Raw genomic sequence first — 71697 nt, forward strand, 5'->3', positions numbered from 1 at the left:
AAAATGAAATGGAATCCTCAACCCATTGGCAAAAATAATAATAATAACAATAATAATGATAATAACAATAATAATAATAATAAAATGACATGATTCAGAGACTCATAAACTTATACAAACCATTATTTTATTTATACTTTTTTTTGGCACTTTTACTTTAGTTAATTATTACATTTACATGTAAAATGTGTGCAATTAGAGCATATAACAATATGTAAAAGGGCCATAAAGCGTTAATTGATTCAAGCGGAATAAAAATTAGAGCATCAAAAGAATTGCAGAATAGCTAGCATCATTAAAACTGGGTACATATGAAATGTGACTCCACAAATATTCAATTACATCAATAAAGGAAATGAAAAAAAAAATGGAAAAAAAATTAGCTCAACTTGTTCATAAAAAGCTCGAGCTTAGCCTGGTTTGATTTATTACAATATAAAAAACTTTGAAACTTAAACATTTGTGTTTTAAAATAAAATTTTTAATATTGATAATTAATAAATTTCATTTGTTTTATTAATTTATTATAAAATAAATTTATTTTAAAAATATTTATAAATTTAAAATATAAAAAATATTATTCATACATTATAAATATTCAATATATTTAAATTCATAATATAATTTTCAATATATTAATATAGCAAGTAAATTCAAGTTATTTACTAATATGATTTATTGCTCAAGATCAAACCACCAACTTCGTTTCTTAATCAAGATTGGCTAGTTTTCTTTATAAGAAACAATTTTGAGGACTTTGATATGGGAAACTGCGGAGATAGAGATCCATTACAAGTTAAAAATCACTGATCCAAAGAAAAAGTAAAACAGAATCTTTAACTAAGTACAGATAAAATGTGTCTTCCGCAAGTATCCAATTAAAACAATAAAGTAAATGATGATGATGATGATGAAAGAACCCCAAAAAAATTATAAAATAAGTAAAATGAGAAAAAATAACAAACTTTTAAAAAGGAAGTATAAAATATAATGAAAAAATTAAAATAATAATAACAATAGCTAGAAATAAATTTACAATATAAATAGATATTTTTTTAAATAAACCGTACCAAAAAAAATGAAATAAATTATTAGATATAATAGATTTTCAAAAAGACTATTAAAAAATGTTTGTATGGAAACAAAAATTTGACTAATTAATCCGTTATTTAACTAGGGGTTATTCTGAGCAAATGCAGCTAACCTTTCAATTAAGCAAAGGAATAAAAACAATTATTTATTTTCAATTATTTCTTCCTCAAAAAAAAAAAGAATAATTATTTCCCTTTTTTTTTTTTCAAAATAGATAAATAAATAAAATGCTCTCACTATATATATTCGAAAGAAACCCAAGGCATTTAAAAGCAAAGTTCAAAAATTATCAAGTCCATGGCACCCTGGATTCCCAGCCTCGTTGTACGGTTACTTGATCAGTTTTTGTTGTTTATCATCATTCTACTATTTCTTTGTTCTTATAGTACTTGTTTTGCAAAAAGTGGAGAGGCAGAGGCCCTTATGAAATGGAAGGACAGCCTTGATATGAATCCAACTACTCATTCTCTTCTCCACTCTTGGAATCTCAATTCTACTAATTCAACCCAGGTACCCCTGTACCTGGGTTGGGATTATTTGTAACGACTTTGGAAGTGTCATCAACATTACTTTTGAAAGTAGTAATCTGAAAGGTACGCTTACTCACTCTTGACTTCTATAACAACTCCCTCTATGGAAGTATCCCATCTCACATTGGCAACCTTTCTACACTCACCTACCTTGCCCTCGATTCCAATCATCTCTCCGGAGACATTCCATCTAAGATATGCCTTTTAACAAATTTACGTTCCCTTCGGTTGGAAAGGAATTATTTGCATGGCTTTATACCACCTCAAATAGGCATGTTGGTGTCTGTTGAGTTATTTCATGCTCATAGTAACAATCTCTTAGGTTCAACTCCTATGTCCATTGGAAACTTGAGCAAGTTAACTGATTTGGAACTTAGTACAAACAAAATAGTTGGGTCCATCCCCATTGAGATTGGGCAGCTTAAATCACTCACTACCCTTTATTTTAATGGTAACCGACTCACTGGTTCAATTCCTGTGTCCATTGGAAACTTGAGCAAGTTAACTGATTTGCAACTTAGTGTAAATAAAATAGTTGGGTCCATCCCCAATGAGATTGGACGGCTTAAATCACTTACTATCCTTTATTTGAATGATAACCAGCTCACTGGCCCAATTCCTGTGTCCATTGGAAACTCGAGTAAGTTAACTGATTTGGAACTTGGTGGAAACAAAATAGATGGGTCCATCTCCAATGAGATTGGACAGGTTAAATCACTTGCTATCCTTTATGTGTGGAATAACCATCTAATTGGCTCCATACCTGTGTCCATCGGATAGCTTAAATCTCTTGAAGAGATTTACTTGTCTGGGAACCATATTAGTGGCTCAATTCTTGCATCCATTGGAAACCTTACATCCCTCGCCATCTTCAGTTTGTTCGCTAACAACATTACAGGATCCCTTCCTCCTGAAATGAATAACCTTGCAAATCTGGAATACATTTTTTTAAGCAATAACTTCTTGTATGGCTCTCTTCCAGAAAATATTTGCCTGGGTGGAAGACTTAAAAGGGTTGCGGTAGGATACAATCATTTTACAGATTCCATTCCAAAAAGCATGAGAAATTACAGCTCCTTAGTCCGGTTTCACTTGGAGTGAATAAATTTACAAGAAGTATGTCAGAAGACTTTGGAATATACCCAAACCTGGTCTATATGGACTTAGACAACAATAAGTTTTTTGGAAACTTACTAGAAATTGGGGACACTGTCAAAAACTAACTTTGCTGAACATCTCTAGCAATAAAGTTTTTGGCATGCTACCTCTTGAACTTGGGAAAGCTGCAGAAACTTTATCTGTCCTCCAATCTTCTTGTAGGAAAAATTCTAGAGGAATTGGGCCAATTGAGATTGCTTTACGTTCTTAAACTCAATAATATTACACTTTCTGGAAATGTTCCTACACAAACCGGGATGTTTTTTGACCTTCAACAGGTTGACCTTGCAGACAACAAATTGAGTGGACTATTTCCCAAACATTTGAAGCTGTGTACAAACCTACAATGGTTGAACTTGAGAAACAATAGATTCAATGGGGTTGTTCCTTTTCAGATTGGAATTTTCAGTCTCTTCGAAATGTTGATCTAGTCAGAATATTCTTATAGGAGAGTTGCCTCCAGAACTTGCAAAATTGTTTCTTGTTAGAAACACTCAACCTATCCCGTAACAATTTCATTGGGTCAATACCAACTTCATTTCAAAAGCTGATAAGTTTGACATCCGTTGATGTATCCCATAATCAATTAGAAGGTCATCTTCCCCACGTCAAAGCCTTCATTGAGGCCCCAGTTGAAGTTCTACAAGATAATGAAGGTTTGTGCGGCAACAACACAAGCTTGAAGTCTTGCCACATTCCTAAAGAGAAAAATAGAAATCAAGCTGTAATTCTAATCATAGAGTCCATCTCTAGCACTCTATTTTTATTCTTTGTCATTGTTGGGATACTTTTTATTCACCAAAAAGGAGTGTGGAACATGAATGAAATAAAAGAAACACAAATTGAACCTTTGTTCTTCTTCGCAGCGTAGAACCACAATGGGAAAATGGTCCACGAAGAAATAGTTCAAGCAATGGAGAACTTTGATTCTAAATATTGCATTGGTGTTGGAGGGAATGGAAGTGTTTATGTAATATACGGGTAATATATATATATATATATATTAAAAAAAAAGGTTTTACAACTATTTATTTTAAGAGGAAAAAAAAATAGAGTTTTTATTCTAATATGTTTGGTTATAAGTATATTTCAATTTTATTAGGAAATTGAAAAAACAAAAAAAAAAAGGGTTTTTACTCTATTTTTGGTTTTATTAAAAGGAAGAAAAAAAATGTTTTACTTTTACGTTGTTTTCAACTTTGTACCGTTGGGGTATCAGGTAATTTTTTTTCTTCTTCTTCTAGCCCTAAAATCTATTCGGGTTAATATTAAAGGCTTCCGTTCTTAATTTGGGATTTTGGTAATCATTTAAGATTGCTAGGGATCCAACATTTTTGGAGATTTTGGAATTTCTGAACAAATTTTGGAGCATAGGAAGGAAGATCCTAAATCTTTCAAGTGATCAAGGTTGGTTTTCTGATATTTTTTTTATGTTACATGATATTATTTGAGATGTTTTGGGATTATAGAAGTATTGATTAAGGTTGAATTGAAGAGTTGTTATTGAAACCCTAATCTGAAATTTATTTGGGATCTATACAAAGTGACTGTTCGAATTTATTTAAAATATTTATGGATGACAATATACATGTTTATGAATTAGTAGAAATTTATTTGGGGCGATTTGGGTCTGTTTTCAATTTATTACAAAATTTTGAATTTATGCATTCTGTTTGGTTTTTCTGTACAATTTCAGTATGCTTTATAAGTAAAAATTTTAAAATAGATCCAAAAGAAATTATTTTTATGTGAAAATTTGTATACTTTATCCTATATATGTATAATATTACTATAAAAAAGTTTAGCTTCAAATTTGTTATATTTTGGCCGTGGTGATTTTCTGAGTTACCTACATCCATCTGTCTGAATTTATTTTCTGGTCCATTTAGTAAAGAATGAAATTCGATTTAAAATAGTTTTCAATCTCTATTTGACCTAATAATTTTTATATAGAATTATTACTATATAGTTAAACTCTGTAAAATATTACTGCTTTTGGAAAGGTATTTATTTTTAATGAATTTTTGTATAGATGGGTTTCCCTATGAAGTGCTGATTTACAGTTTCTGTCAATTAGTTACTAAATTTAATTTGACCATCTTTTCGACTTTTTTTGGCTTTTAAAATTTTATAGAAGTATATAATTGTGTCTAGGTTTAATCTGTAAATTTTCAAATAAATACGAGACTTCCTGAAAGAGAAATAAATTGAACATTGAATGAAGGTTTCTGAAAATCTAACACTTTTAGTATTTTCTTTGTTAACTTTTCAATGAGTTTTGAATGGTTTTAATTATTATTTTATGAAATTGTTTTAATCACAGTTACTAATACATGTGTAAAGTATCCTCATAACTTTTCAGACTTAGGTGATATCGTTTGATTAAGGAATTAATTTCTTGTTGAGAGACTGTTTATGGATTAATAGGTTTTTTATTCGGCTATTGGTGATTTGAACTTGTTTTAAGCTTATGATTTTAAGTTTTGGGGCTTAGGCTATGATGATGTTATGGTATTAACTCTTATTCATTTAGTTTGAATTTAAGAGCTTGATTATGAGATTTATGCGTATTATATTTGTGGTATATGATAGTCCTGTTTTATACTTATGAGAGAATGTTGGTTCATTCATAGGTTGTTTATCTTTTCTGGACTTTGCTGATCAAGGTAAGTTACTGGACTTTTTAAAACTAAAACCATAGCAAATATATACTTATGTTATTGATTTATTATATTTTTCTACAAGCTTATGTTTTATGAAATATATATGTATTGTACAAAGAAATTATTGGATTATTGATATATGTGTTTTTGCTCTGGTTGTTGGTATTTAGTAGGCATTTATGGATATGTTATGATATATTTTTCAGGTATTGAGATGAATCATGTAAAGGTATTTCGTAGTGATTTATGGTTCTTTTTATTCAGGTTTAGACGTATTGTTTCATATAGGGGGACCTACTGATGATCACGGTAGGGGTATGGCTCATATCTTCGAGTGTGAGTGTTTGTTTTTAAAATTTATGTTTCCCCACTTGTTACACGGCTCACACATGAGTTGATTTAGATTTCGGATTACCGACAGGTAATATTATGCTATCGAAAGTCCTACTAAGTACTTAACACTTAGAGTTTATTTGAAAACTATGTTTATGTTGTTAAAGATTATTTTTGGATATTTATTTCTTATGATTTTAAGTATTTTCTTATTTTGCATTTATGAAAAATCCAGTAGCTTGCTAAGTTTTATACTCATTAATTATTGTTATGGTTTTAGATTCACCGTAGTTTCAAGATAGCTAGATTTGGCATATGATAATGGTGTTTAGTTATTTTTATTTTTATTATTGTTAGCTTGGAAGACTTTTTGGGTATTGGAGTTTATTTTTATTCGTTTTCTTTGGAGATATTTTTAGATATTATCTATTAATGATGTTTGGAGACTTTTTATGCTCCGCATTATAAGTTGTATTAATGTTTTAAGTATGACTTTTGTCCCATTTTGAGTATATAGACTTGGGGTGTGACACTTTATAAAACACCACTATCAACTGGGAAGTTGTTGCCGTGAAAAAATTCCATGAAAATGATGGAACAGTGCATCAAGAAGCTTTCAAACGTGAGACAAGTATTTTCACAGAAATGCGCCATCAAAATATCATCAAGCTTTTTGGATCTTCTTAACATACAAGAGACATATCAAGTAAGAATGCTTTGTTGGATGGTGAGTATGAAGCTCACATCTCTGACTTTGGTTCTGCTACAACTTTGGACACAAAGTCATCAAATTGGACTCCATTCGCAGGAACCTTTGGCTATTCAGTCCCAAGTAAGTGTTCCCTCAAAGTGACTCCTTTATGTTAAATCCATAACATATCTATTGGTTCTGTTTAGTTACCAAGAAAGCTCTGTTCTGCTCATTTATCCAGGAAGAAAAAAAAAAAAAAAATCATTTGAGCAATAGAAATGGTACTTTTAATTTTGGCAAAACAAGAACTGAGAAGTTCCTAGCAGAATCATAAGAAACTTACCTAGCAAAAGGATTCAAGACCAAATCATATTCATCGTACGCATTTTTTATGTACTCTGTTTTTCCAAATAGCTTCAGAGATAGATTTCTAGACCATCACCATTACCGGCATTTGATGTCCTACTTAAAGATGTACACGATCAACATCTTTCATCTCCAAGAAGGCAAATAGCGGATCCAGTGGTCTCCATTGCAGAAACAGCATTTCCATGCCTACAACAAAGCCCACAATCTCGGCCAACTATGAAGCAAGTATCTCAGAAGCTGTCAACTCCTTTACCATCATTGTCAGAGCCTTTTCATATGATTACAATAAAGCAGCTGTTTGATTCTCCAACATGGACATCCTAAACTGCTTCAATTTCTCGTTGTTTGATGTCATCTCTGTGTTTGTGTGTGCATTTTCTTTTGCTCTATCATTCTTCGTTTGTCTCGGATTGTTTTTCTTTTCTTGTGTAATAAGATAGCCAGAGCTTGGATATACCAGGACTTGGTTATTGCATGTACTTAATATGAAGAATGCGTTTTGTTGCATCTAGCTTGTAGTGTCTCTAATGGAGAAAAAACATGGTCTGGCATTTGTGATGGAACTAAAAAGAAAATTCCATTCATGTTATGTTTACTAGGACCATTTCCATATAAGAACACACTCTTAAACATCAATTATAATCCCAGGCCCCGCAAAAATAGATAAAATTTTCACCAGGCCTTGCAATTATATATAATCCTAAAATAATAAAATGCATTGCAGCAAAATCTCCACCTGGCCTTTCTATAATGCTACATTAATGATTTTGGATTTCTTGGTTTTCCTGAGAACCAAGGTCTTTTAAAAAGAGCTTAAGACCATAAACAGCTATTAAATATCTCTCAAATAATAGTTGGAATCGAAATACTCAACCAATTAAACAATTTGACTTTATAATAACCAAAAAGAATGACAGTTCAGAAACTAATAGACCACCTGAATGTTGATGTTGAATAAGATTAACTTCACAGAGCTACAAATATATAGCAAATTCATCTAAAATAAGTGTAATAATTTCCCAAAAAAATAAAAATGACAAAATATTTTTAAGTCAAAATATATATCAACACATGAATTACAGTATATTAGTTGTCTCCTTCCAGCCCCAGACTTAAAAGACACAGTTCAGAGAGGAGCTGATGGAATTCTTGTTTAAACAGTTGATTCCATTTTGAAGTAGAACTACAAAACTAGATAAATATAAACTATTAATTTTATGGTGAAAGAAAGGTAAACAATCTGCTTCTTAATTTTATTTTATTTATTTATTTATTTATTTTTTGTAAGGAAGCTCACCTTTGCTCAAACTGAAAATGGCTATCAGAATTCTCTCCAGAGTACTATATAAGATGGTGGATAAATAAATCAAAACAGATATCTCTGTTTCGAGTATTAATTTACAAGTTTCCTCCCTACCCCCAAAAAAAAAAAAAAAAAAAGTATTAATTTAAAAGTAATTATAAGGAAGTTTACATTATCTATTGTTATGCTTGTGGACATATATGCATAGAAATAACAAATTGCTTTACAGCAGATCATTCACAAAAATTTCTATAAAAATGTCCTATTTGTCTTATATAACCACATATTTGTATCATAGGAATTAATTTTTTAACCCATTTTTCATAGTTTAAATTGTAATTAGAATAACTTCACTTAATTTGTATTATGTGAAACTTCCATTTCTAGATGTATGTCGGCCATTTATTGCAATATATTGTGTCAAATATAAATAAGTCGATCGGAGCTATTTCAGTAAAACAAGTGAAAATAAGAAAATTAGTGCAAGGATTTCTTTATTTATTTTAATTTTACTTTTTTTTTTTTTTGGTTCCCCTCTCCTTTTTATACTTCCTAATGAAAATATGTAAATCAATACTGGGCCTATGCGGCCCATCGGTTAAAAATAAAAATGACCAAACAGATTTAAAAGAGTGCATCTTTTTGCACAGAATTTCTACTCACACTGCATAGGAATGTAAAATTACTGAAAAACCTTTTTTTTATATTTTTTTCCTTTTTGAAAAATTTAACCGATTTTTCTTTCCTCTTTTATTTGTTTTTTTTTTTAATTATAAATTAAGTTCTTATCTTCATCAAAATACTTTCTCTTCGGCATTAGTTTTTAACCAGTGCATGCAACAATTTTTATTTCAATCTTAAAACTAATTAATAATTTTCTCACAATGAACATTTGTTAGTTCAAAACATAAAGGAACAATATATTCTCAATTCAATTAAGAAATTAAGATAAAGATTTCTGTTGCTTCCAGTTATTAATTAAAATGTTGAACCAAAAAAAAAAAATTAATACTTAACAAGAAAATTGAAAAATTTATATAATAATATTACCGAAATTGTTGAATTATCCTTCTCCCCTTGTTTCGATTTGTAATTTTTTGTATTATACTAACAGTGCGTTCTGCAAGATACAACACTTTTTCCATATATATATATATATATATATAGAAATTCTATGGTGAGGACGGTCCGCATGACGACCGTAGTATTAGTGACTGTTTTTCATAGTATTAACGATGGTTTTTTAGAAAATCGTCACCAATACTATAAAAAACTGTCACTAATACTGTGGTCCGCATGAGTACCGTCCGCACCATAGACGGACTGTATATATATATACACAAATTTTTTAATTATATATACTTTTTTAATCTGCAATATATGAAACTATAGATATGATAGTAATAGGCTTGAGAGACGAAGTCTCCTGCTAATGGTAATGGATCAGGATGTTTAAGTGTTGCGACTTGCTTTGGAAAATTTGGATCATGAAAGTGCCACACTTCAACTGAGCCATTGAATGACACTAATGGATAGTGTTTATAATGCTACAATGCATACAGGCGATTATCGTGGTGTACAACATCATTAAGTTGCTATCGAACGGAAGTCCATGTATTACTATTACTACAATATTATTATTATTATTATTGTCTCCATGCATGTGCATTTAGAAAGTAAGTCTTCCAAGAAGTATGCACATAATTACAATTGAAAAGCTTTTGACACACGAGACCGCGGTGCCAAAAGCTTAAGGCAGTTTCTTAGAAATTGTAATTCACTGGTCCAAAATCATACTAATGACAATGTGCTCAAAAACTCGAAACACATAACAAGTAATTTAAATTTACAATAGTCACCCAAAAAAAAAAAAAAAACAAAAAAAAAACAAAAAAACAAAAAAACAAAACAAAAGGAAAAGATATGCAATAAATCTCTCCCAACCATTACCAGCAATTAATTAAGTAGAAACCTTACTTCTTCTTTTTTTTTTTTTTATTGTTTGTAATTTCTATCTTTGAAGAAGTATCAATCAAAAACAAAATAATAGCCGATTTAATTTTTAAGTCCTAAGCACACATGTACACATATGACATCAATGTATGGCATGTGATCGATATAGGACATAACAAGTGGCGAGAACGTTGTATGCCTACATTGTATATTTATTGGTTATTGAGTTTACAATAGTACATGGTAATTCATGATTATAGTACTCTCCACAAGGTATAACAGTAGTACCTCATGACTTTTTATAGCTGCAATGTGGGATTGGTCAATAAACCAACTCCAAGCTTCCATATATTTATATCGACAAAGAATATATATTTTATGTTGATCCTTAATTATGAATGGGATAAATACCTATCTTTTCAAAATTTTAATGATCTTACCAACGGAAGAAATAAATAAATAAATAAATCTTAACGATCTCGAAGTGCTCCATCTGATATAACAAGGTTGAAACATTTGCCAAAAAAATAAAATTAATTTTGGAAAAATAAAATATATATATAATCCCATTTGTATAGCAAATAATATTATTATATTTCTTGCATTGAATCAGTGAGAACGAGTAGAAACATTTAACACTGCCTTTTTTTCTTTTTTTTTTCCCCCCCTAAAATTTGTGGCTTGGGCAATGATTTTACTTATATTTTAAACCATTAAGCCTGGTCAAAAACTAAGGTGGAAAATTTATAATTTATTGTTTTAATTTCTATCTTTTTCCTCCAAGAAAGGATATGTAAGCCAATGCACCCTTCAACAATATCAAAATGAATTTTTTTTTTCTTTTTCTGATATTCATAATCATGATGTCAATCATTATAATCATTCTATTATTTCTTCCTTTGTTGTTCCTCTGATGCTGCAATTCAATATATATTGTGAGAAATTAATCCTTAATGACCATGATCTGTTATGTGTTTCCTACAGCTACAAGTTATGGAAGATGAGAAAAAGCACTGAAGCTTCAGTTTGAAGAGCTAGAACGTTGCCGTTTTAGGTGACAAGTCATTTTAACGAACCTGGTTGAAGTGGTGTCTTTTATCAAAGTTGGTATATTAAAAAAAGCTTTGCTGCATCCAAAGAAAACGGTGCGTTTTAAGAGGAAAGAGGACTACACCAGATTAAATAGGAATGGTCTTCTTCAAGCATAGAAAAGAAAAAAACAGAGAGCTGATTGTCTTCTCCATGATTTTAGAGTGAGAAAGTTTCAGATCAACTTTTAGAGAGAGAAATTTCAAAGTTTTTCATATGGGTCTTCTACACCTTGTGTCTCTATGTGAGATAGAGTGGTTTCTTTGTGAAACACATGAGTGAGGGTGTAATTGGGGCTTGGGGATTGGTTTTTGGTTTTCTTGTGTGAGACCACCACTGTTGATTTGAATTAAGCTTGTAAATACATACTCTTTATATAGTGCAGAAGCTTCACACCGGAGCACAAGGACTTAGGTCAATTTCGACCGAACCTCGATAATTTCTTTGTTAGTTTGTGGATTTAGGTTCTTGGATATTGTTCTTAAATTCGTAAAATATATAGTACTAGAGAAGCAGAGGCCCGTCTCAAATGGAAGCATGGCCTTCACAATTCAACTTTTCATTCTCTTCTTCCTTCAAGGAAGCTATATATATATATATATATATATAATTCAAATTCTTCAAGGAGACACAATAAGAGCAGCCCCTGCAAATGGATTGGCATCACCTGTAATGAAGTAGGAAGCATTATCGATATAAGCCTTGGGATGGTAATCTTAGAGGTACTCCCCAAAACCTGAGCTTCTTTTATTTTCCTAACTTACTTTCCCTTGTTTCTATTTAACAACTCGCTTTATGGTAGTATAACTTTCCACATCAGAATTTTGAATTTCCACTTCACCTTAAGTAATGAAGTGAAGGAACTGGTGTTGGGATGGAGAAAGCTGAGTGAATGTTGTGAAAGGTTTAGCCAATTAATGTCATTTCCTATTTGCGCCATGTATGTTGTCCTGCCATAGTTTATAGACACATGTCAATTAAGAATGTTCTGTTGGATTATGGATATGAAGCTTACAATTCTGATTTGGTTCTGCTACAACTTTAGATCCAGAGTCGTCTAATTGGACTCCATTTGCAGGATCCTTTTGATACTCAGCTGCAGGCAAGTCTTCCATCAAGCTCTTGTTTTGTTTATTTCCTTGTTAAAAAAAAAAAAAAAAAAAAATCATTTGAACAATAGAAATGCTTTTTAATTTGAACAGAGAATATATAGTTAATTTATACTGTTAACAGAGAAAAACTAGACTAGTTTGCAATTATCAAAACTTATCTCATTACTTAAGCTAATAGTATATTAACTTAAATGGCATTTTGTTTGATTAGGGCTTGCTTACACAATGGAAGTAAATGATCATGTTAAAGCTTCAGAGTTGTAATACTGGAACTGATCATGTGAAAGCTTCCAGGAGATCTCATCTTGTCTCTTTCTGCATCGTCATCATCAACAACAACACCAGCTGTTCCTGTTCAAGTATTTATTTGATCAAAACCTCTCACCACCAAAGAATCATGTAGCAGAGAATGGTGTCTCAATTGTGAACCTAGCATTCACATGTCTGCAACCAAGTCCACACAATCTCGGCCAACTATAAAGAAAGTATCTGATAAGCTATCAACTTCATTACCATTTTTATCCGAACCTCTTCATATGATTACATTGAAGCAGCTCTTTGATCCCCCAACTTTGATACCCCGAACGGTTGCAATCCTGCATGCCTTGTTTCACATTGTGTGCTTTGTATGAATTTTCTTTCACTATGTCATTGCGTTTAACTTTCTTCCTTTTTCATTTTGCTTTTACCCAATATGTTACATTCCAGACCCTTTTTCTTATGAATTTTTAATTATGTTTCATGTTCTTATGATTGTTAATTGTGAATGTGATATTGTTTATCCACCTACAACTTGATTAGTCATATGGTCAACGTTTTTCCTTTTTTTTTTTTTTTGGTTGGTTGGCTTAATTAGATAGCCAGCTCATGGATCAAAGAACAGAAATGGCAGCAGCAGCAGCATTGAGGTATTGAACTTACTTGTTTGGGCCTTAAAACAAAAAAAAAAAAAAAAAAAAAAAAAAAAGAAAGAAGGAAATACAGGCTTTTCCGCATATTGTTTGAATTTATTTAGCAGAATAAAAAAGGCATTAATTATAATTAACAATGACTTCTTCCTCTTACTTGACCAGTTAATTAGTTTGAATGATAATCATTTTCCATTTTAATCAGCAGATACATACCACTTTCAGTATCATCTGTGATTCTTTTTAGGCTCAAAGTTACAGTCACCAAATTAATTAAGGAAATTGAAAATATATCTTACCAGGACAAAGTGAGGCCAAATAATAATTTATTTTTTCAATTCATCCCATGTTAACTAAATCCAACAGAAATGCAATTTTTTATAAACTAAAAGCAGAGGGCTTGTCATCAAGTTAATGATTGCATAAAATCCTCACTGAATTTTATGCAATTTTCTTTTTGAAAAAATAGAGGTTCTACTTGAAAAATAAAATATAAAGTGTTTCCAATTGAAAGATTGAATACAGAGAATATAGTTTGCTGAACGTAATGATGTTATTGAATATATTTGAGGCCTTTTATAAAGATGTTTTTGACTCTGTGATAAGATTGGAATTTTACAAATTGAAATTTAAAGTTTGATAACTATTCAATTGTATTCTCTGTTTTCATAAGCTAGGGAATATTTGCACTCCGATTTCTCTCTGTTTTCATAAGCGATGTATGCTAAATCTGAAGACAAAATTCACTTCTAATGTTAACAGCAAAAGCATGATCTGGTCAAAATTAACAAAGACCAATAAGAGATCAAAAAGTCAAAACATATACAACAAGCAATTCAGATTTGAAATACTGGATAATTAATCTTATTTCATACGTCCCCCATCCATCACAACCACTAATTGCATTAAACATCACTTAAGTGGGTCCTCTGCATGCCATAGATAATGATTCCACCGAACTTTACTCAAAAAATGATTGCAGAACTTTTGTCTTTAATCTGAGCCCACATATATTGAATATTAGAAAGTATTTTTGTAACCAATGTGCTACTTAATTACATTTATGTCTTACATTTACATTTCGTATTGGCATGGTTTAGTATATAGTTTACTTACTTTAAAATGCTTGTTAGTGTTAGCTAATAGTATAATATTGTACAATATCTTAATTAACCAACTTCAAGCTTCTAGATAATTTCTCTATGCATTTTACTCTGGCCAATGAGGAGAGTCGATGTTTATTATTAACATTATGCTTGGGATACCTAGCTTTTCAAATTATTAAAAATCTCCAAGGGCTCCATGTCATAAACAAGGCTGAAAATTTGATAACAGTCATGCATTATTGAACATCCAATAAGAAATGAGAAGAAAAGCTTTTGCTTTTCATAAAGTTTGCAGCAGCATGGGCAGTCCCTTTATGGTAGGGGACAAAATTAAGTGACAAACTTTATGATTTACTAATTTTTTATTTTCTTTTTCCTACACTCAATATAGGATATATATTTAAGCCAATGCACCCTTGACAGTCTTCAAAGAAGGTTAATTTTCTTTTGATCTTCATGATGGCCAACATTATAATCATTCTATTATTATTGCTTCCTTTATGTTCTTCTTGTACTGCAGCAACTCAAAATAGTAGTAGAGAAGCAGAGGCCCTTCTCAAATGGAAGCATAGCCTTCACAATTCAACTTCACATTCTCTTCTTCCTTCATGGAAGCTGTACTTAACTCTTCAAGGAGAGACAACATCGGCAGCCCCTCCAAATGGATTGGAATCACTTGTAATGGAGTAGGAAACGTTGTTCGTATAAGCCTTCCACATAGTAATCTTCGAGGTACGCTTGAAAACTTGAGCTTCACATCTTTTCCAAACTTACTTACCCTTGTTTTATCTAACAACTCCATTTATGGAAGTATCCCTTTCCACATCTGTAACCATTCGAAACTGACCAATCTTTGCTTGGATATAAATAATCTCTCCGGGATGATTCCATCCCAAATAGGCCTTTTAACAAGTTTGCAACACTTTGACTTGAGTTCCAATGATTTAAGTGGATCTATACCATATGAAATAGGCATGTTGAGGTCTCTTAAGGTGTTCAGAGCTTCTAACAATAGTCTTTTAGGTTCAATCCCTGCATCCATTGGAAACCTAACCATCTTAACCATTCTAGACCTTGATCGTAACAAAATTTCCAGATCAATACTGGAAGAAGTTGGACATATTTTATCATTGAATAAATTACACTTTTATGGGAACCAGCTCACCGGCTCAATTCCTGCATCCATTGGGACCATTAAAGTGTTAAAGGAGTTGGACCTATTTAACAACCAGCTTTCTGGACTTGTTCCCACCACGATCAGAAACTTGACTAATCTCAATGTCCTGGACGTAGGAGTTAATCAACTATCTGGCCGTATACCTCCAGGAATTGGAAAACTCAGATCCCTCACATGGTTAAGCTTTTTCAATAACAGCATGAATGGATCCATTCCATTAGAAATGGACAATCTTACAAATTTGGAGTATTACCAACTGCAAGCCAATTCATTTTCTGGATATATACCAGATAATGTTTGTCATGGTGGGAAACTTTTAGAGTTTTATGCAGATGATAATAACTTCATAGGTCCAGTTCCAAAAACCTTGAGAAATTGCACTAGCTTGATCATAATTCATCATGAAGCAAATCAGCTTACAGGAAATATATCAGAAATTTTTGGAACATGCCCAAATTTGTATTATATGGATTTGAGTAGAAATAAGTTTTTTGGTGAGCTTTCTGAAAGGTGGGGAAAATGCAGTAATCTTTCTTTGTTGAATATCTCTAAAAATGAAATTTCAGGTAGGCTACCTCTTGAACTCGGGAAAGCTACTGAGTTGCGTATACTTGACCTATCCTTCAATCATCTTGCAGGGAATATTCCAAAAGAACTTGGCCAAATGAAATTGTTATTCGACCTCAGATTGAATAACAATAGTCTTTCAAACAAAGTTCCATCAGAGATTGGAATGTTGTCAGAACTTAGAAATCTTGATCTTTCAAAAAATAATCTGACTGGACCAATTCCTAAAGATTTAGATAGGTGCTCCAAGTTAACAGAGTCGAACCTGAGAGATAACAAATTTGTTGGGGCTATTCCATTCCAAATTGGTAACTTACACTTTCTTCAATATCTAGATGTAAGTCACAATTTTCTTGGAGGAGAGTTGCCTTCAAAGCTTGGAAATCTACAGAGTTTAGAGACATTACAACTCTCTCACAACAGTCTGTCTGGCTCTATTCCATACTCTTACAATGATGTGTTGAGTTTGATATTTGTTGATATATCATACAATCAGTTGGAAGGTCCACTTCCAAAAACCAAAGCTTTTACCATGGCAGTATTGGGAAACAATAAAGGTTTGTGTGGCAATAATATTGATCTTAAACCTTGCCCAACAAAGAGAAGAAAAGATAGCAATGCAACTTTAGTTTTGATCATCCTCTCTATTGTATGCTTTATAATTTCATTGCTTATCATTGTTGGAATAATTTTCATCTACCGAATGAAAGAGGATGCCGTGGATGAGCCAAGAGCAGCACCAATTGAAACTTACTTTGCAACATGGAACTATGATGGGAAAAATGTACATGAAGAAATACTTAAAGCCACACAGAACTTTGACTCCAAATATTGCATTGGAGTTGGGGGATATGGGTGTGTCTACAAGGCACAATTACCAACAGGTGAAGTTGTTGCTATAAAGAAATTCCACAAAAGCGATTGAATGTTGGACGGTGAAGAAGCTTTTACAACTGAGATCAATATATTACCAAATGCACGTCATCGAAATATCATCAAGCTTCATGGGTATTGTTCACATGCAAGATACTCATTTTTGGTGTATGAATTCATGGAAAAGGGAAGTTTAGCAGACAACTTGAGAGATGAAGTTAAAGCATTGGAGTTGGGATGGAGAAAGCGAGTGACCATTGTGAAAGGTTTGGCAAATGCCATATTCTATATGCACTATGAATGTTGTCCTGCTATAATTCACAGAGACATATCGAGTAAGAATGTCCTGTTGGATGATGAGTATGAAGCTCACATTTCTGACTTTGGTTCTGCTACAAATTTAGATCCAGACTCATCAAATTGGACTTCATTTGCAGGGACTTTTGGCTACTCAGCCCCTGGTAAGTAATCCATCAAAGTTACTCTTTTGTTAACAATCTTTTTGTTCATTTTAGTAATCAGGAAAGCTCATGTTTTACTTACTTTCATTAGAAAAATCATTTAGAAATAGCTTTTTTTATGTTCAACAAGAGAAGACCAAGTATAATTATCTCATTACTGGAAGATATATGCATTTATGTGTGTATATATATATATATGTGTGTGTGTGTGTGTGTGTGTATATAAATGCATATATTAATTCAAAATGCATTTTTCTCTGATTAGAGCTTGCTTACACGATGGAAGTAAATGAAAAGTGTGACGTGTACAGCTTCGGAGTTATAACATTGGAACTAATCATGGGAAAACATCCAGGAGATCTCATCTTGTCTCATTCTGCATCATCATCATCACTGTCACCAGCTGCTCATCAAATTCTGCTTAAGGATTTATTGGATCAACGACTTGCACCACCAAAGCGTCGAGTAGCAGAGGAAGTTGTCTCCATTGCAAAGCTAGCATTCTCTTGTCTGCAACCAAGTCCACAATCTCGGCCAACTATGAAGGAAGTATCTGATAAGCTATCAACTTCGTTACCATCTTTATCAGAAACTCCTCATACAATTACATTGAAGCAGCTGTTTGATCCCCCAACTTCGACACCCTAAACGGTTTGATTTATAACAATGTCTAATGTGATTTTGTTTTTCTACCTACCACTTCATTTGTCATACAGCTGTTTTCATTATATGAAACTTCAATTTAACGAAAAAATATAATTCAGAGGACCAAAAGACAAACACGAAAAATAAAAAATCTGTTAGTTAGTAGCTTCTACTATTCAATTACCAAAAACAAACTTCCTGTGGATGTACCTTTTTATCTGCATTGTCTTTTTTTGCTGATTTACCATCAAATATACAATATGGTCCAAGGCTAAAGTTGTAGAAGAAGGTTACATGCACCATGAATGCTTATATGCTATGATTCATAGAGATATATCAACCAACAATATCTTGCTTGGTGAACAGTATGAAGCTCATGTCTCTGACTCTGGAGTCTGGAAGGGCTAGTATTTTAGAGCCTAGTTCTCCAAATAGGTCTTCTTCGGCTGGAAGCTTTGATTATGCAAGCCATGTTAAAAGAGTCAAAACAGGACAAAAACAGAGTATCCACTTGCCCTAGCAGTTTGATGGTCATACATCCAGACAATATTGTATACTTTAATTTATTAATTTGAGTATTTTATTGGATTTTATGAATGTTTAAAAAAATGGAGAAGAATTTGAGAGCCTGATTCTTCATATTGGTCTTCTTTCGCCAAAAGCTTTGGTTATGAAAGCCATGTTAAAAGAGTCAAAACAGGAAAAAACAGAGCATTCACATGGCCTAGCAGTTTGATGGTCATAAGTCCAGACAATTTGTATATTTTAATTTATCAGTTTGAGTATTTATAATGGATTTTATGAATGTATTGAAAAAAATGAAGAACCACTACTAAATATATCATTATTAGTTTGAGTATTTATAATGGACTTTAAGAATGTATTAAAAAAATGAAGAACCCTACTAAACATATCCTGATATATAGTTCATCTAAAAAGGAAAATTTTATGTATAGGGTTATCGCCAGTCACATATAATCATTCAACCAAACTTGACTCGAAAATATTAAGCTGCTCTGCCTTTTAGATCTTAGCCCATGTATATACAATATTATTAGAATGTAACATAATATAAGAACCATTATGGTCTTTCCTCACGGCCCAACATAAAATGCATGCATATAATTATCATAAAGAATTATCTAGAAGCTTAATGTTGATTAATTAAATTTGCACTGTGTCAATGGTACAATATTGACCAATTATCACGTACTGTAACTCTAACAACCATACAAAAATTTGCAAAATAAACATAAAACATATATTGTTCAAATTCTTAAGAATCTCAAAGTGCTTCATGTGATCAACGAGGTGGGAAACTTTTAAGAAAGTAATAATTTAATTTTGGAAATAAATTAAAAAAGGAAAAGAAAAGAAAAAGCGGCGTTCTTTAAATTTAACAAATAATATTATCATCTTTTTTGTATTGAAGATTCAACGAGAACGAGTAGAAAACCTTCTACTTTTACTTTTCATAAAGTTAGCAGCCTGGGAGTCAAAATTAAGGGACAAAATTTATAGTTAACTCTCCAACAATATAGGATATGTATTTAAGACAATGAAGCCTTAACAATCTCCAAAGAAGTTTGTCGTTTCTATTTTCTATCTTCATAATTATGATGGCCATCCTTATAATCATTCTATTATTGCTTCCGTGTTGCTCCTCTAGTACTGCAGCAATTCATTATGGTACTAGAGAAGCAGAGGCCCTTCTCAAATGGAAGCAGAGCCTTCAGAATTCAACTTCTCATTCTCTTCTTCCTTCATGGAAGCTTTATAATTCAAACTCTTCAAGGAGAGACATTAATGGCAGTCCTTGCAAATGGATTGGCATCGCTTGTAATGAAGCAGGAAATGTCACTCATATAAGCCTCCCAAATAGTAATCTTCAAGGTACGCTTGAAAACTTGAACTTCTCTTACTTTCCCAACTTAGACACCCTTGTTCTGTATAACAACTTGCTTTATGGAAGTATCCCTTCCCACATGGGTAACCTTTCCAAACTCACCTATCTTAACTTGGGTAAAAATCTTCTCTCTGGAAATATTCCATCCCAAATTGGCCTTTTAACAAGCTTACAATACCTTTATTTGAATTCCAATGATTTAAATGGGTCTATACCTCAAGAAATAGGTATGTTGGTGTCTCTCGAGGAGTTTTCTGCGTACAACAATAGTCTCTTAGGTTCAATTCCTGCATCCATTGGAAACCTGAGCAAGTTAATCTTTTTTAGCCTTGGCAAAAATAAACTTTCTGGATTCATCCCTGAAGAAGTAGGGCATATTTTACCATTAGGTATTCTAGATTTGAACGAAAACAATCTCACAGGCTCAAACCCTACATCTATTGGGAACCTCAAAAACTTAACCAGTCTATCCCTATATGGAAACCAACTTTCTGGCTCTATCCCTTTTGCATTAGGAAACTTGACGAAGCTGGAGGAATTGGAGCTAGGAAATAATACATTTTCTGGCCCTATTCCTCCAGAAGTTGGAAAACTTAGATCCCTTGTATATCTAAGCTTTTTCAAGAACAATTTCTATGGATCAATTCCATTAGAACTGGACAATCTTACAAATTTGGAGTACTACCAATTGGATGAAAATTCTATGTCTGGATACCTATCAGAAAATGTTTGCCTTGGTGGGAAACTTCTAGAGTTCTATGCAAATGACAATAACTTCACAGGTCCAGTTCCAAAAAGCTTAAGAAATTGCACTAGCTTGGTCAGACTGGAGCTAGAAGTAAATCAGCTTACAGGAAATATATCAGAAGTGTTTGGAATGTACCCAAACTTGTATTATATGGATTTGAGTAGCAACAAGTTTTTTGGTGAGGTTTCTGCGAAATGGGGGAAATGCAGTAATCTTTCTCTGCTGAATATCTCCAGAAATGAAATTTCTGGCAGGCTAGCTTTTGAACTCGGGAAAGCTACTGAATTGCGCGTACTTGACCTCTCATTCAATCATCTTGTAGGGATGATTCCAAAAGAACTTGGGCAACTGAAATTGTTGTTCAAACTCAAATTGAACAACAATAGTCTTTCAAGCAAAGTTCCTGCAGAGATTGGAATGTTATCTGAACTTAGATATCTTGATCTTTCAGCAAACAATCTGAGTGGACCAGTTCCTAAAGATTTAGAAAAATGTTCCAAGCTAACAGACTTGAACTTGAGAAACAACAAATTTGGCAAGTCTGTTCCATTGCAGATTGGAAACTTAGGCTCTCTTCAAAATCTTGATATAAGTTACAATTTGCTTGGAGGAAAATTGCCTTTAGAGCTTGGTAATCTACACAATTTAGAAACATTAGAACTCTCTCACAACAATTTTTCGGGATCCATTCCATCCTCATTTGAAGAGATGTTGAGCTTGATATTTGTAGATATGTCATACAATCATTTGGAAGGTCCACTTCCAAAAATCAAAGCCTTTTCCACGGCAGAATTGGGAAACAATAAAGGTTTATGTGGCAACAATACTGGCCTGAAACCGTGCCCTATAAAGGGAAAGAAAGATAGCACTGGAACTGTAGTCTTAATTATAATCACTATCTTGGGCATTCTGTTTTTATTGTTTGTCATTGTTGGCATACTTTTAATCTTCCGAAAGAGAGAGATGGCCAAGGATGAGCCAAGAGAAGAAGAACCAACTCAAACTTACTTTGCAACATGGAACCATGATGGGAAAAAAGTGCATGAAGAAATAGTTAAAGCCACAGAGAACTTTAACTCCAAATATTGCATTGGAATTGGAGGATATGGGAGTGTCTACAAGGCACAATTGTCAACTAGCCAAGTTATTGCTGTGAAGAAATTCCACGACAAATGTGGAATGGATGGTGGAGAAGCTTTTACAAGCGAGATCAGAGCATTGACAAGAGTACGCCATCGAAATATCATTAAGCTTCACGGGTTCTGTTTGCATGCAAGATACTCATTTTTGGTGTATGAATTCATGGAAAAGGGAAGCTTAGCAGACATATTAAGAAATGAAGAGAAGGCATTGGAGTTGGGATGGAGAAAGAGAGTGAATGTTGTGAAAGGTTTAGCCAATGCATTAAGTTACATGCACCATGAATGCTCATACGCTATGATTCATAGAGATATATCAACCAACAATGTCTTGCTTGATGAAGAATATGAAGCCCACATCTCAGACTTCGGAATGGCTAGAATTTTAGAGCCTGGTTCATCAGATTTGTCTTCCTTTGCTGGAACATTTGGATATGCCGCCCCTGGTAAGCATCCTAGCTTTATTTAGTAATTTCTAATGTTGTTTCGTCAAACGAAAAACATTTTGCTGAAGAGTATATAAAATTCCTTGATTTGCAGAGCTTGCTTACACAATGCAAGCAAACCAAAAAAGTGATGTGTACAGCTTCGGAGTTGTAACATTGGAAGTGATCACGGGAAAGCATCCTGGAAATCTCATTTCTACCATCTTGACACCGTCATTACCAGAAAATTTCCATCAAATTTTTCTCAAAGACATAATGGACCAGCGTCTCCCACCTCCGACGCAGCAGGTAGCAGAAGAAATTGTCTCCATTGCGAAGCTAGCATTCACATGTCTGCATCCAATTCCACAGTCCCGGCCACATATGAAGCAAGTTTCTCGAAAGCTATCTACTTCATTACCATGCTTGTTGAAGCCATTCCATAATATAACATTAGCTCAACTTTTAGATTCCACAAATGTAATATTTTAGTATCCTTGTATACAAAATGTACTATCCTGTGAGAGCCTGCATTTTGGTCCTCTTCGAGCATTTTCTTTTCCTCTTTCTATCATGTAATGTTCCCATATTTTGTTGATTTGTTCCTTTGGAATCCACAAGTTTAACAAAACTGGTTTCTAGTTATCCAAACAAGTCACAAGCCACGTTAAAAGAGTAAAAACAGGACAAAAATAGAGCATTGACTTGGCAATTACATACTTCCAGGTTGATGGTCATACATCCAAACAATATTGTATATTCTAATTTTTTTATTTTGGACTTTATAGATGTATTAAAAAATGGAAATAAGAAAAGAAGAAGAAAGCTTACTGTTACTAAATAAGTCCTAATCTATAGTCCATGTAACAAACAAAATCTTATCATTGTATAAAGCCAATAACACACTTCAAGTTGCTTCTCTCTAGTAGATTATAGTATTTAACTGCCTTGTAATTATCTGTAACAAGCTGTTGTTGTAGATATATATTGCTAACTCTTTATGATATAACAGCACTCATTTCTCAAACTGTTTACTCTGTTCTGCTTATAAATCTATAGTGACAAAGCTCTTAGTAAATGTAAAATCTGTTTTGACCAAAACAAAAAATGTAAAATTTGTCTCACTAAAAGTCCCTATTTTTTTAATCAGATGTATATTGCACTAAAATTTTTTTGCGAATAAAGTTTTACCGTACACTTTCTGTAACTGAGCTATAGTGACGGACCAGCTACAAAGATACAAAGTTTTTTTTTAGTCATGATAATTGTCACTTGTCAGCTGCTCTTACGACTAGCTTAAGTAATCATGTATATGTAGACCTTATTTTTATTTTTAGATTAATTAGTGATTGTTTTGTATGGTTTAGATCTTTTGTTTATTTTTTTGTGGAAAAAATAGCGTGCTTAATTTCTTTCTCCTCAAAAGAAGAAAAGGACATGTCTTGGTCTAAAATTAGCCATATATATTTTATTTTGGTATGTGTCGTATCACAATGAGAAAAAGAAATATCTTACGTTAAAATTAGTTCTATTATCATTAGAAGCTGAAAGTCACGCAAAATGAAATATCAAGGAAAACACATAAATTCATTTTCACATCGACCCCATGTCCAAGTACATGGCCCAAATACTTTTAATTATGGTCAGTAAGCAACTATATATCTTTGACATCAGTTTTGTGTGTATAAAAGCTTGATTTGATTTGTGGAAGAGGTTGGGGAAAAGATAGCTCATTAGAGAGCTCTTACAAAGCAGAAAGCAAACTCAAAAGGGCAACAACGAAGAAAAACCCAATAAAATTTTATTTTAAAAAACAATGTCTAGTGAAGTAGACTTCTTAGTCTTTAGAGGTCGGTCGGAAAGGAAAAAGTACATGTTGGCATTGAAAAGCAACCATTTTGTGCCTATGTGTGAAACAAACTCTTTTTCATTTTGAATAAACAATACAAGGGGAAGCTGCAGGGAAATTTCTACTCAAATCTGAGGAAGAAAAATCAACAAGGACACTAGAGACGTGGTGACCAAGTGATGTCTTGGAATCAGTGAAAGAAGAAAACGACATAGACTCCAATATAAAATCATTTTTCACTAGGAGCCAATTTCTTAGGCACTTTAATTCCGTTAATTTTTAAAATTCACAAGCTACTCTTTCCGGATAAAACCCACTTGTGCTGCCAAAACAAATAAAAGAAAATCGAGTTGAATGCACTTTACTCTCTTTACTATGGCCAAAGTCCATTTGGGTTATTCCCCCCCCCCCCCCCAAAAAAAAAAAAAAAAAGGTCCATTTTCGGATATATATATATATATATATAAATACATGTATTTTTGTTTGATACCTTTAAGTTCTCAAAAGTTTCAATATTGATGACAAAATGTTAAATATAACAAAACTCTCACGGTTTATCCACTTTGACTCTGAATTCTAATTATTTTTTGCATTTGTCCAATAACTGATGAGTTTTTGGATTATTTGGCATAGATTAATGATTAAAGATTTAAAAGAAAATGAAAAAGAAATGGATTTAGGGTTAAAATTTGATAAATTACTGGGGTTTTTGTTAACATTTAAATGTTTTGTATAACTTTTTTGGAACTTAGAGAAATATCAAATAAAAAAAATTAAGAGACCTTAAAATGAAATTTATTCAAAGTATATTGACATTACTTATATATTAATTAATGTCTTATATTATCTTTCGTCCGTTTTATTTTCTTTCTCCATCCTTGGCCCACATTGACAATGTCAATTTATTTATAAAAAAAAAATTATCAAAAAAATATAAAAGAAACAAAATTAATATAATAATAATAAAGTTGACATGTGTTGCCTTGCAATTTCCTTTAAACTTTTCACGGAATAAATTAAGTTGACTGGTAAAGAAAACAAATGCACCGGGACAGGAGTCTCAGGAGACAAGATATCCAATTATTACATACTGTTGCATGAATGTATCGTTTTGTTTAGTGTAGTATTCATGGACATTTTTGTCCCTCTTACTATTATGCCACATCAGTGTTATAGACCATGAAGCAAACTGATGCAGTCCATTGGATCAAAATTCTATAAATATATTGGAGGTAAAAAGCTTATTCTGCTAGGTTTCCACTAATTTTCTTCCAAAAAAGAAAGGAAAAAAATGAGAATGAAGGAGTTGAGAGAATTGGCTTTGGCATACCGCAAGGCTCCCATAAACAACATAGAGCCGGTCCTGAAAGAGTTCTTCGAAGAAATGGATCCACAGAAGAAAGGTTTCGTAGCGTTTAAGGAGTTCTCAGTTTACATGGAGAATTTGGGACGCCCTGAATTGTGCTCAGAGGAGTTCTTCTCCAAGCTGAACCAAGATGGAAGTGGAAAGCTCGATGATATGGATGTAGTAACACTTTTTTACATTGTTCATAGTCGTTTGCCTTTTTGCAATTCTTGCAAAAAGTTTATAGAGGGTACTTCCTATTTGGTTTGTGTGAAATGCTTCCATGGGAATAATAATGGTAAAACTGATGCTAATGAAGAATCCTTCAATGTTTGCACTACCTGCTACCTTGATGAAAAATTTAAGCATCATCACAATGAATTCCTCGATCCAAACCTTCTTCTTCGTCATTTGAGGATGATGCAGGTAATCAATTTCTAAAATCTTTCCAACTTTTTACATGTACACAATCATTCTCACATCAACACAATCAAAATTTTTAAGAACTCCAATTTTTAGATTTTTTTTTTTTTTTTGAATATTTTGCGTTTTAAAAGATGAAGTTTGTTATCATTTTTATTTGTTTGCATACTTATTACTATTTTTTTTCCCATTTTGTGTGTATATATATATATATATATATATACATAGCCTGTAGCAGTTTCTTCTACAACTTCTGTGCCTCAAGATGTTCAGGACCTTAAGGTAAGATTTAGAAAATTGATTGGCAGGCAGGTAGCTAGTATTTTTGCTAAAGATTTCAGTTAAAAGGGTTAATCAAAAAGCAAATTATTTTTTTAGAATATGAATATAGATTTTCACTTCTTCTTTTTTTTTTTTTTTTTTTTTTAAGTCTATATATATATATAGCCTGTAGCCGATTCTTCTACAACTTCTATACCTCACGATGTTCAGGACCTTCAGGTGAGATTTAGAAAATTGATTAACAGGCTGGCCGGTACTACTATTGTAAAAGATTTCAATTATAAGTGTTGAATTAAAAAAGCAATCATTTTTTCAGAATATGAATAAAGATTTGGAGAAAAAAATAATTGCAAAATAAAAATAAATAATAATAATAATAAGCAATACATTTTCAAGTAAATAAAAAAATAAAAATAAAAAAGCAATGCCTTTGGAGTTGACGTGGTATCGCACTTGACGTGGTGATAATTAATTAATATTATGAATTCTTTATTTTTTAAATAATATTATTAATTCTTTAAAATTAAAAATTTATACATTAAATCACATTATCAATTGTGAAGCAACTAACTAGTGAGCATTTTTCATCTTTCGAAGCATATGTTCTTATTATTATTTTTTTCTTTTGTTCAAAGAATTAATTCAATTCTTCTCTACCTATCTGTACAGATTGTAGCAAATTCTTCTACGCCTTCTGCAACTGATCCGGTGAGATTACCAAACTAATTGTCAGGCTGAGTGTTTTATTGTAAAGAACTTAATTTCTAACGGGGTGAATTAAAGTAGATAATTTTTTATAAGAAAAAGTCCAAAATACAAGAGGTCTTAGTGTAACTTCTTCGTATTTTTAGTTTAAAATTCTGTTTGAGTATTTATATATAATAAATATATATACATTTCTTCTTAAATTAGTTAATTAATTCTTCCGTATATTACATACAGGTTGTAGCAGACAACTCTTCTAATCTTTCTGCAAATAATCAGGTGAGATTGTAAAAATCGATAAATGTGAAAGATATAGATATGAAAAAAGTGCAAATTATATATAAAAATTGATACTTCAGTTATTTTTTTTAGCTTTAAAATCTGCTTTTGTACATAAATATTTATAAGGTTCTTGTCAGTTTTTAATTAATTTGTAGTTCTTAAATTATATGTCCATGCAGCTTAAAGCAGGTTCTTCTTCAAAATCTATAAATCAGGTGAAAATTTAAAAATTTATTCTGGGGTGCCCTGGGGGAATACAAACTAATTTGGAAAATAATAATTTTTTTAAATTAAATATATATATATATATATATATATTTTTTTTTTAATTTGGAAAAAGGTGCAAAATAACTATAGATGTTAATTAATGCTATTTTTTCAAGTGTTATTTAGTTTTAAGTTTTTGTTGATGATATATTTCTAGTATTTTTTGTAACACCCCGTCCCAAATCGCACTGGAATCCGTGCACATTGACCGAGGTTGACCGTTGACCAAGGGGTCAAAAGTTGACTTTTGACTCGGTGGGAATTTCGAGTAGACCAGGGTACCGTGGCGAAGTGCACGATGCCACGAGTTCGTAGACTGGTAGCACGTCGAAAACGGAGCTACGGTTTGAAAGTTATGGACGAAACAAGTTGCGGTCCAAACTGTCCAAGGGGTGCCGGAGTTGACTTTTTGTTTATGGGGAATTGAGCTTTGACTCGTGCATGGTTGTGAAGTGTTCGTCGATACGAGTTCACAGACTAGCGGCACGCTCAAAACGGACATCCGGTTAAAAAGTTATGGACGTTTGAAGTTTACCGTATACCGTATTATTTTAATGTTTTTGGCTAGGTGAACAGTGAAATGCCACGTGTCAGGTTCTAATTGGTCCACGTGGCATGAACAGTGTCACACATGGGTTTTTATTTGGTAAAACTCTCGGGGAAGAGAGAGAAAGAGAGAGAGGAGAGAGAAAGAGAGAGAGAGGACCGCCGGCCACCGGAATTTTCCACTGTTCCGGACGATCTACAGTGCACGCGCCGGCCAGCAAGCTTGCCCTCCTCATTTCCGGCAAAACCTCCAAATTTCACGGCGAACGGCCGCCGGACGCGCCCGGATCGGACCTCCGAAGATCGGCGGCGACTTTTTCCCCTCCACCGCCGGCCACCGCGAATCGACCCTGTTCCGGCCTAGTTTCTGTACACGCGCCAGCTAGCCTTGATCCTCTCCTCAAGTCCGACCGACCCACCAAAAATCACGGCCATCGGACCACCGACGCGCCGGGATCGGAGCGTTTTCCGGCGAGGGGCCGGAAATCTTCAAACGGTGATTTCTCCGCCGTCCGACCTCCGTTTTGCTCACCGCCAGTCCCGTTGGGTTGCTCTCCTCAAGATCTACAAGTCTGCAAAATTTCACGACCAACGGCCACCGCACGCGCCGCCGCCGGCGACGGTTGCCGGTGACCGTGGTGGCTCGCCGGAAAGTACTGTTCCGGCGAGTACCTGAAATTCCGGCCAGCTCCAGTCCGCAGTGTTCGACCTCCTGAACTCGAATCCGGCTTCCGTTTCCGCCAATTCGCGACGGTTTGGGAGAATTGCGGAGCCGAAACTCGAAAAGCTTTCCGACGAGATTCCGACCCCGTCGGGTTCAATCACCGGAAAGTAAGACCGAATCCGTGATCCTCATCACGTGAGCTTCGATTCGGTATATAACTCGTAACCCTTTAGATGTCGCTTGGTGTTCGCTCCCCGGGTATCCATTTGGGAATTACCCGAATAAAATATTAATATTTTTGGTTTGTGCACTGTGGTTGTTTAGGTGCACGCGCGAGTAGTGGAGTTGATCCCGAGAAGGATCTTAGTTGATTTGCGCTCTCCAGGTGAGTGACCCACCTTCAAAAATTATTTTGGGGCAATTTATTATATTTAATTGGTATTTAAATTTATGCTCATGTGGTGTGATTTAATTATGGTTTTATTGTGATTTAATTTATTTATTATGCATGAGCAAGATGTATTTTGGTGGCATTTGTACGTGGTTTTTAAAATTGATTTTCCGGGCATAATTGGTTTAAATATTTTACGAAAATATTGGTTTGAATTTTATAAATTATGTCTGTGGTATTGTTATGGTTGCATCTCGTACTTCGAGGAAATTTTGGTTTGTTGATTATTGCTATTTCATACCGGGTTATTAAATAAAAATGTGTGGGATGGTGTTTTGTGAAAAATTGGTATACTTCCCACGGTGGTTTTTGGAAAAACGGTACGGTTGGTTGTTATTGTTTATTTTTAGACGCACTCATACAGTATTGGTGTTCTGGTGTATGGTGTATGGACACGTGGTTTAGCACGCGGTTATTATATGGTTTAGCGTGCGGTTATTACTTCACCCGTGAGTTGCCATTGGACCGTGGGCAGGCAAGGTTATTGTTGCCACAGCCGCCCCCCTCTTTGGCTGGGTGATGGTTTTTAGCAGTTGGTACTGTCGGGACGCCGAAGTGACCGCTGCAGGTTTCTCTCTTTAACCTCCCGCCAGTCGGTGCTCGGGACGCTGGGTATCGGAGGGCATCACCGGTATATGGTGTGGTGCGTCAGGTGTAATTGTCGGTGTAAATTGCAAATAATGGTTTAAACCCCAAAGGTGTTCAAAAATTTATTTACTATAATTTATTATATATTTGGGGTATGTTTTCTATTTATTTATTGTGTATCAAATGGTTTAATCCCTTGGTTTTTGGGAGGTATGTACATTGGGTTTTGCGAAAAGGTTTTAAAAAGGGAACATTTCAAACGGAGCGATTGGTGAGAGTTTTGAGGGAAATTATTATTTTCCAACAGTTATTATTATTTATTTATTAATTGCTGGTATTTGTTCTATTCCTTAATTGTTATTATTTTATTATTATTATTAAAAAGTGTTCAGTAGTTCGGGTTACTCACGGAGATGATTAGCATCTCACACTCTTAAATTCCGTTCCCTTAGGTGCAAGTGGTGGTAGACGTTCTTCCGGAGCGAACCAAGTTTTCCGCTGCTGTTGTGTTTCAAGAAATACTTCTGTACTCTTTCATTTCAGTGTATTATTTCTTTTCAGCCTTGTTGTATTTCTGTTGTTTAGCACTTCTTAAAGCTCTGTATACTATTGGAATACTTCTGTTTTATTTATGCACTGGACTGTTGTTGCTTTTGAGAAGTGCTGTAATTGGTGGAAACAATTTGTAGTTTGTGGGAGGAATAAGGGGATGAGTATAGAAGTGTGTTTTCAGTGCAGGTAATTTGTGGTAAGTAAATCCCTTAGGGGAGGCTCTGTCGGATTTTCCGTTGGAGGGTCCGGTAGGGTTTCCCTGGGATCAGGGCTGTCTAGGGTTCCGGGGAAGGAATTCTGGACGGGTCCTGACATTTTTGTTCGTTCTATGTTGTTCATGTATGAAATTAATTTTTCTTTTCGCCATATACAGTCTATACAGTGTAGCAGAGTCTTCAACATAATCTGCAAATATGATAAGATTCAAAAAATCAATTAACAGGTTAATAGTGCCATATATATATATATATATATATATATAATCAGTCTTAAATAAGGTTTATCTTACTTTATTAAATTAAAATTTATTTTTATAATTATTGGATTACATCAAGATTATAATTTAAAATTTAAAAAGTAATTAAATATAAGATTAGTGACAAACTAAAATTCTATTTAAAAAAAATAGTGAACTCAATAATCCTTCGTAAATCCTATTTAAGAAAAGTAAACTCTATTGAAACACAGTAATTAATAAATATAATTTTAAAACTTAGATTTTGATATGAGAGGTTTAAAAAAAATAGATCCCATGTTAGTTTTTGAATTAAAGGCCTTGTTTGAGCTTAATTATATATATATATATATATATATATATATATATATATATATATATATATATATATATATATATCTATGTATATATATATTCAAAAGTTCAAATGTAATGGGATGATTCAATAATTTTTTTCAATTATTAATATCTTAGTTTTAAAATTGTTTGGGTGTGTGATATTCGAACACATGTTCAACTTGTTTTGCCATTTTCTCTCATTTATAAGTAAATATTTATATTAAATAGTTAATTAGTAAACTCATTAAGGCCATATATAATAAAGTGTATATATATTAAATAAATTATTTTATAAGAAAAATCTTTTAATATGCCATTCATATACGGATTATATAAAAATGTTGTTTTGCTGACAAGATACAATAAATTGATGCAGATGCAGGTAGTACTCCAACGTCCACAAAAATGTTCTATTGTGGTGAGTATTCTTTCTGTCCTTCTTGATTAAATCCCACACTCTGAAAACGATAATTTTTTTTTTTTGCCTTACAATAAATTTGTAATGAGGCATTAACTGAGGTTGATATCTCTTAAACCTACATTTTTACGAGTCATGCCCCCCTTATTTTAGCTTCAACAATTTTATAATCCTCACCAAAAAAAAAAAAAAAAAAGAAATTCATAATGCCTACAAAGACCAATAATAAGATAAGAATGAAAGAATTGAAAAGATAATTAAGATAATAAAATATTTAAAGAAAAATATAGCTATTAAAATTGAGACCAATAACTTGATAAGATCATATATAAGATAGGAAAATTAGTTCGAAAACTTTAGAAAATAACTGTACTTATTTTACATTTATATTCAAATTAGCGGAGGAAAAAATTAAAATTTTAAAGAATATAATACATATTTTAAAAGAATAAAATTAAATTAAAAAAACACATGTAATTTCATTCTCTAGAACTATACTTTTTGATAGAAATATATATTTGATATAATATATTTTCTAATTATTATCTAGTTTTAGAAAATGATGGCATTTTCTCATCAGGATAGTTTTAATGTGTGACACATATATATTATATTTATGCTTTTAAATAGCAATATTAATTCTAGAATTTGTAATTATACTTTCAGACTAGCTTCATTGTGGCGTTGGAGCTGGCACTCGGTGTTGGGAATTTTATTGGATGCAGCATCATGTGATATTTTTAGTGATGATAGCAAACAGATATGCACAAGGCTTGAGTATTGCATTTGTTCAAAATTAATATTGCAATTTGATGTGGTAAATTGAAAATCATTTTAAATATTTGTTCCATTTGATTGTGGTTGGAATAGCACTGGATCAAATTACTTAAATATAAGTATACATATATTGAGTATAGTATATAGTTTGGTCGGAAGAAGGCCCTATGTTACTTTGCTCTTTGCATATGCAAGCTCTATTGTTTGTTTATGAAATTTAGTATTTACCATCATAGTAATAATAAATAATTAAAGCTCTATACTCTGAACTAAAACATATGCATGCCACAAAATATTATGCAGCAGCCTTGACATTTTCATCTTGTAGCTGTCAAAAGGATAATTCCTTATTTACTTGAGACATCCAGTCTTGGGTTATTTTAGAAAGCTAATTACTCTTACTTTTCAAGCTTATAGTAATGCTAATTGAGCTGGATGTAAAGATTCTCATTGATCTGCTACAAGTTGGTCCATTTTTTTGGGTGATGCTCTTATATCACGAAAATGCAAAAAGCAAGGGAAAGGGAAAGTTTTTAAATTTTCAACAGAATCAGAATATAAAGCTATGTCTTTTGCTAGCTTAAATATTGTTTGGCTTCGACGTCTTTTGTCTGAATTGGAAAAATCAAAGAAATTTCATTTTCAAAAACCATGATTATTAATGGTTTAGAATTGTTGGTCTTTGCAGGTCAAAAAATGCAAACGACATGTCGTTGTCGAAAAGCAACTATTTTGTGTTTGTTTGTGCAAGGCAAAGTTGGAGAAAGAGGTAGGGAAAAAGTCTTACCCATAATTGAGGAAGAATAGTTGACAGCACCCGCAATCAGTTTGGTCCACAAGAAGAAAACGACATGCTTTAGATTGTTATATAAATTCATTTTTCCACAAGAAGTCATTTCTCTCTCCTGTTGGTTAACTGTGTAAATTCACAAGCTGCTCTTACAGAATAAAACCATTTGTGTTGCAAAACAACAAAATTAAAATTAATAAATCCAAATATTTATCCATTTAATATTAGTAATTAACATAAATATTCCAATTTTATGTCCTAACAAGAAAAAGAAGGAAGCATAGACAATGAAGAACAGAATATTAATTAATGTAATTGTATTAATTAATATATATATATATATATATATATATATTTGTTATATCTTAAAGTACTACATTGCTATTTCCTTTAAATTGTACTTGGAATAAAGTTGGCTTTGGAAAGAGAACAAATCTTCTTTTTTCTTTTCTTTTTTTTTTTTTTCCTAGTAAATAAAAAGGATACCTTCTATGGTATCATAAGGATAAGGTCAGAACCCTATGCCACGTGGCATTGAAGCATACTGCAGCATCGAAAGGAGAACAAATAAACAAAATAAAATATTCAATTATTTCATATTCCTTGAAACTTCCAGTTTAGTTAAAGTATTCGTTTACATGTAATTCATATAATAAAATTCATATGTACATATATATATATATATATATATGGACTATGCTAGGGCTTTTTTAAGCACTCACTTCTCGGAAACAATATCCCAAAAAAAAAAAAAAAAAAAAAAAAAAAGGGAATGAAAGAGTTGAGAGAGTTGGCCTTCGCATATTTTAGTAATTTCTAAAGTTGTTTTGTCAAACAAAAAACATTTTGCTGAAGAGTATATAAATTCCTTGATTTGCAGAGCTTGCTTACACAATGCAAGCAAACCAAAAATGTGATGTGTATAGCTTTGGAATTGTAACATTGGAAGTGATCACGGGAAAGCATCCTGGAAATCTCATTTCTACCCTCTTGACATCGTCATTACCAGAAAATTCCCATGTCGCCGAGCAAGTTGTCTCCATTGCGAAGCTAGCATTTGCATGTCTGCATCCAATTCCACAGTCCCGGCCACATATGAAGCAAGTTTTTCAAAAACTGTCTACTTTATTACCATGCTTATTGAATCCATTCCATAATGTAACATTAGGTCAACTTTTTAGATTCCACAACTTGGACATGTTAAAAATAAAGTACTTGCAAATGTAATATTTTAGTTTCCTTGTATACAAAATATACTATCCTATGATTGCCTGCATTTTGGTTCTCTTCATGCATTTTCTTTTCCCCTTTTAGCATGTAATTTTCCCATATTTTTTTTATTTGTTCCTCTGAAAACCACAAGTTAACAAAACTGGTTTCTAGTTATCCAAACAAGTCACAAGCCACATTAAAAAAGTAAAAACAGGACAAAAACAGAGCATTCACTTGGCAGTTACATACTTCCACTTTGATGGTCATACATCCAGACAATATTCTATATTTTAATTTGTTTAGTTTGAATATCTATGTTGATTTTATGAATGTATTAAAAAAATTAAAAGAAGAAAAGAAGAAAAGCTTACCATTACTATGTCCTATAGTTCGTGTAACAAATAAAATCTTATCTTTGTATAAAGCCAATTACATACTTCCAGTTGCTTCTCTGTAATAGATTATAGTACTAATTATCTGTAACAAGCTATATTTGTAGATATAGAGATATATATTGTTAACTCTTTGTGATATAAGAGCACTAATTTCTCGAACTCTTTAACTCTGATCAGGTTGTAAATCTATATTGATAAAGCTCTTAGTAAATGTAAAATCTGTTTTGACCAAAAAAGAAAAAAAAAACAATTGTAAAAATGTGTCACTAAAAGTATGTATTTTTTATCACGAAGTGTTCGTTGCACTAAAATTTTAGGCCAATAAAATTTTACCATACACTTCCTGTAACTGAGCTGTAGTGACGGACTAGCTACAAACATATAAAGTTTTTTAAGTCATGATAGTTGTAACGTGTCAGCTTCGCTAACAGGTCAGCCTAAGTAATCAAATATATGTGGACCTTGTTTCTATTTTTAGTTTAACGAGTGATTGTTTTGTACCGTTCAGATCTTTTCTCGAAATAATAGCGTGTTTAATTTCTTTCTCCTCGAGAAGAAAAGGAGGTGTCTTGGTCTAAAATTAGCCATATATTGGTATGTGTAGAATCACAGTGAGAAAAACGAAATATCTAAGGCTAAAGTTAGCTTTATTATCATTAGAAGCTGAAAGTCACACAAAAGGAAATATCAGATAAGACACATAAATTCATTTTCACATCGATGCCATGTCAAGTCCATGGCCAAAAAACTATTAAATAATTATGGTCGGTAAGCAACTATATATACATTTGACATCAGTTTCCTGTGTATAAAAGCTTGATTTAATTTGTGGAAGAAGTTGGAGAAAAAGATAGCTCAATACAGAGGTCTTACAACTCAAAAGGGAAAAAACGAAGAAAAAACCGATGAAAATTTTATTTTTAAAAACAATGATTAGTGTAATAGACTTGTTAGTCTTTGCAAGTGAAAAAGGAAAAACGACATGTCGATAGTGGAAAGCAACTATTTTGTGCCTATGTGTGAAGCAAACGCTTTTTTCTTTTGAATAAAATTTGCAAGGGGAAGGTGCGGCGAAATTCTACTCAAATCTGAGGAAGAATAATCAACGACTACCCTAGAGACGTGGTGACCAAGTGATGACTTGGGATCAGCGAAAGAGAAAACGACATAGACTCCAATATAAAATCATTTTTCACACGAAGCCAATATCTTATGTATTTTAATTTTCTTAATTTTTTAAACCTATTTGTACTCAGTCAAGAAAATATTGATGTTGATGAAAATATTAAAAATATAAATTTTCAAAAATATCGATGTAAATATCGATATCGATAGAAATATAGATAAGGTTACAGAAACTGTAAATTTTTAATTTAAAATATAAATTTTAACCTATGAAATAATTAATATAGTAAAATAATATAAAAATAAAATAATTAGAATATAATAATAATAAAATACAATAAAATACTCATCCAATTAGACATATATACTAAAATTTTATATATTATATAATAAAAAAATTAACAATATTATTTAATTTTTTTAAATAAATAAAATTAAATTAAACACTAAAACAAAAAGATAAAAAATATAAGGGATTGTATTGATATGCGACAATATAAAAAAGCAAGCCATGTATTATCCCTTATACAATATAATATTATTATATTATTATTTTATATTATTTTTTTTCTTTCTTTTTCCTTTTCCCCCCACGTGGAAGAAAGATTTCTTTCTTATCCTTTCTTCTTCTTCCTCTCTTCCCTTCGTATTCTTCCTCCCTCTCTTTCTCAGCCTAAACACACAAACACACAAATACACAGAACAGATCACATTCACAAACACACAACACATAGACCATTTTCAGATTAGATCTCAAACACACACACACGCAGGCCGAGATCTCCCCGAAATTTTCACCGAAAACCGACGACAAGCCGCTGATTTCTCCACCTTTTTTCCACCATTTCCACCCAAAAAAAGAAACTCCCACCGACACCTGACGATTCAAGCGATACGCGTCGACTCCAGCGACATTCCTCCAGTAACCATGACAGAAACTTCCCCCCCCCCCCCCTTTCGGTGTCGGAGGTGGACGACAACCAATAGTATCGGCGACTTCTCGGCCGTCTCGGCAACATTTGTTTCCCTACTTGTACTGCAAGACAAACTGAAAAAAAAAAGGAAAAAAAAAAAGAAAAAAAAAAGAGTAGTTGAATGCACTTGACTCTCTTTACTACAGCCAAAGTTCATTATATATATATATATTTGATACCCTCTCAGTTTTAAAAAGCTTTAATATTGATGATAAAATGTTAAATATAACCAAACTCTTACGGTTTATGGCTCTGAAATCTAATTATTTTTTGCATTTGTCCAATAATTGATGAGCTTTTGGATTATTTGGGATAGATTAATGATTAAAGACACTACGCGAAAATTGATATCTAGCGATACTCACTTAGCGATACTACGAAACAAACATGTTTGAAAAAACAAAACTGCGACTCTGAGGTTAATGCGTCAGTAAAAATTCAATAAATATACGACGTACTATATATATTGTGCGTCGCCTGTTCTCTCCTCCCCTTTTTTTTTTAGTTCTTTTAATTAATCTAATTTTAATTCAACAACAAATAACCCGTAAAAATATTAGAGCAACATAACTGAGGTTTTTTTTTTTTTTTTTCTTTTTTGTTATACGTGTAACAGGCGACACACCAGTAAGATTGTGTGTCGCATGTTCTCTCTTCACTTTTTTTTTTTAAGATCTTTTAATCAATTTAATTTTATTTTAATAATAACAATCAATAAAAATATTAGTGCACCAAAACTGAGGTTTTTTTTTTTTTAATATATATAGTTAACAGGCGACGCATCAATAAGATTGTGTGTTACGTGTTCTCTCTTCACTTTTTTTTTTTTTTTGATTTTTTAATAAAATCAAAATAGGACCATAACAAGAATTGAACCCAGAACTTCCTACACTCTCAACAAATCACCACACCACCAAGTCAAATGATTTGTATGTACTGATGCAACAAAAACTGCTTAACATAGTGTTAGGCGACGAATTACTTAAAGAATGCGTCACCAAATAGATGAACAGGCGACGCATTCTTCAAAAAATGCGTCCCCTATTCTTTTCTTTTTTTCAATTTGTTTGTTTAAACATTTAAAAATAAATAAAATCAAAATAGGGCTATAACAAGAATTGAACCCAAGATCTCCTACACTCTCAAGAAATCATCACATGACCAGGTCAAATAACTTATATGTATTGATATAGCAAAAATTGATCAATATAATGTTAGGCGATGCATTATTTAAACAATGAGTCGCCAAATACATGAACAGGCGACGCATTCTTCAACAAATGCGTCGCCTGTTCTTTTTTTTTTTTTCAATTTTTTTGTTTAAACATTTAAAAAAAATCAAAATAGGGCCATAATAAGAATTAAACCCAGGACCTCCTATACTATCAAGAAATCACCACACCACCAGGCCAAATGACTTGTATGTACGAATACAACAAAATTAGCTAATATAGTGTTAGGTGACGTATTATTTTAACAATGTGTCGCCAAATAGATGAACAGGCGACGCATTCTGCAACAAATGCGTTGTCTTTTTTTTTTTTTCCAATTTTTTTGTTTAAACATTTAAAAAAAAATCAAAATAGGGTCATAACATGAACTGAACCAAGGACCTCCTATACTCTCAAGAAATCACCACACCACCAGGCCAAATCACTTGAATGTAATAATATAATAAGAACTAGCTAGTATAGTTTTAGGCGACGCAGTCTTTTAAGAAAGAGTCACTAAATAGACTAAAAGGCGATGCATTTGTAAACAACTGCGTTGCCGTTTCACCCAACCAATTTTTAACTTTTTTTTCAATTTGAGAGTTATTTTTAGTAATTTTTTAGTTTTGCAAATATGCTTCTTTTTTTTTTTTTAATTTGTAGATGACCAATCAACAAAACTAATTAAAGATTAAAAAAAGAAAATGAAATAGGCGACGTGTTTTAATGGAATTACGTCACCTGTTCCTTCAATTATTATTTTTTTTTTTTTAAAAAAAAGCAATTTAATAGACTTTCAATTTTTAAAAACAAGTAAACTATCAATGACCACAAACACATGAAAGTTAAGCTCATTTAACATACTTATCTAGATAAATTGGTCAATAAATGCTTGTTGAATTAGAATTCTATATTTGGTACCCTATCTCAAATTAGGTCTTGAGATATTGTGTGTCTCGTCTATACACATATATGTATAACTAAGAAGAGCATTGACAAAACTATTTTCTATTTTTAGATCAATGGAATTTATGTTCATTGGATTGCTACATAAATATATTTGTAGATGAACAATTAAAAAATTATTTAAAGATTATAAAGAAAATATAAAAAAATGAAGCAGGCGACACTTTTCGACCATAATACGTCGCTTTATCCCAAAATTCAAGAACAGGCGATCCTTTTTGAAGAGAATACGTCCCCTATTCTCTCAATTAACAAAAACAAAAATTTTGAAAGACATTCAAATTTTATAAAGAATAAAGGTGTACTTGAAAAACAGAAAAATAAACAGCAATCTTCAATATTTTGCTTCACATTTTTAAGAAATATTTTCAGTTTTTATTTGTAGTTGAAAAATAAAAAAATTAATCAAAGAAAAAAAATGCAATTGGGAGAAAAGTTGCATTCTTGCCATTTTTTGAAAATTTTTGACGCGTTTTAAAATTTTTACGTGCTCCTTTGAATCCATTTTTTCTTTTTTAAAACTACATCAAGTACACTACCTAATCAATATGAGATTTGGAAGCAATCTAAGAGAGACTTGAAGAGTGAGGTATTTCAGGTTTCATTTTTCATTTGCCTACATTGTCGTCGGCCGAGTAGCTGGATTTCTCTGTGTTGCCCTCGTGATTTTTTGGTTTTCTTCTTTCTTTATCTCCATCGTTTAGGTGAGTTTCTTTTTTCTTGACATGAGGTGGGTTTTTTTTTTTTTTCTTTTTCATTTTAACTGCAGCTTTGGTTCATTGGATTTTATTAATCTTGCTTTTGTAGAAATTATGTTTGTGATATTGCTTAACATTATTTTGCTAAGTTCAACAAGTATTTTATGTTGAAGATCAACTTGAATCAAGATGGTCTATTGTTTTAACTTCACCACAACATCGTACTTTTGTTGAAGAAGATGTTCTTGGAGATACAAAGATGGCTTACAATCCATTTGTCATATAGTTTCCAAGTATCGATGAAAATGATAATGAGGATGAATGTGAGAGTGACTATGTTTGTAATAACTGTGAGGGGAGAAATATGCCTCGTCAAATCTTAAGAACAATGGTAATATTCTTTAAATTTTCATTTACTAAATTACAAATTTAATAATGATTAATATTTTATTTACTTTGCATAAGTGCTAATAACTTTTTTAATGTTTCCATATGCAGTATGAGAATGTAATATCATCAACAAGAGGATGTCAACTTCCATCTCAATGAATATGCATTCATGGAAGTTTAATTAATATTAAATTTGTTATGAAAAATACAATAGCTCACAAATAGCTCACAAATTATGTAAAAACATGTCAATGAGATGATATTTAATTTATTTGATAATTAATTTGTTATGACAAAATATTTATTTAAAATTTTTGTATTCTATTTATTTTGGATGAAGCTAGTTTTCGTTTTTTTGTATTTTAATTATTTTTATATTTTTACTATTTTAATCACTTTTCACAAAATTTAAAAAAATTAAAAAAAAAAAAGAAGGGGCGACGCATTAACAAATAATGCATCGCTAAAAGTGTCGCTGCCTATTTAAATAGGCGACTCTATTAATGCGTCGCTAAATAGACGATTCTACTAATGCGTCGCTAAATAGTCAACTCTATTAATGCATCGCTAAATAGGCGACTCTATTAATGCGTCGCTAAATAGTCACTTTATTAATGCGTCGCTAAATAGACGACTCTACTAATGTGTCGTTAAATAGTCAACTCTATTAATACGTCGCTAAATAGGCGACTCTATTAATGCGTCGCTAAAAGTAAATATGCGTCGCTAAAAACTCATAGATAGGCGACTCTCATACTGCGTCGTTTGTTGTCTTATAGATTTAGCGACAGGACGTTAGGCGACACCGTGCGACATGTCGTTATTTATTTTGTGCGACGCATTTATTGCATCATTTATCAACGCGATTCTAGTAGTGAGATTAAAAAGAAAATGAAAAAGAAATGGAATTAGGATTAAAAATTGATAAATACTAGGGTTTTTGTTAACATTTAATGGGTTTGTATAACTTTTTTGAAACTTGGAGAAATATCCAAAAAAATAAAATTAAGAGACCTAAAATGAATTTATCCAAAATATATTGACATAAAATATATTAAAAATGATGATAGAGATACCAAATATTTATTTGGTATCCTTACGATCATTCATATATTAATATTTTATTGATTGATGTCTTATATTATCTTTTGTCCGTTTTATTTTCTTTCCCCATCACTAACCCTCATTGATAATGCCACCTCATTTAAAAAAGTTATTAAAAAATATAAAATAAACTAAATTAAAATTATAATAATAATAAAGTTGGCTTGTGTTGCCTTGCAATTTCCTTTAAATTTTCCTTGGAATAAATTGACTGGTAGAGAAAACAAATGGACGGGGACAGAAGTGACTAGATATCCCATTATTACATATTGTTCCATGGATATGTGTTCCTGTTTCGTTTAGTATTCATGAACTTTTTTGTCCTCCCATAATACCATGCCACATCAGTACTATATACCATGAAGCAAACTGCTGCAGTCCGTAGGATCAAAATTCTATAAATATATTGGAGGTAAGAAGCTTATTCTGCCAGGTTTTTACTAATCTTCCCTAAAAAAAGACAATGAAAGAGTTGAGAGAATTGGCTTTGGCATACCGTAAGGCTCCCATAAACAACATAGAGCCGGTCCTGAAAGAGTTCTTTGAAGAAATGGATCCACAGAAGAAAGGTTTCGTAGCGTTTAAGGAGTTCTCGGTTTATATGGAGAATTTGGGACGCCCTCAATTGTGCTCAGAGGAGTTTTTCTCCAAGCTGAACCAAGATGGAAGTGGAAAGTTGGATGATATGGATGTAGTAACACTTTTTTACATTGTCCATAGTCGTTTACCTTTTTGCAATTCTTGCAAAAAGTTTTTAGAGGGTACTTCGTATTTGGTTTGTGTGAAATGCTTCCATGAGAATAACAATGGTAAAAGTGATGCTAATGAAGAATCCTTCAATGTTTGCACTACCTGCTACCTTGATGAAAAATTTAAGCATCATCACACTGAATTCCTCGATCCGAACCTTCTTCTTCGCCATTTGAGGAAGATGCAGGTAATCAATTTCTAAATCTTTCCAACTTTTTACATGTACACAATCATTCTCACATCAACACAATCAAAATTTTTAAGAACTCTAATTTTTAGCTTTTTTCTTTTCTTTTGAATATTTTGCCTTTTAAAAGATGAAGTTTGTGTATCATTTTTATTTGTTTGCATACTTATTATTATTATTATTTTTCCATTATATATTTATATATATATATATATATCTAGCCTGTAGCAGTTTCTTCTACAACTTCTATGTCTCAAGATGTTCAGGACCTTAAGGTAAGATTTAGAAAATTGATTGGCAGGCAGGTAGCTAGTATTTTTGTAAAAGATTTCAATTAAAAGGGTTAATCAAAAAGCAAATCATTTTTTCAGAATATGAATATAGATTTTCCCCTTTTTTTTTTAGTCTATATATGCATATATAGCCTGTAGCAGATTCTTCTACAACTTCTATACGTCATGATGTTCAGGACCTTCAGGTAAGATTAAGAAAATTGACTTACAGGCTGGCAGGTACTATTATTGCAAAAGATTTCAATTATAAGGGTTGAATAAAAAAGCAATCATTTTTTGAATATGAATATAGGTTTGGAAAAAAAAATAATAATTGCAAAATAAAAAATAAATAATAATATAATAATAATAAGCTATACATTTTCAAGTAAATAAAAAATAAAAGTAAAAAAGCAATGCCCATAGAGTTGACGTGGGATCGCAGTTGACGTGGTGATAATTAATTAATATTATGAACTCTTTATTTTTTAAATAATATATTAATTCTTTAAAATTAAAAATTTATACATTAAATCACCTTGTCAATTGTGAAGCAATTAACTAGTGAGCACTTTTGATCTTTCGAAGCATATATATTCGTATTATTATTATTATATTTTTTTTTTGGTTCAAGTAATTAATTCAATTCTTCTTTACCTATAAGCACAGATTTTAGCATATTCTTCTACACCTTCTAAAACTGGTTCGGTGAGATTACAAAACTAATTGTCAGGCTGCGCGTTTTAGTGTAAAGAACTTAATTTCTAAAGGGATGAATTAAACTAGATATATAAAAACTCCAAAATACAAGAGGTCTTAGTGTAACTTCGTATTTTTAGTCTAAATTCTGTTAGTATTTATATATAATAAAATATATAAATTTATTGTTAAATTAATTAATTAATTCTTCTATATACTGCATATATATGTACAGCTTGTAGCAGATAACTCTTCTAATCCTTCTGCAAATAATCGGGTAAGATTGTAAAAATTGATAAATGTGAAAGATATAGATATGAAAAAAGTGCAAATTATATATAAGAATTGATACTTCAGTTATTTTTTAGCTTTAAATTCTTCTTTTGTACATAAATATTTATATTTTTTTATCTCTAACTTCTGCTTTTCTTTTGTTAGTTTTTAATTAATTTGTAATTCTTAAATTATATGCCCATGCAGCTTAAAGCAGGTTCTTCTTCGCAATCTATAAATCAGGTGAAGTTTTAAAAACTTATTCCGGGTGGCCCCGGGGGATTACAAATTAATTTGGAACTTAATAATTTTTAAAAATTATATATATATATATATAATATCATTAATTTGGAAAAAGGTGCAAAATAATTATAGATAATTACTATTGTTATTTTTTCAAGTGTTATTTAGTTTTATGTTTTTGTTGATGATATATTTCTAGTATTTTTGTTCGTTCTATGTTGTTCATGTATGTAATTAATTCTTCTTTTCTACATATACAGTATGTAGCAGAGTCTTCAACACAGTCTGCAAATCTGGTAAGATTTAAAAAATCAATTAATAGTCTGGTAGTGCAATATATATATATATATATATAGTTAATTTCAAATAAAATTAATTTTTTTATTAAATTAAAATCAATTTTTAATTATTATTAAATTACATTAATATTAGAATTTAAAATTCAAAAAATTATGAAATTAGTAATATATTAAAAATTCTATTAAGGAAAAGTAAACTCAATAATTGTATAAAAATCTTATTTAAGAAAAATAAACCTATTAAAACCTAGTGATTAATAAATATAATTTTAAATATCAAACCTTAATATGATTCAGGAGCTTAAAAAAAAAAAATCTCATATTAGTCCACATATTAAAAATATTATTTGAATCTCTCTCTCTCTCTATATATATATATATAAATAAATATATATATATATATATATATATTTAAAAGTTCAAATGTAACGGGATGATTCAATAATTTTTGCAATTATTAATATTTTAGTTTTAAAATTGTTTGGATGTGTGATATTCATACACATGTTAAATTTATCTTTGCCATTTTCTCTCATTTATAAGATAAATATTTATATTAAATAGTTAATTAGTAAACTCATTAAGGCCATATGAAATAAAATGTATACATATTAAATAAATTATTTGATAAGAAAAATTTGTTTATATACCATTCATATACGGATTACATAAAAATGTTTTGCTGAAGATAAGATCAATGTAAATTGATGCAGGTACTAGCCCTCCAACGTCCACAAAAATATTCCATGGTGGTGAGTATTCTTTTTGTCCTTCTTGAATAGGTCCCACACTCTGAAAATGATATATATATATATATATATATATATATATATATATATTTTATTTTTATTTTTTCCTTTCAAGGAATTTGTAATGACGCATGAACTGAGGTTAATTGATATAATGATATCTCTTCAAGCCACATTTTTACGAGTCATGCCCCCTTCTTTTAGCTTCAAAACTCTTATAATCCTGACCCAAAAAAAAGAAAAATAATAATAATAATTCAAAGACCAATAATAAGATAAGAATGAAAGAATTAAAAAGATAATTAAGATAACAAAATATTTTAAGAAAAATATAGCTATCAGAATTGAGACCAATAATTTGATAAGATCATAAGATAGGAAAATTAGTTTGAAAAGTTTAGAAAATAACTTTACTTATTTTACATTTATATTCAAAGTAGCGGAGGAAACAATTATAATTTTAAAGAATATAGTACATATTTTAAAATAATAAAATTAAATTAAAAAAGTACATGTACATTTCATTCTCTAGAACTATAGTTTTGATAAAATATATATTTGATATAATATATTTTCTAATTATTATCTAATTTTAGAAAAATGATGGCAGTTTGTCATCTGGATAGTTTTAATGTGTGACACATATATATTATATGTATGCTTTTAATTAGTAATATTAATTCTAGAATTTGTAATTATACTTTCAGACTGGCTTCATTGTGGCGTTGGAGCTGGCACTCAGTGTTGGGAATTTTGTTGGATGCAGCATTATGTGATCATTTTTAGTGATGATTGCAAGCAAATATGCACAAGGCTTGAATATTGCATTTATTCAAATTTAATATTGCAATTTGATGTGGTAAATTGAAAATAATTTTAAACATTTGTTCCATTTGATTGTGGTTGGAATAGCACTGGATCTAATTACTTAAATATAAATATACATATATTGAGTATAGTATATAGTTTGGTCAGAAGAAGGCCCTTTGTTACTTTGCTCTTTGCATATGCAAGCTCTATTGTTTGTTTATGAAATTTAGTATTTACCATCATAGCAATAATAAATAATTAAAGCTCTATATTTTGCACTAAAACATATGCATACAACCAAATATAATGCAGCAGCAGTGACATTTTCATCTTGTAGCAGTTAAAAGGATAATTCCTTATTTACTTGGGACATCCAGTCTTGGGTTATTTTACAAAGCTAATAACTCTCACTTTTCAAGCTTATAGTAATGCTAATTGGGCTGGATGTCAAGATTCTCATTGATCTACTACAAGTTTGTGTATTTTTTGGGTGATGCTCTTATATCATGGAAATGCAAAAGGCAAGGGAAAGAGAAAGATTCTAAATCTTCAATAGAATCAGAATATAGTGCTACGTCTTTTGCTAGCTTAAAAATTGTTTGGCTTCAACATCTTTTGTCTGAATTGGGATTTTCATAAAGTAAGCCAACACTTCTTCATGTTGACATTATAAGTGCTATTAAACTTGCTACAATCCAATATTTCATGGAAGAACTAAGCATACAGAGACTGATTTTCACTATTTCTAGATGAATATGCTGTTAACACTTTTAGTCTACCTTATGTCTTTATTGAGTTTCAAATAGCAAATATTTTCACAAAGTCCTTAATTAAGATGCGACATCAATTCTTAGTTGGAAAAATTGATGCTTGTTGATTCACCAACATCAATTTGACGAAGGATGTTAACGTATATTAAATCAATCCCTCAAATCAGCCTTTAACCGTAAATATTATTTATTTTATGGCCGACTGTATAATTCTCATTTATTGTGATTTACTTTTTTATTCTTTCCTTGTGTAGAAAATATGATTGTCATGCAAGAGAGATCTATCTCTAAGAGAAGACACACATTTTTCAAAAAATCTTTTCTTTTGTTTTTATTTTTGTATATCCATTGTTGACAACAATATCCTAAAATCTAACATTAAGACCAAAGCTAAAGATCAAAAACAAGAAAAGTTTGAATTAAAGTTTACAATAGTGCTCAATCCTATTCTTGTTCCCCTTAAGCACCAAGGTGTACACACCTTCCCCAAAAGAGTTTCAGACCATAACATCAATTAAATATCTCATTCATTATGCCTCTTGTAGTTCCTTCAATGTCAACCTCAATATAGACTCCCAACCAAAATTTTAATGACTAAACTTTGAAATTGTATTTCAAACCCCACAATCCACAAACATTTCCCATAGTTATAAGTAATGGTGTAACATTCTGCTTCCATTAATAGATCTATCACTCTATCGATATTATCTTCAACTTAGCCACCGCATCTGGTATGGAATTTTCTGTTCACAGCTTCCCATAAGGTGGCAGACCTGTCACTCTCTACTGATATTGTTCCTAATTTAATGACAGCACTTGTTATGGGTTTTTCATTCAAAGCTTCTGAGGAGGTCATCTATCCTTGAATTACTCTCCTGAGCATACTTAACTTCATAGCTCTTTCTAACCCTGAAGCCAATTGCTTTAAAAAAGTTTCGACTTTATAGGAGTGACTGTTATTATATTTGAATCATCCCATGTTCTAAACCAGGGCACTAGCACACTTCCGACCAGGTATAGGCTTTGATGTTATTTGTAACACTCCGCCTCTACAAGCAGACTTGTCACTCTCTGCCGATATTATTAATATTGTCACTAATTTAGCCATCGTACTCAGTATGGAGTTTTTTGTTTAAAGTTTCCCAAAAGCTCATCCATCATTGAATTACTCTTGCCTGAACACATTTAACTTCTAGTTTTTTCATACCTTGAAGCCAACCACTCTGAAACGGTCTCCGTGTTATGAAAGTGACTATTATTATATGTGAATCATCTTTAATCTATATCCGAATAATGTGGGATTGAACACCTAGCAGCCTACCAAACCACATAGCCTACATTGGAATTTGAAGAAGGGAAAGGAGAAGGATTCCGTGACCCGCAACAGATAAAGGAGGATTTATTCAATCACTTAGTTTGGGCTCCTAGAATATGGTACCCTTGGGGCCTGTGTCAGGATCCGTCCAAGATTCCTCACCATAACCCTAGACAGGTCCTGATCCCAGGAAAACCCTACCGGATCTTCCAATGGAAAATTCGGCAAAATCTCTTCTAAGGGTTGGACTTACCACAAATTTCCTGCAATGAAAATACACTTCTATATACACCACCTTATTCCTCCCACCTTACAACAATTTAATCTCACAAATTTGCAGCACTTCAAATGAATAACAGGGAATCAGTGCATAATTAAATATATAAACGTCCAAACCAGTATACAGAGCTATATCAAGATACAATTAAATATAAAATTTAATACAACAAAGGATAAAAGAAACAATACAAATAGCGAAAAAAAGTATGCAGGGCTCTTTGAACTTCAGCAACGAACAAGACATCGAACTCGCCTCCGAATGATCAACGTCTACTAACCTGAATCTAAGGGAACGGAATTTAAAAACATAAGATGCTAATCATCTCAATGAGTGATCCAATCTACTACATAATTATAATAATAATAATATATCAATAAAAGAAACTTAATAAATCAATACTAAATAAATAAATAAATAATAAATAGTTAAAATAATGTCTTCTCTCAAAATCTTCATAGTTCACTCAGTTGAAAAAGTTCTCATTTTAAAACATTTTCACAAAAGCCAATAATTGTATCCCAAAAATTAAGAAATAATTAATTAAATAAATTATAAATAAAATACATTAAATTAAAGATCTAGAATGTATAAAAAGAAATAAGAATAATTTTAATAACAATTATTAAATTGTACACAAAGTGTCATAAATAAAATAAACAAAATCATAATAAATTTACACTAAAAATAATCAAGGAAATATTAAATTAAATAGAATGCAATTATTTAGAATGCACATAAAATACAAATATTAATTTAGAATTCAATATATACATTGAAAACATTTTATAAAAAAAATCCAATTATTTAATTTTGAATAAGATAATATTAGATAAAAATAAATAAAATCATAAATAAACTTGGATTGAAGGAATTTAGCATAAAACAAAAATAAACTCAAAATATAAATTATAAAATTTATTAATAAAATCCATGAAATAATCAAAGAAAACTTTTAATTAATTTTAAACTTCAACTTGAATTAGATAAAGGAATACAATAAAATTCATGTTAAAATCTCAAATTTAAATAAATAATATCAACATGGTAAGATAAAATTCTAAAACACCAATTTGAAATAATTGATAAAAACATAAATAAATACATTTTAGAGAATATTAGTTTTAAAATAAAAAATTAAAAAAATTAAATACTTTTAATTTTAAATACGATTTTAAAACGTTTTGGTTTGAAATTCGTATCGAGAAAATAACTTCACGCACCACACTATATACCAGTGATGCCCTATGATACTCAGCGTCCCGAGCACCGTCCGATGGGAGGTTAAAAAGAGAAACTTGCATACGGTCGCTTCAGCATCCCGACAGCGCTGCTACTTAAAATGTTATCCCGACCATGGAGGGAGGCAGCTATGGCCAATATCAAACTTGCCTGTCCTCGGTCCGATGGCAACTCACGGAAGACATTACAACTTACGTGCTCATTCACATATACAGTACAGAACACCAATACTGTATGGGTGTGTCTAAAAACAATTACTAAATTAATTATTAAAATACCCATTTTTCCAAAATTCACCGTGGGAATTATACCACTTTTCAAATTCACATTCCTACATATTTCTTTAATATCACCAACATAAATCCATCGATAATATATAATTTTTCCCATATCATAAAATCCACCCGATAATATTTCAAATGCATAAATATATATTTTGAAAGCACCATAACTTAAACCAATATTTTTCTTGAAATCTTTAAAATCAAATCATGCCAAAAATAATATTAAAACCACAAGAAATTCATATATTCTTAAAATCATGTAAACGCATTTATTATTCATCATAAAATCAACATCAAACTCAACAATAATTAATTAAAAACCTTAAACCATAATTCCTTTAAAATCCCAAATACATTTTTGGCAACAACACATATATTTAAACCATCATAAATTGGCATTGTAAAATTAAATGGAAATTCCTTCAAATATTAAACATATATTAAAATTCACATGAAAACTTTCTAATTACACAATATTCCAACAATAAAATTTAACAATTATTAACAAAATCTCATATCCATAAAATGTTTGAAATCAAAATATTTCTTAATGCACAAATAATTATAATTCATTCAATTTTGGCATCAAAATTTCAAATATAAATTTACTAAATATTTAACGCATGAAATATAATTTCCAAATATATATTCAACACAAAAATATATACAATTAATCAACCCAAAAAAATTTTGAAGGTGGATCACTCACCTCGAGCACGCAATTATACCAAGATCCTCTATAGGATCAATTCCACAATTTACACGTGCTCCTCCATTGACCATAAACCCGCTGGTGGTGGCCGGAATTTGACCGGGAAGCTTCGGCCGAGCTCCTCGTCCGCATATCTCAAAATATGTTTCAAAATTGAACAAATGGAGGCCATTTTTTAGATTAGAGGACCTAAAATAGGGGGGATAGAGTATAAATTTGGACTGGATACGTCGAAAAATGGCGAAATAGTCGAAAATGGAATTTGTGCCACCACCGGCTTTATCCACCGATCTTGGCACATCCCTGGTTGTCCGGCCACCAAACTTGGTAGTCGAGCTCATCGACGACTGGGCTTTGATGTGGTTGGTGCATGTGGCCTTCCAGCGGTTGAAAATGGAGAAACCAAGGTGGGGCCAAGAGGGAGAAGGAGAGAAGGAAGAAGAAGAAAAAACCCGTGGGGCATTTCCCCATGTGGGGAGGAAAAAAAAGAAAATAAATAAATATATAGACAATAATATTAAAATAATATTATAATATAAAATAATGTAGAATTTAATCATGGCTGACATGTGGTATTTTCTTGTCGTGACACATGGCACATTTCATAATGTTACACGTAGTGCAAACTGTTTACACGTTTAAAAATAATATTAAAATAATACGATATTTGAAAAAAATTTGCAAATCCATAAGTTTTCACTGAAATGTCCAAATCAGGAATGCCGCTAGTCTATGAACTTGTATCGATGTGTCCTTCATAACCGTACATGAGTCAATGCTCATTTCTACAAAAATAAAAAGTCAACTCTAACACCCTTGGATAGTTGGACCCCAACTTATTTTGTTCATAACTTTTAAACCGTAGCTTCGTTTTTTATATGCTACTTCTCTGCAAACTCGGGACGACATGTACTCCACAATAGTGCCTCAACCAATGTGAAGTTCCATCCGAAACAAAAAGTCAAAATTTTGACCCACTTGGTCAACGATTAACCTCGATCCACGTGTAAAAATTTCGATGTACTTTGGGACGGGGTGTTATAGCCTGCATCCGCCCACATTGATCTCCACAAATGGAATATGAGTACAATTGAGCCCACAACTAAGATTTTCAATGACCAAACTTCTAAACTGTATTTCAAAGCCCACAATCCACAAACATTTCCCATAGTTTATGAGTAATGGAGTATGAGTGTAAGTGAGCTACAAATACCACACAAGCAAGTAAAAACACCCACACGGCATCAATGTTCCTAAATAACTTGACAAAAAGAAATGTCTTGGTCTAAAAGCAGCTATTATGTGGGTATTTGTGTAGAAGTAGAACCATTTGAAAGTTAAAATGGTTGGTCCAAGTGATAGGTACTTTAGAAGCATAAAGCCACTCAAAAGGAAATACCAAAGAAAATGTACAAATTCATTTTCACATCGATCCCATGTCCAATCCTTGGGTAAAAATGTGTAATAGCATATCTCTTGGTCGATAAGCAACTATTTTATATCCTTTCACCGAAATATTAAAAAAAAAAAAAAAACAACTATTTTGTTGCAATTCTATCTAACAGTTTGATGTAGAGAAGGTATTATGTGTAATAAGTATGTTATGCAAATCAAATGATATACAATCATATGCAAAGTCAAAATAAAACCTGCAACCCTATCTATAAGATAAATTTTTGAGTTTGATTATGACTTGTGATACCACATCATCAATGTATCCGTTAAATATAGAAGTTTTTTTCTGGAAAATGGGAAGAGGTTGGGCATATATAGATAGCTCCCCAGAGGTCAAGTAGGGAAGCAGAAAGTAAACTCGAAAGGAAAAATCAAAGAAATTTCATTTTCAAAAACCATGATTATTCATGGTTTAGAATTGTTAGTCTTTGTAGGTCAAAAACTGCAAACGACATGTCTTTGTCAAAAAGCAACTATTTTGTGTCTGTTTGTATAAAATAAACTTGGGGAAAGAGGTAGGGAAAAGCTCTACCCATAGTCAGTTTGGTACATAAGAAGAAAACGACATGATTTAAACTGCTCTATAAATTCATTTTTCCACAAGAAGTCATTTCTCTCTCCTTTTGGTTAATTGTGTAAATTCACAAGCTCCTCTTACAGAATAAAACATTTATATTGAAAAACAATAAAATTAAAATTAATAAATAAAAAATATTTATCCATTTAATATTAGTAATTAACATAAATATTCCAATTTTATGTCCTAACAAGAAAAAGAATGAAGCATAGACAGTGAAGAACAGAATGTTAATTAATGTAACTGTATTAATTAGTTCACTAATTAATAAATAAATATATGTCAGAGAATCATGGCAAGTGTTAGCCATGAAACATGCAAACCCGAAACCAAGGCAAGGTAAAAGATGAAATACCTTGGCCGAAATCATTGACCTAGTTTGTTTCATATTTGGCTTGTATTTTTAATTCTAGCAAATTGTGTAATCAAGGCTAGATAAGTTGGTGCACAAAGACACCAAAATATGTTGTTTAAAGTATACTAGCCAAATTAGGGTTCAGGAAAAACCAAACACCTAGATGACATGGAAAGCACCTTGGTGACAAGGATGGTGACATGGAAGCTACTTGGTGACATGGAGCATCACCATTCGGCCTCTCTCTCAACTAATGTATGAAAGGATATATGTCATCATGCATGAAGACTACTTCACCATGAAGCAACTAATGAGGCAGCAACATTTGTCAACCAACCATGATGCATGTGGCAAAGTTACTTTACACATGTGGTTTTGCTTCACCATGAATGACTTGTTTGTATTGGTCCTTAAAACCGGTCATGGTGTGCTTTCACACCTATTTTGTATGCTATAAATATGTATTACATTTCAATGAATGAAAATATTGAATTTTGGAGAAATATACCTTAGTTTCCATTTGAAACCAAGAGAACACTAAAACCGGCCTTGTTACAATTTTTCCAGCAGCTTATTACATCAAAGCCGAGATACACCTTCACTCCAAATCAATTTCAATCCTTCATACCTTGTTTTCTTTTGATTAAACTTGTCCTCATTCTTTCAAATTGGTATCAAAGCCTTCTTTCATCAATCCCTCAACAAAAACCGATTCAAAACTCACAAAACACCAACTGGTTTAAATGGCTTCCTCACTTTTTCAGCACCTTCACCTCCCATGTTTGATGGCCACAACTATCCTGTTTAGGCAATCAAAATGAGATCTTATCTTCAAGCTTATGACCTTTGGAAGCTTGTTGAAGTTGATTATGAGGTAGAACCATTAAGATCAGGTGCTACTGTGAATCAAATCAAACTTCATAATGAAGAAAATGCAAGACCTTACAAAACTCTCACAGCAATACAAGCTGCTGTGACCAATGACATCTTCACTAGAATTATGACTTGTACAACTCCTAGACAAGCATGAGAAAAGCTTCAAGAGGAGTTCCAAGGAAGCACAAGATCAAGACAGATGCAGCTGCTCAACCTTAGAAGAGAATTCAAAAATTTGAAGATGTTGGAGCAGGAAACCGTGAAGGAGTTTTCCAAATCCGGTTGCATGGTGATTTTTTTCCAAATCAACGGATTGTTGAAAAGATCCTTATATGCCTTCCAGAGAAGTATGAAGCAAAGATCTTAACTTTAGAGGAGACAAGAGACCTTACAGAACTCACAGTTGCTGAATTGATCAATGCCTTACAAGCCACGGAACAAAGGAGGAATCTTCGACTACAAGGTGAATCAAGCTCGGGTGAAGCAACTCTTGCAGCAAATAATTAAGGTAAATCAATCCAGCAACCAAGGCCTTTCCAAAGGCAAAATAGAGGCAAAGAGACAACAAACCAAAGAGAGAACAAGATGACATATGGTCTTTGTATAATTTGCAAAAAGCAAGGACACACGGCTAAGATATGCTGGTGGAGACCGAATGTTCAATGCAAAATTTGCAAGCAATTCGATCACATGGAAAGCGTTTGCAGGCAAAGGAACCAAAGGCAAGAAGCTAGACATGCTCATGAACCCAAAGAGGCAAATGGTGAGCATGCACATACCTTCACAGCAACTTGCAACCTTGCAAGCTCAATCAAAGACTCATGGATCTTGGATAGTGGGTGCACAAATCACATGTGTAACAACCATGACTTGTTTGTCAAGTTTAACCATAGAATTGCAACAAAAATCAGGGCAACAAATGGACAAATCATGGAGGCACAAGGAAAATGAGATTTGGTCATTAAAACACCAAAAGGTACAATTCAAATTACCAATGTTTTATTTGTACCAAATCTATCGGAAAATTTACTTAGTGTGCCTCAACTTATGAAAAAAGGATATACTTTGAAGTTCTTAGATAAATGTTGTGAAATATCTAAGGATGAAAAAATTGTATTACTTGTCCATATAAAAGACAATAGCCTTGTAATTGATTTTAATCAACAAAATCAAATGGCTATGAATACCAAAATCCATGAAAAATCAAAGTTATGGCATAGAAGGTTCGGCCACTACAACTATGCCACCATGAAGTCGATGCATACTCAACAAATTGTTGAGGACTTACCACAAATCCATGGAGATGATGCTGTTTGCCAAACATGTCAACTTGGCAAAATAAAAAGACAATTATTTCCTTTGACTACAATCGGAAAGGCAAAGGAAAAATTACAATTGGTGCATTTGGATTTGTGTGGACCTATGAATGAAGCAACACATGCTGGGAGGAGGTATTTTATCATCTTTATTGATGATTATTCAAGGAAGTGCTGGATCTACTTCCTCAAACAAAAGTCAGAAGCAGCAGCCACATTTGAGAAGTTCAAAACACTTGTTGAAAATCAAGCACAAACAACCATCAAGGTAATTAGAACCGACAATGGTGGAGAGTACATATCCAAAACTTTCCAAGATATTTGTAAGACAAATGGTATCATACATCAACTCACCACTCCATACACACCACAACAAAATGGAGTGAGTGAAAGGAAGAATAGAACAATCATGGAGATGTCAAAATGCTTGCTATTTGAGAAATGCTTGCCAAAGAAACTTTGGGCCGAAGTAGCTAATACAAGTGTATACCTCCTAAACCGACTTCCAAGTAAGGCAATTGAATCCAAAACACCAAATGAATTATGGTATGGCTTTAAACCTTCAATTGCTCACTTAAAAGTCTTTGGAAGTATTTGTTTCATGCATGTCCATGACTCCAAAAGAGCCAAACTTGATAAAAAAGCAAGTATTGGTGTTCTTGTAGGCTATAGCTCGATTTCAAAAGGCTGTAGAATCTTTGATGTATCTAAGATGCAGGTTGTTATCTCTAGAGATGTTATTATAGATGAAAACTCACATTGGAGCTGGAAGGAGCATAAAATGGAAGCAAACACTTATATTCAATCAAGAACTCCTTCCACCGATCAAAGCGATTTTGATGTTGAAAATAATGATGAAGATGATGATGACCCGGCCAATGAAGATTGTGTGGGCAAGAGAGGCACAAAATCAATTGAAGAACTTTATGCAAGTGCAAGGATGGAAACACCTAATCCTACAACATATAGTGATGCTTCACAACACAAAGAATGGCAAGCTGTAATGGAGGAGGAGCTTCACATGATTGACAAGAACAAAACTTGGAGTTTGGTCCGAGACCAAAGAAAGGACATGTGATAGGTGTCAAATGGGTCTTTAAAACCAAACTAAACTCTAATGGCACCTTGAACAAACACAAAGCAAGGCTGGTTGTCAAAGGCTACGTTCAACAATATGGTGTAGACTATATGGAGACTTTTGCACCGGTGGTAAGACATGAAACCTTTCAGCTTCTACTTGCATATGCAGCCAATATATCTTGGAAAATATACCATTTGGATGTAAAATCAGCTTCTCTAAATGGTATATTAGAAGAAGAGGTATATGTTGAGCAACCTGAAGGATTTATCATAGAAGAAGAGGAGGAGAAAGTGTACAAGCTTCATAAAGCTTTGTACGGGCTCAAACAAGCTCCAAGAATTTGGTATGCAAGAATTGATGACTACCTCACTCATGAAGGCTTTTCTAGAAGTGATAATGAGCCAACCCTCTACATCAAGGCTAACACACATGAAGATGCAATGGTAATCTCTCTTTATGTAGATGATTTGCTCATAACAAGTTGCAATACCGAAGGCATTCAACAATTCAAAGACAAAGTGAAGGAAACCTTCGAGATGTCCGACCTTGGATTGATGAATTACTTTCAAGGATTGGAGATCAAGCAAACAAGTAAAGGTATAATTTTATCTCAAGAACAATATGCTTTGAATTTGCTTGATAAGTTCCAACTAGAAAATGCAAAGATTGTTGATACACCAATGATACAAAATGCCAAGTTCGAACGTGAGGATGGAATGAGAAAGTGAATGCTTCGGTTTATAGAAGCTTAATTGGAAGCTTGCTTTATTGTGTGCTTTAAGACCTGACATTATATATGCTATAAGTGTGCTATCAAGGTACATGAGTGCACCATCACAAAATCATTACCAAGCTGCAAAAAGAGTCCTACAATATGTAAAGGGCACGGCCAACCTTGGAATTCCATACAAGCATCGCAACATGTGTGAGTTGGTTGGCTATTGTGATAGTGATTGGACAGGTAGCTTGGAAGACATGAAGAGCACCTCTAGATACTTGTTTATGTTTGATTCAGGTCCATTTTCATCGAGCTCACACAAGCAAGGAACCACGGCACAATCAACAGCAGAAGCTGAATATATCTCGGCAACCGCTGCATCAAACTAAGCAATTTGGTAAGAAAATTGCTCGATGACTTAGGTTGCAAGCAAACAAATGCAACCACCATGTATTGTGACAATACTTCATCCATAGACATCACCAAAAATCCAGTACAACACAGAAGAACCAAGCACATCCCTGTGAAGTACCATAGCATCCGTGAGGCTGAAAGAAACAAAGAAATCAGTTTGATGCATTGTTCAACACAAGACCAGCTGGCCGACATTCTTACAAAACCATTGCCAAAAGAAAGAATTCAAATGCTTAGGAGTCTTCTTCACATCATACCTAACATTTCCAATGAGGAGTGTTAGAGAATCATGGCAAATGTTAGCCATGAAACATGCAAGCCCAAGACCAAGGCAAGGTAAAAGCTGAAATGTCTTGGCCAAAATCATTAACCTAGTTTGTTTCATATTTCGCTTGCATTTTTAATTCTAGCAAATTGTATAATCTAGGATAAATAAGTTGGTGCACAAAGACACCAAAATATGTTGTTTAAAGTATACTAGCCAAATTAGTGTTCAGTAAAAACCAAACACCTAGATGACATGGAAAGCATCTTGGTGACAAGGATGGTGACATGGAAGCTACTTGGTGACATGGAGCTTCATCATTCGGCCTCTCTCTCAACCAATGCATGAAAGGACATGTGTCATCATGCATGAATACTACTTCACCATGAAGCAACTAAAGAGGCAGCAACACTTGTCAACCAATCATGATGCGTGTGGCAAAGTTACTTTACATATGTGGTTTTGCTTCACCATGAAGGACTTGTTTGTATTGGTCCTTAAAACCGGTCATGGTGTGCTTTCACACCTATTTTGTATGCTATAAATATGTATTACATTTCAATGAATGAATATATTGAATTTTGGAGAAATATACCTTAGTTTCCATTTGAAACCAAGAGAACACTAAAATCGGCCTTGTTACAATTTTTCCAATAGCTTATTACATCAAAGCTGAGATACACCTTCACTCCAAATCAATTTCAATCCTTCATACCTTGTTTTCTTTTGATTAATCTTGTCCTCATTCTTTCAATATATATATATAGATACATATATATTTGTTATATATGTATGTACTACATTGCTATTTCCTTTAAATTGTAATTGAATTAAAGTTGGCTTTAAAAAGGGAACAAATATCCCTTTTTTTTAGTGAATAAAACAGATAGATTCTGTAGTATAACAACGATAAGGTCAGATCCTATGTCACGTGGCATTGCAGCATATTGCAGCATTAAAAGGAGAACAAGTAGACAAAATAAAAAACCCAATTATTACATATTCCTTGAAATTTCCAGTTTAGTTTTTTTTTTTTTTTAAAGTTAAGTATTCGTAATTCATATAATAAAATTCATATATATATATATATATGGACTATGCTAGATCTTTTTTAAGCACTCACTTTCTGGAAACAATATAAAAATAAAATAAAATAAAATATGGGAATGAAAGAGTTGAGAGAGTTGGCCTTCGCATATAGCAAAGTTCAAATTCAAATACAAGACAAAATTCGTCTTTGATGATTTTTTCAACCAAATGGATCCATAAAAGGAAGGCTCAGTAGCGTTTAAGGAGTTCTCGGTATACATGGAGAACTTGGGACTCCCTAAATTATGCTCTGAAGAGTTCTTCTCCAAGCTAAAAGAAGATGACAAAAGAGACAACCTGAATGAAACTATTGTAGATGTTGGATTTTGGTGTGGTTTTAGGTTCACTTGGCTAAGAGTGTTGTACACAAGGTGTTAGTTTAGTCTTGTGCACAACCTTTGATCCGATTTTTAATTTGATGTTTAGGTGATTTTTGTGTTTGTTTTTTGCATGGTGATATTTAAGATTGTTAGGGTTTTTTTTTTTAAGGAAGAAGAAGATGATGAAGAAGAAGAAAAAATGTTAGAGTAGACCACACAAAACTAAACAGAATACTAATTCATTTTTGCTGTTCATTCATTTGTTGCATATATAAATACAAAACTTGTCTTATACATATGAGGTGTGTGTGGGACGAAATGGAAGTCTTTAAAATTCAAAATTTACACATTTTTTACTTAAACTTATGATACATAACCGTTCAACCACCAGCTTCACATGTGAGTGCATAATTATGACAAGAGTTGGTGAGATTTTGAATTTCAAAAAACTATCTCCACCTAATCCTGTACTACTACTTTGACTAGATGGAAGGCTGGGATATCTTCATCCAAATTGCTTGAATTTTGGCATGTGGCATGTTGAAATATCAAGGATGAAATATGGAGAAGACCAAGTCCAAAAGAATTGGGTAAGGCTTCCAATTCATCTCGAACTCATGGGCCATCATTGCTGGAAATCTCAGCACTTATGCCAACTTGCAACCTGCATATCTTGGGCTTCCCAAGGCCTTTTTGAGTCATTCTTTTTATATATATATTTTTTATTTACATATCTATTACAGCATATCCAAAAATAATAACCTCATTTTAAAATCTCAGAGAACGCCAGCCCCAATAATAGACCTATATTGCTGGAAACACTGTTTCTAGCACATAGCTATTTTACAAAATAAAATCAATACCTAACAAAGAGACAATTCCTAAGCTAAATACAATAAAACTTAGGCATTCAAAAGACATTAAAAGGAACATAAAATATAGACATAAATATTGTATTAGGTCATTCAACAAAATATTTCTTTTAAAGAAAAAAAAAGGTGCAAACTTTAGTGGATTTTGATTTGCACAAGGTGGCAAGATTACCACCTTTTCAATAGTAGAAACACTTTTTTACATTATTTCTGGTTGACTACCTTTTTGCAATGGTCAATGCAAAAAATTAATAGAAGATACTTCATATTTGACTTGTGCTAATTGCTATCTTGATGATCATAAAATTGATGACAAAGAATCCTTCAATTTATGCACTTCATGCTACAATGACCAAAAATACGAGCACGATGAGGGCCACAGTTTCCTCGATCAGAACCTTCTTCTTCGTCACCTGAGGAAGAATTATGTTAAGAATCGTTCAAACGAGGTAATCAATTCTAAGAATCTTTCAGATTTTTAAATATTAAATTCTTTGTATTCTTTGTTATTTGTTTCCATACTTATATATTTATATATTATATGTATATAGCTTGTAGCAGATTCTTCTACACCTTCTGCAGCATTTCATGGTGTTGCTGATTAGGACCATGGTCAGGTGAGATTTTAAAAATTAGATTGACAGGCAGGGTGTGTGTTACTGCAAAATCTTGATCGCGATTTTAAATGTTGGGAATTCAAATTCAAAATCAGTATTGTCGAACAAAAATAAAAAACCAATATTTTGAAATCTGTTTGAGTAATTAATTTTTATTATTCTTATTCGCTACATATTAAATAATTCTTCTTCTTCCACATATGTACAGAACCCACAGATGGCAACAGATTCTTCTGCAGATTCTGCAACTGAACCGGTAAGATTTAAAAAGTTAATTGTCATGCATCGAGTTATTATCTTTAGTTTAAAATCTGTTTGAGTAGTATATTTATTTTATCTCTACAGTTCTTGCCAATTAATTATAGCTAATGAATTCGTCTATATATATATACAGATTGTAGAAGATAATTCTTCTAAACCTTCTGCATATCAGGTAAGACTTCAAATCTTGTAGAATGAAAAAAGTGTTATTGTCATTCTTCGATTATTTTTTAGTTTAAATACCTATTTTTGTGTGTAAATATTTACAAACATCCCCTGTCAGTACGTTTTAATTAATTTTTAATTTTACAATTATGTATGTAAATATGCAGCTTGAAGCAGGTTCTTCTTCACAATCTGCAAATCAGGTAAAATTTTAAAAATTGATTCTCCGCCGGAAGTGCTAAAAGATCACAAATCTAGCGTGGGAATAATATTACATTTTCCCAAAAAAAAAAGAAAAAAAATGATAATATTACAATATAAAGGCTTATTAAATTAGATTTATCCCAGCCTATGATGTCTAAGCAAATTCAACGGTTGTGAGTACTAAAGACCTTAGCATAATATTTTTAATCAATCTCATATTAGAATTATTGTGTATATATATATATATATATTAAAAAAAAGCTATATAATTTTTTTTTTTTTTGTTATTATAGTTTTAAATTTTTGTTGAGTATACATTTATACTATTCTTGTTCATTTTAATCTGTTCATTTATGTGTTTAATTCTTCTTTACTATCTATACATGTATCAGAATCTAGCGGAGTCTTCAATACGATTTGCAAATGATCAGGTGAGATTTAAAAACTTGATTAACAGCCCGGTAGTGCTATAAGTATATATATATATATATATTGTACAAGATTTCAAATCTAATGGGATAATCAATAATTTTAAAAATATAATAATAGAATTCAGAGAGGTTTTAGTCTAATTTTTTTTAAAATATTAATTTCTAATATTTAAAATTGTTTCGGTGTCCACTGATATTCATACACTTTTTTTCTTTGGCCATTTTTTCTCGTATATTTATAAGATATTTGGGTTTAAAGGGTCAATTAGGAGACTCATTAATTAAATGCATTTATGTTAGATAAAATTATATTATATGTAAACAAATTTTGCAGGCACTGGTGGTGCGCCTACATCCACGTAATTATAAGGATATTGGTGAAGTCTTTGTGAGTTTTCTTTTTGTTCACTTTCATATTGGGTCCCACGTTTTTATTTCAAGAAATTCATAACGTGAAATAATACGAGTGGCTTGTATCATATCATTTGCATTTCTCCTGTTTTACAACAAAATTGGGCATATAAAATATAATAGAATATATATATATATATACATATAAAATAGAATATATGTATATATATATATATATCTATATATAACACTATAAGTGCCAAATTATTTACCAAATTGTCTATCAAATTGGTGTAGCAAAATAATTTGCCATTATTTTATAGTTGAAAAGTTAATATAAATTAAATATGAATAAATAAATCCTCAAAAGAAAAAGTAAAAACCACAAATGAATCATCAAAATGATAAATAAAACTCAACGTAAGCCAAAAACAAACAAAAAAAACAAAAAAACAAAAAAAAAACAAAAAACAAAAAACAAAAAAAACAAAATGTCATATTATTTTGCCACATTAGTAGGTAATAAATTGGTAAACAATTTGGTTGTATAGCATTATTGGTATACCTGTAGTCCTTGGTAAAGATATTTGATACAATGATATATATCAAATAGTTGACTGAATATTTTTTTAGCTCAGATTGAAAAAAAATTTCCCTGTGTCAATGGACGTGGATGATGACGGCTACCATATAAAATGTTTTTACCATAATATTTTTTTCTTATTATGTTAGAAAACATCTCTCATGAAGTTGTTACTATATCGAAATTCCATATGCATGTATGCTTTTAAAATTTAGTATATCCTATAATTTAATTATATTTTCAGCATACCATAATGACGCTTGTGAATACGGGAATAGCTGCTGCGGGTGCGTTTGGATGTAGCATTATGTGATATTTATCGTGATGGTCGAAAGCAAATATGAAAAAGGCTCGTGCATAGGAATTTGGTTAATTTAATAAGTAATACAATTTGGATGTGGCAAATATAAATCATTTTAAATGTGTTCAATTTGACTCTGGTTGGAAGTGCTGTATCAAATTTACTTATTGTGAGTACTATATAGTTTGGTTGGAAGCAGACCTCTTGTGTGTTTGCTGTTTTGCTTTGCTGTTTTGCTTACTCAGCGTGTAAACTCTATTGTCTCTTAATAAAATTCAATATTACTGTATTTACCATTAAAAAAAAGAATAAAAAATTAAAGCTCTTATACTGAGTTAAAAATATGCATGTATTGTAGAAGTCAATTATACATGGATAATAATTAATTGGTTCATATATAAGGTTTTACTTATATATCTATTTTAATATTCATGTATTCATATATGGTTTATGTTATTTTTTCAACCATATCAATTTGTAAATAAATTGGTAAACAAACTCAAATGTCTTCCTCTCGTTTATCGTTTACTTTGAACAGGAAATGAAAAAAAAAAAAAAAAAGGCACCAAGAAAGCAAATTTGTGTGGTTCCAATTTGAGCCAACCTCATCCTAGTCCAAATCAAATTCCTTACGAACAAACTAACAATCACAAAATAAATAAATAAATAAATGCTTAGAAGTTGATTTGATTAAAACCAATTATAAAGACTTTCAGCATTTCCCTTCCTATATATGTCTTCTTTGTATGTTGAGTTGCTTTTTATGGACATGTCATGGTCACACTTCTACTTCAAGAAAAGTAAAGATTCTTGAGTAGTTGAATAGTCTGCATATTAGATCTTAACATGCAAGTAGTACAAAGTTGCACTCTCTGTCTGAAACAATAATTAAAAATATGTAAAAAGGCCTTTTTTTTCTTTTTCTTTTTTTTTTTTTCTTTTTTTGGGCAGGATATCAAAAATGTGAGTTATATATAAATCATGAGAATGCAACCCACTATATATGATCAATAAAATCAAACTTTAGGAATGTTGAAAAGTTCATCAAACTATAGGAATGATTTGAAATTTCATCACACAAATTTTAAACCATTTGGAGTCAAAACTATATGACTAATTTGAAAAAGCCATTCACACAGCATCAAAACGTGATGTACATATATAGATATATCTCTACATATAACCATAAGATATGTAAGCAGCCACAACCCAACAAAATAACTTTAAACGGTAGAATACCCATTACTTTAAATTTGAAAAAAAAAAAAAAACAAAAAACAAAAACAATGTATGCACCACCAAAATTTTAAAAAAAAAAAAAAAGACAAATAAATGTGGATAAATGATTTTTTTTCATCCATACAATTAGCAGCTAAAATTTTCAAAAGCCAGAAAAAAAAAAAAAAAAAAAAAAGAGAGAGAGAGAGAAGAAAAGATTTGGGTGGTGCTACTTTTACAACCAAACTAATCACAAATACCCTCTTTTCTCGTAAAATATTAAGTTCCATTTGTTGAATTGTTGGTACATATTAATGCAGAATGATTAGCCAATATGGCCACCATACATCTTTGGTAGAGTCTAAATCATCGGCTTCAAAATTATATGTTTGGAGTATGAATATTTGTTAAATTAGTCAGCATTGCCTCTAAACTGATAACAGTACCTCTTATAAAGTAGAAGGTTCAGATTCAACATAGTGATTCGAAACGGTTTGGTCTTCTTCCTGAATAGCAGTGGCTGCATAGCCAAGCACAGACGACCAAGAAGATTGGAAGACTGGTTCTACTATCTTTTGTTGTGATCATTATCATTTTCCTGCTGATTCCTTCTTCCTATGCTGTTTCAAGTGTTGTTAGTACACAAGAAGGACAAGAAGCAGAGAAGGGCAAGTAGTAATCTGAGATAATCCATCCAAACACGACATAAAGTGAATGATACACAGAAGGGCAAGAATGAAAGAACCAAATTCTAAAATCCAAACTTCAAATTGGTCGCACCTGCACTTACCATGCAAAACATTCTTATAAATGCATGTATTAGGCAGAGGTTACCAAGTTCTTAAATCCATTATCAAGATCTTTAATAACGAAATTGTTATTTTCCCACCATTTTTTGGGGGGGTTAAATATACAAGAATATTCTAAATAGTAGTTAAAATTTTGAAATATTTTGTATTGCTTTCATCCAAGTATTATCACATAATAAACCATCAGTCATTGCTTCATAGTTTTACAAGCACAGCATCATAGCTTTTTTCCTGTTTGGAAGTGAGTTTAAAATGGCTAAAATAACTTTTAAAGATATTTTTAAAAAAAAAAATGCTTTCTATAATTTTTGACAAAAAAATGTGCAAAAATGTTTTGATGAATCAGTCCCAAATAAACTCTTTTCTATGAGATTCCCCAGTTCAAATCTTCACATCCTGAGAATATCAAAAACAAAAATTAAAAAAACAAAAAAAAAGAAAAAATGAGAAACGTCATTACTTCATACTACTTCAACAAACATTTGGACATCTGAACATCCCCATTTAAACCTTCATTGGAAATATATCCTTTGTCTATACTATAAACGCGAAGAGAAGCGGTTTTTGGTCATTTTTTCCTATTCATTTTGGTTCAAAAACGGTACTCCCCTCCATGCGTTTTGCCAACTTTTTTCCATGTGTCAGGAGACGAGTGCACACCCTCTACATAATTAAACAACTGGTTTTCCTACAACTTGACAGCTTTTCTTGTACTTACAATTAATGTACAATGTGTTTCTGTAATTGCTGACTTTATTTTCTATAGAAAGTTAATGGAGCCTTATGTATCTCATTTAGAAGACTGTTGCTTACTTCATCACTATGATATACTACAGGTACATTTTTTGAAGCACTAACTTGATTCTTTTCTACATCATTCCCATAAAAACTGCTTCGAACAACCTGATCTGCAACAATTTGCCAACCATATTACTTATATTACTTACCACATCAATATAATCAGAATGCAGCAATAAGCATCTCATTTTCACTGGCCATCCACCCTCAATTAACACATAAAAATACATTTACTAAATTAAGCTTTACAGAGATAATTGAATAAGATTTGCACTTGGTTATGATATTCATATAACCAGGACATTTTTCACTTTTCCCAAGGCCCAACCACCAAAGAAACACCATGAATTTGAGCCATTAGTATAGGGGCTTGGACGGAAACTACCGTAACCAGGCCGAAAGAGTCGACAAAGTGAATACCCATTCGGGTATTCATAAACTAAGAAGCTCCACAGAAAATAAAAAATAAAAAAAATTATATATATATATATATGTATATATATATATATATAATATAAATGGGTATTTAAAGCAAAACAGAATGAAGAACTGGGTAATTTTTACCTACTGATTTGCATCTGTTGAGAGAACGCCTGGAAATTCAATTGGCGATTTTTTAAGGAAGAAGAAAGTGGGAAGAAAAAAAGAAAGAAAGAAAGGGAAAAAGAAACAGAGATTAAAGACAGTAAACGAATGACCATTGATTAGGAGGAGTGTAGCGTCTGACGACGTTCCCTAAATCTGGTTGAGCTTGTGGTTGTGATTGAGACGACCAATCCCTGAATCTCGCTCTCTCTCTCTCTCTCTCTCTCTCTGGATTTCCTCAATGGGTCTTTGTGTGAATCAGAGTATTCCACTCTACCCACCAAAGTCCTCGGATTCACCCGAAATGAAAAACCTTTGATTTTTGATTTTTGCCCATTTTTATTTCTTCAAATACGGATTTTTAATTTTATTTTTGACTTAAAAAAAAACCAATATATTTTATTCTTTCACTTTAAACCGGAGTTCAATTTTCTATTTATTTTAATTTATTTGGAAAATCTGAAAAAAAAAATTTAAATTTTTTGTTAAAGGGTAGCCATGACTTTCCACAAATAAAAAAACAGTAGCCAAGGGTTGACCACATATGCCATGCTATGACCTTTCCATTTCATTTTCTGTCCTACTCTTCACCTAAAAGAAATTAACTCATTATTTAAGCTCCACTCAAGCATGCACTTTCTTTCCTCGAAGAAGAAAACAGTTGTATCATTTTTGTGAATTATTCATTGATAAATTCTTGTTTAACTTTGATCCTCTTATTAGAATTTTTTTCCCAAACTAAAAAATGGGGAGAGGATAATATTAGGAAAAAAAAAATAATAATGATAATGCATTTTATTGGTTTAAAGGAAATGATAAAGACATATCAATTGATGATACTCAACTAATAGGTGAAAATTTATGTATTAAAAAAACAACAACAAAGAAAGATTTAATAACAACAACAAACGAAAATTATTTATTATGTGGTTTAGATTTTACTGTATTGCTTGTGCTTAAATTTTTGTTGGATATTAGAACTTTATTAGTTTTTTTTTTCCCTCAAAAAAAATGGCAACTGTAGTTTTTTTTTTTTGTAACCTCCTTTTTTGTTTATAACTAAGTTCTTTATTAATGTTTTTATATAAACAATTTTTTTAGGTGTCTGTTGCTTTTACAACATAAATTTGGTGTGGCTTTTGTTTGTAGGGAATATATGTTTATTTCTTTCTTAGATATGTCTTTTCAAATTTTTTTAAAAAATTTACATGGTCTTAATTTTATTGAGTTGTTATATTAGTATGTTATTATTGGTTGATAGGGATGAACAAAATGTAAATAGCTTCATATTAATATTATTGACAAACCTTCACTATTTTTTTATTTTAGAGTAATTACTATTAGTTGGTTTCCTTCTCTTCAATCGAAAGTTAAAATATATTATAATTGTTAATAATGAAATATTCATTAAATAATTTTATACGTTAAAGAACTTAATGTTGGTTTATATGAAATTTAAGATACAAAATGTTTATATGGAATTTAGAAAAGTATCAATGGTGCTAAAATATCCTCGTTTATGATGTAAGTATTTTGTGTTTTCACTGCTTATTTAATTTTTTGTTTAGTAAAAGATGTTCTATTTTTTATAAAAAATAAATCATCTTTCATGAAATGATTTATATAATTATTCTATTCAAATAAATTTTCTTCTTTCTATTAATATATAATTAAAAAAATGATCAGTAGATAAATATTTTTCAAATTATTATATCATAGCAATCATAAAATTATTTTAATTAGAAATTTTCCATACAAAAAGTGAACTATTATATATCCAAATTTCATATTAAACCACACGTGACCTAGTATATATATATATATATTGCTGTAGCTTCAAACCGAACTTATCTTGGTAGTATAAAGGCAATAGAATCAAGGATGTGATTAATTACGAATTGTATGATTGAACCAAAACATTTGCACCTTGCAATCTTTTCCTTTTTTTTTTTTTTCTTTTTTTTATTTAGCAAGTTCCTTTTGGAAATTCACATAATGATAACCATGCCATTAGAACATTAGTATAGTTTTTGTTCAGAGCATAAGCTGCTTATAGTTTTTATAATTCACATGCTGCATGTTAAGCACTAGTGTTAAAGAATTAAAAGTAAAATAAAATAGAAGGAGAACAAGAAGAAAAAGATATTGGAAATCCTTCTTTAATAACAAAGTAATGATATAAATATTGGTGGCCGGAAAAATTTTTCTAGGGCCGCATGGTGTATAACAAGATTTATATTTTAATTTATGACATGGAGAGGTAAAAATTTAGCTATGTTGTAATCCAACTAATTATATTATATACTAACTATTAATTTTTTTTCCTAAATTTCTTGTAGAGAAATTGATTCGCAATGCTTTGATAATACACATTAAATTGATTGAAAATTTATAAAAATAAAATAAGCATACTCTTTAAGGAAAAAGAAAAAGAAAAAGTTTTGATTTTGTTATGTTTAAACAATTAAAGTAATTGAAAGCCAGGGAACTTTAATTTAAATATTATACTTATTTTAAATAACTATTAGATATAAGAGAAATGGATATATATATATATACAGAGAGGCTAGCCTCAGGACCGACCGCATGGGTTATATGCGGACCAAACATGTGATGAAATTTCCTGCCCTTCGATTTGCACTGCTGGCATCTACGACCCAACTTCAAAGCAACTCTCACGTGAGAATGGCTGGCCAAATTTCCCCTGAGCCCTTCCCGCTCATATTCCCGCTCTCACCAGCTCGAGAGGACTTTGCGAAAATTCCCAATCACACCAGCAGCAACCAGCATTGCCATCCTTGCAAACCCACCAGATCGCACCACCATTGCCACAGCATTGCCATCTTGCAAAGCACTAGCTCGCACCACGATTGCCACCCTTCTCTGTACCTACCAACTCATAATCTTCTACTCTGCATGTCTGTATTCTGGCTCTTCATATCTGTGAGTGAGTGAGTTTATGTTTTGTAATTTTTTTTTCATTCTGTTTTTTATGTTGGTGGTTTTATGTAGTTTTACATAGTTGAAATTGTTAAATGTGGGATTGTGATTTGGGTTGAGAAATAACTTGAACGAAGGCCAATCTTCATGATGATTTTCGAAAATTTAGAAAATGATACTTTTCGCAGAAAAAGCATGAATGTGTATGCATGTTGTTTTTCTTTCCTGGTGTATAAATACCACTGTTCATGCATATTGTTCACATATACTATTCATTGTGTAATAATCAATTCACTTAGTCTATCATAATACTAACACAAAAGAGATATTTACACCACTTGTTTTTAGAGTATATGAATGGCCAATCCATGCATGCTATACAAGAGAAAATAAGTTTGTTATAATTGGAACATAAAGTAATTCTATTTTGTGATTCCTATATCTATACACACACACACACATAAAGACATATGTATATATATACTATTGTGTTCCATTCCAAAGCTGCTTAGTTTAGTCTTAAATAAGAACTTTGAATAATTATAATCCCCTTAATATGCATGAAACGTAGAGTTAATAGATTAAATTGATATCATTGCTTTTTATTTTTATTCTTTTAATAGCCTTTGCGTGGATTGGTTAACCTCTCATTGATTAAAGAGTTATGTATCAATATTTTTTTTTCCCTTTATCTAGCAAAGATGTAATTATTTCATTGTTTTGCAACTTATATTTTTCATTTTTATATGTACTATTAACCTTTTTGAACCCCATGATTCAGATTTATTTATTTTTTTTTTTTTTTTTCTGTTGATGCACACATATTTGTTTCTTTCATTATAGAGTGTGCTGGATCAGCAACCATAATGCAAACTCGGCAGATTTTGGCTGAAGTGCCTTTATTTTTGCAACATTTTTCTCTTCTACTTAGAAACTAAACTTTCTTAAAATAAAAGATATTACCACCTCTCATGATGGTTTTGCTTTGTCGTCTACCAAGTTACAAATTGATCAATAGGAAGCTGGTTTGAGTGTAGAATAGTTGGAAGCAAATTCAAATTGGAAACATGAGTGTAGAACAATTGGAAGCAAATTCAGATTGTAGACAAGTTGAAGACATATCCTTGCTGTCACATTCAAAATCCATGGATGATATTTACATTCCCCAAGTGGCCGAAAACTGCGAACCAAAGGTTGGATAAGAGTTTGAATCGATAGATGGGGCACATGAGTTCTACATTAAATATGCAAAAGAGGCGAGGTTTAGTGTTCGTGGCAGTTCGACTAAGAGATGTAAAGGTGCGAATGAAGTTGTTAGGAAAGAATTTATGTGTTTTAAGGAAAGAGTATCTTCTATAAAGGACGGTGAGAGAAAAAGGTGTCGGGGGATGACAAGAGAAAATTGTAAAGCTAAACTTGCCATGGTTAGGTCAAAAACGGGGAAATTTGTCATCACTGTATTTGTTAAAGAACATAGTCATCCATTATCAACCCCTCGAAGAGTGCATTTATTAAGGTCACATCGTAGTGTGTCTGAAGCCAAGAAGTCACTAACCTTGCAGTTTTCAGCAGCAAATGTGCTAACTCATCAACAAATAAGCAGCTGGAGGTATAGAGAATATTGGGTGTACAAAGAAGGATATATATAACCATGAATCTAAGGTGCAGAATGAATTAAGAGGACAAGATGCAGAACTTTTAAAGGAATATTTCCTAACCGAGCAAGAAAAGGATCCATGCTTCTTTTTTAAAATAGATGTAGATGATGATGGTAAATTGAAGCGTTGTTTTTGGGCTGATTCGGTGTCTAGAAGAGCTTATGGATGTTTTGGTGATGTAGTTGTATTTGATACAACATACAACACTAATCAATATGGTATGATATTTGCACCCTTGGTAAGGGTGAACAATCATGATCAAACGGTGCTTTTTGCATGTGCCTTTTTAAGTGATGAAAAAACAGAATCAATTGTTTGGTTGTTTGAGCTATTAAAGGATAGCATGCCAATGAACAACCCAAAAATGATCATTACCGATCAAGATCCTGCAATGACAAAGGCTATAGTTCAAAGCTTACCGAATACATTTCATAGGTATTGTAGTTGGCACATACTTGAGAAGTTCTCTGCGTATTTAAATGCAATCACCTATAGAGATTTTTATAAGGACTTCCAACAATGCATTTGGGAATCAGAGTGCTCTGAAGAGTTTGAAAGAAAATGGGTGACTACCATCGAGAAGGCAAGCTTAGATAACAATGATAGGTTAAAATCAATATTTGAGCTACGTTCAAGATGGGTGCCTGCGTATGTTAACCACATATTCTCAGCTGGAATGTCAAGTAGCCAATGTGCGGAAAGCCCCATATATTTTTCAAGAAATATGTTTCGAAGAGAAACTTATTGATGGATTTCATACTTCAATTTAATAGGGTGCTTGCACATCAACGTCACAAAGAGTTAGGGGCTGATCATGTTGATATTAATGAGAAGCTTGTTTTGAAATTGCCATTGGAAATGCAAAAGCAAATGGCTGAGATTTACACACACTAGATTTTTCTTAAGTTTCAAGATGAGTTGTGGCATAGCTTAGTAATAATGCCACAATTTGTTCGTGAAAATGCTACACATAAAATGTATGTGGTCGAAAGTAGTCCAAAAGAGGGTGTTCGTAGAGTGCGGAAAATTGCTTATGATAAAGAATTGGACTTTGCATCTTGTACATGTAAGAAGTTTGAGAGTGAAGGACTTCCCTATAGATATATCTTGGCATTCTTGAGACTGTTTGGTAGCATTCCTTTTCCAAATCAATATATAATGAAAAGGTGGACTAGAGGTGCAAAATGTCAAATAATAACTGATAAGCAAGGTGTTAAGATAGGTGGACAACGTAGTTCAATGTTGACTTGGCGAGCTAAACTATTCCAACTTGCTTCAGAAGTCATTGATAAAGCCATAATATATGAAGAGGCAAGTGTAATTGTGAATGATGGTCTTCAAAGTTAGCTAGGCAAGATTGAATCCATAGTTAGCAACACGAAAAGTGAAGGCATTTCTGAAAAAGGTAGCACTGCTCATGACTATGAAGCTTTGAAAGACCCATCTGCTATGAGGACAAGGGATGCGGACAAAGATTAAAAAGGGGAAAGGAGAAGGCAAC

The 71697-nt window shown here is 31.8% G+C and overlaps 7 protein-coding genes across 26 annotated transcripts; all 7 read left to right on the forward strand.

Annotated features, from left to right (window-relative positions):
• The first annotated feature begins 1895 nt into the window (after positions 1-1895).
• Positions 1896-3211, forward strand: LOC112492232 (probable leucine-rich repeat receptor-like protein kinase At1g35710). Its single transcript, XM_025075341.2, has 3 exons — positions 1896-2330; positions 2403-2642; positions 2912-3211. Exons 1-3 carry the CDS (start codon positions 1896-1898, stop codon positions 3209-3211), a joined length of 975 nt encoding a protein of 324 aa, XP_024931109.2.
• Positions 3212-14915: 11704 nt separating this feature from the next.
• LOC112492233 (MDIS1-interacting receptor like kinase 2-like) lies at positions 14916-16976 on the forward strand. The gene has a single exon (XM_025075342.3). The coding sequence runs from the start codon at positions 14916-14918 to the stop codon at positions 16974-16976; it is 2061 nt and encodes a 686-aa protein (XP_024931110.3).
• LOC107422725 (MDIS1-interacting receptor like kinase 2-like) lies at positions 16960-18623 on the forward strand. 2 transcript variants are annotated; one of them, XM_016032226.4, is made up of 3 exons: positions 16960-17385; positions 17651-18036; positions 18397-18623. In XM_016032226.4, the coding sequence occupies exons 1-2, from the start codon at positions 16977-16979 to the stop codon at positions 18031-18033; spliced, it is 792 nt and encodes a 263-aa protein (XP_015887712.2). In that variant the 5' UTR covers positions 16960-16976; the 3' UTR covers positions 18034-18036; positions 18397-18623. The 2 variants fall into 2 exon arrangements, with proteins under 2 accessions (XP_015887712.2, XP_060671530.1); XM_060815547.1 differs by having other exon boundaries at positions 16977-17385; positions 17651-18623.
• Positions 18624-19566: 943 nt separating this feature from the next.
• LOC107422726 (MDIS1-interacting receptor like kinase 2-like) lies at positions 19567-23030 on the forward strand. The gene is made up of 2 exons (XM_016032227.4): positions 19567-22269; positions 22364-23030. Exons 1-2 carry the CDS (start codon positions 19647-19649, stop codon positions 22738-22740), a joined length of 3000 nt encoding a protein of 999 aa, XP_015887713.2. The 5' UTR covers positions 19567-19646; the 3' UTR covers positions 22741-23030.
• A 2151-nt stretch (positions 23031-25181) lies between these two features.
• On the forward strand, positions 25182-33145 carry LOC125423402 (uncharacterized). 16 transcript variants are annotated; one of them, XM_048477287.2, is made up of 8 exons: positions 25182-25868; positions 26094-26147; positions 26817-26855; positions 27090-27131; positions 27314-27349; positions 30103-30194; positions 31372-31413; positions 32080-32332. In XM_048477287.2, the coding sequence occupies exons 1-7, from the start codon at positions 25389-25391 to the stop codon at positions 31379-31381; spliced, it is 753 nt and encodes a 250-aa protein (XP_048333244.1). In that variant the 5' UTR covers positions 25182-25388; the 3' UTR covers positions 31382-31413; positions 32080-32332. The 16 variants fall into 16 exon arrangements, 5 of the variants coding, with proteins under 5 accessions (XP_048333244.1, XP_060671228.1, XP_048333245.1 ...); XR_009638163.1 differs by lacking the exon at positions 30103-30194 and adding an exon at positions 28936-28996 and having other exon boundaries at positions 25186-25868; positions 27314-28821; XR_009638161.1 differs by lacking the exon at positions 32080-32332 and adding an exon at positions 28936-28996 and having other exon boundaries at positions 25186-25868; positions 27314-28821.
• An 8239-nt stretch (positions 33146-41384) lies between these two features.
• Positions 41385-45488, forward strand: LOC125423403 (uncharacterized). 4 transcript variants are annotated; one of them, XM_048477289.2, is made up of 7 exons: positions 41388-41992; positions 42214-42267; positions 43199-43240; positions 43444-43479; positions 43740-43775; positions 44492-44530; positions 45235-45488. In XM_048477289.2, the coding sequence occupies exons 1-7, from the start codon at positions 41519-41521 to the stop codon at positions 45301-45303; spliced, it is 750 nt and encodes a 249-aa protein (XP_048333246.1). In that variant the 5' UTR covers positions 41388-41518; the 3' UTR covers positions 45304-45488. The 4 variants fall into 4 exon arrangements, with proteins under 4 accessions (XP_048333247.1, XP_048333249.1, XP_048333246.1 ...); XM_048477290.2 differs by lacking the exon at positions 43199-43240 and having other exon boundaries at positions 41385-41992; XM_048477291.2 differs by lacking the exon at positions 42214-42267 and having other exon boundaries at positions 41389-41992.
• A 22795-nt stretch (positions 45489-68283) lies between these two features.
• On the forward strand, positions 68284-71090 carry LOC107410888 (protein FAR1-RELATED SEQUENCE 5-like). Its single transcript, XM_060815395.1, has 3 exons — positions 68284-68545; positions 70142-70844; positions 70970-71090. The coding sequence occupies exons 1-3, from the start codon at positions 68284-68286 to the stop codon at positions 71088-71090; spliced, it is 1086 nt and encodes a 361-aa protein (XP_060671378.1).
• Positions 71091-71697: the final 607 nt, after the last annotated feature.

Source organism: Ziziphus jujuba, chromosome 3 (genome assembly GCF_031755915.1).
Source record: "Ziziphus jujuba cultivar Dongzao chromosome 3, ASM3175591v1".
NCBI lineage: Eukaryota > Viridiplantae > Streptophyta > Magnoliopsida > Rosales > Rhamnaceae > Ziziphus > Ziziphus jujuba.

What these genes read in the sequence shown, in the direction of transcription:
- LOC112492232 (XM_025075341.2), top strand. Translation starts at nt 1,896, where the DNA reads ATGTTGGTGTCTGTTGAGTTATTTCATGCTCATAGTAACAATCTCTTA. An exon ending in TCTCCAATGAGATTGGACAG is followed by an intron (nt 2,331 to 2,402) that starts GTTAAATCACTT and finishes TCCATCGGATAG; the next exon opens with CTTAAATCTCTTGAAGAGAT. An exon ending in GAAGACTTAAAAGGGTTGCG is followed by an intron (nt 2,643 to 2,911) that starts GTAGGATACAAT and finishes GGAAAGCTGCAG; the next exon opens with AAACTTTATCTGTCCTCCAA.
- LOC112492233 (XM_025075342.3), top strand. Translation starts at nt 14,916, where the DNA reads ATGGAAGCTGTACTTAACTCTTCAAGGAGAGACAACATCGGCAGCCCC.
- LOC107422725 (XM_016032226.4), top strand. Translation starts at nt 16,977, where the DNA reads ATGTTGGACGGTGAAGAAGCTTTTACAACTGAGATCAATATATTACCA. An exon ending in TTTTGGCTACTCAGCCCCTG is followed by an intron (nt 17,386 to 17,650) that starts GTAAGTAATCCA and finishes TTCTCTGATTAG; the next exon opens with AGCTTGCTTACACGATGGAA.
- LOC107422726 (XM_016032227.4), top strand. Translation starts at nt 19,647, where the DNA reads ATGATGGCCATCCTTATAATCATTCTATTATTGCTTCCGTGTTGCTCC. An exon ending in ATTTGGATATGCCGCCCCTG is followed by an intron (nt 22,270 to 22,363) that starts GTAAGCATCCTA and finishes CTTGATTTGCAG; the next exon opens with AGCTTGCTTACACAATGCAA.
- LOC125423402 (XM_060815243.1), top strand. Translation starts at nt 25,389, where the DNA reads ATGAGAATGAAGGAGTTGAGAGAATTGGCTTTGGCATACCGCAAGGCT. An exon ending in AAGATGTTCAGGACCTTAAG is followed by an intron (nt 26,148 to 26,816) that starts GTAAGATTTAGA and finishes CTATCTGTACAG; the next exon opens with ATTGTAGCAAATTCTTCTAC. An exon ending in ATCTTTCTGCAAATAATCAG is followed by an intron (nt 27,132 to 27,313) that starts GTGAGATTGTAA and finishes ATGTCCATGCAG; the next exon opens with CTTAAAGCAGGTTCTTCTTC.
- LOC125423403 (XM_048477289.2), top strand. Translation starts at nt 41,519, where the DNA reads ATGAAAGAGTTGAGAGAATTGGCTTTGGCATACCGTAAGGCTCCCATA. An exon ending in GCCATTTGAGGAAGATGCAG is followed by an intron (nt 41,993 to 42,213) that starts GTAATCAATTTC and finishes ATATATATCTAG; the next exon opens with CCTGTAGCAGTTTCTTCTAC. An exon ending in ATCCTTCTGCAAATAATCGG is followed by an intron (nt 43,241 to 43,443) that starts GTAAGATTGTAA and finishes ATGCCCATGCAG; the next exon opens with CTTAAAGCAGGTTCTTCTTC.
- LOC107410888 (XM_060815395.1), top strand. Translation starts at nt 68,284, where the DNA reads ATGGCTGGCCAAATTTCCCCTGAGCCCTTCCCGCTCATATTCCCGCTC. An exon ending in CTGGCTCTTCATATCTGTGA is followed by an intron (nt 68,546 to 70,141) that starts GTGAGTGAGTTT and finishes ACAAATAAGCAG; the next exon opens with CTGGAGGTATAGAGAATATT. An exon ending in CGTTCAAGATGGGTGCCTGC is followed by an intron (nt 70,845 to 70,969) that starts GTATGTTAACCA and finishes TCAATTTAATAG; the next exon opens with GGTGCTTGCACATCAACGTC.